The sequence below is a fragment of the Pelodiscus sinensis genome, chromosome 1 (assembly GCF_052426305.1).
Source record: "Pelodiscus sinensis isolate ZL-2025 chromosome 1, ASM5242630v1, whole genome shotgun sequence".
Taxonomy (NCBI): Eukaryota; Metazoa; Chordata; order Testudines; family Trionychidae; genus Pelodiscus; species Pelodiscus sinensis.
In genome coordinates this window covers 106,070,525-106,142,613 of record NC_143052.1, presented here as the reverse complement: position 1 = coordinate 106,142,613, position 72,089 = coordinate 106,070,525, and the positions used below count along the sequence as shown (strand labels likewise).

At 42.0% G+C, this 72,089-nt stretch overlaps 1 protein-coding gene across 2 annotated transcripts; it reads right to left on the bottom strand.

The window, feature by feature from the left end:
- Positions 1–22,848: 22,848 nt before the first annotated feature.
- MTPN (myotrophin) lies at positions 22,849–67,693 on the bottom strand. Of its 2 annotated transcripts, XM_025180290.3 has the most exons (5): positions 67,333–67,693; positions 46,420–46,533; positions 44,980–45,063; positions 40,199–40,283; positions 22,849–26,108 (listed from the first exon to the last, which is right to left on the bottom strand). In XM_025180290.3, the coding sequence occupies exons 1-4, from the start codon at positions 67,402–67,404 to the stop codon at positions 40,224–40,226; spliced, it is 330 nt and encodes a 109-aa protein (XP_025036075.1). In that variant the 5' UTR covers positions 67,405–67,693; the 3' UTR covers positions 22,849–26,108; positions 40,199–40,223. The 2 variants fall into 2 exon arrangements, with proteins under 2 accessions (XP_025036075.1, XP_006114435.1); XM_006114373.4 differs by lacking the exon at positions 40,199–40,283 and having other exon boundaries at positions 67,333–67,685.
- Positions 67,694–72,089: the final 4,396 nt, after the last annotated feature.

Genomic DNA, 72,089 nt, shown 5'->3' with positions numbered 1-72,089 from the left:
GACTAGGACTTCACTGTGTTAGGTTGTACAAATACAGAACAAAAGGAAAGTCCCTGCACCTCTGAGAAATCTTAAAGTTTGAATTTTTCCAAATATATATTTTTTATTTGTTGTTTTACTTTAGAAATACAATCAGAAACATCCAGTCTTGTCTTCCCTATTTTGTTAGAAGAGTCTTTAAAAAGACTACTCATCTGGAATAAGAATATTTTCACTCCTTGGATGGGATAGTTGAATTTCCATCAGACACCTTTTCTCCCAAATTTGATTAAGTTATGAGGAAAATATATGTTTAAAACCAAAAGCATTTATATAGTCTGATGAAAAATCCCTTCTCCTTTCAACTGCTCAGTTTGTCTCCTGTGATATTATAATCCTTTTTAATTCTCTCATCAATGGTAGCATTCTCTGTAACAGCAGAGTCTGCAAGACTTGATATGTGTAAACTGAGAAAAACAAACAGGAGAAAAATACCTTAAAATGGGCTAATCAACAAACGGCCCGTGGGCCACCTGTTTCTTTGCAGCCCACGGTGTGGTTTGGGTTCATGTGGGGCTCAACACATGGCCCTCGGGTGGGAGCCAAAGCAAAAAAGTAGTCAATATAATGGTGTTCTGTTGATATATGTTTTAGTGGTTAAATTCCTGGACTGTCATTGCTCATTAAAAGTGGTCATATGGGTGGAAATCAGATAAACGCTGCATTTTATTAATAACAGCAGAACCGACTTAAATGGGGCCTGCATATTGTATTGTGGAAGAAAACATTGTCTTCACTCTGGCTACGTCTACACTGGCCCCTTTTCCGGAAGGGGCATGTAAATTTCATGAGTCGTCGTAGGGAAATCCGCGGGGGATTTAAATATCCCCTGCGGCATTTAAATAAAAATGTCCGCCGCTTTTTTCCGGCTTTTAAAAAAGCCGGAAAAGAGCATCTACACTGGCCCCGATCCTCTGGAAAAAGCGCCCTTTTCCGGAGGCTCTTATTCCTACTTTGAAGGTACTTTGAAGTAGGAATAAGAGCCTCCGGAAAAGGGCGCTTTTTCCGGAGGATCGGGGCCAGTCTAGACGCTCTTTTCCGGCTTTTTTAAAAGCCGGAAAAAAGCGGCGGACATTTTTATTTAAATGCCGCGGGGGATATTTAAATCCCCCGCGGATTTCCCTACGACGACTCATGAAATTTACATGCCCCTTCCGGAAAAGGGGCCAGTGTAGACGTAGCCTCTGAGTTTGTAAGCAACAAGTAGCTAGAGGCAGTTTTATTACGAGCTGCAGCAAGGGAAAAACTGGTTCAGACAGGGGGGGAGTCCCCCCCCTCACCGAGGCAGATCTTCGAATACAAGCAATTATGAAGCAGTTTATATACCGTCTATTAGATATAATAACAAGAACAATTAGTCTCCTTCCCATTACAAACACCAATGGCTAACCGTTATTTTAGTTCCACCCAGATGCTCCTTATCTCAAGATCCCTGCCAGAGTCAGCATTCTATCCTTATCTCCGTATGGAGGTGAGAGGCGAAGGCAGCGTCTAATTACAGATCTCGCGTTGTCAGGCCACAGACTTAGCCTGACTCTTTCTCTCTTGTTAACAAGACCAAGATGGCTGCACACAAATTCCCTTATTCCCTTTTCCTGCCTCTACAGTATAGTCTTGCCTTAATCTTTGTATTCATGCCCATCAGTGTGAAAGAAGCTATTTGCATATATATTTGCATGTATATGCAACCACACTTACGTTGCGGCCCTCGGCATGTGCTGTGACTATCATTGTGGCCCCTGGGGCTTCCAAAGGTGAGTAGCCCTGCCTTAAAACATATAAACCTTTGAGGATTTCTTTATACATCAAAATGAAGCAAAAAAATGTATGTACCGATTACATTTCATGACATTTGGAACTTGTGTAGCAATATTATCCTCCAAACACATATATACTGAATTATTAATGGCTCCCTCTATATTATGAGGGCATACAGCACAGTTGTATAAATGATGAAACACTCCTTCCATCCTGGTCTCCTATTTTCCAAGGGCTCATAGCAATAGAAATAATTTGGGGAACCTATAGCCACTGGGTTGGCTTTGATTAGCACTGTTGCAAGCTTCAGAGATCATTATTTCTTTAGATTTGCAACTTGGCATCTAAGGACTAGCCAGAGGCACCTAAAGTGAAAATGTACATTTGTCACGTGGCAAAAAAGCCACATATAAGGAGCACAGTCTAAATTGTATATGGAGTGAAGGCCAGAAAACAGTAGAAACCAAATAATCCCTGAGCTGGTTATTAGTATGTTTGGTTTGATTCAGGGGTGAAAGCACAAATCAAGCCTTGCCAATACATAGCCTGGGGTGGGAGGAGGTCACAGACAAGGTGGGGGCAGCGGCCTTGGTTGGAAGGGGCAGAGGTATGGATCAGACCCCCCCAGCCAGCCCTTCATGACTACAGCCATGGAACTCCGGCAGCAATTTGAAGGCCCAGGGCTCCTGCTGCTGCAGGAGCAACAGCCTAAAGCCCCAGGTGCTTTTCAATCACCAGGCCCAAGGGCACCTGCCCCTTTTGCTTCCCACTTGTCAGCAACTATGCTGGTAGGAGGGAGCAAAAGTGGCAGTGACGTTAAAGTGCTGCTGTGGCAGAGCTTTCAGGAGGGCCCTTAAAGTGCTCCCGCAGCAATATTTTAATTAGGGATGTTAAGGACTAGTCCACTCTCCAATAAGCAAATGTTTATTGGACAGTCAGTCAACTAGTTGATTCACCCTGCCCCCCCCTACTTTGCTGCCTCTATCAGATAGAGGCAGCAAACAGAAGTGACCGGGGGGAGGCTTGAAAGCAGGAGTGCTGCACAGCTGAGTCCGGCTCCGTGTGGCATTTCAAAGCGGCAGCACAGCATGGAGCCTGGGGTCAGTGGGGGACTCTGAGTTCAATGCTGCGCTGCTGCTTTGAAATGCACAAGACCCCCCACTAGGAAAAAAGTGTCATTAATTGCCACTGTTGTTAAGCATTTTAAGGTCTTTGCTGAGAAGGGATCTTACTCTGTCTCCAGACATTCCTATACTTTAACTATTTCTCTGTATTCTAGTAATAGAATTTATTCCTGTAAATTAATGCAGTCCTCAGATGCTATATGGCACAAGCTTTGCTTCCAAATAATTTAGAAATAAATCCAGGCTAGCCATTTACATATATGGAGTGTCCAATTACACTGGATATTTAAGAGAACAAAAGGTCATTTAAAGAATAATAATTTTTTATCACTGACAACTGCTAATGCCTCCCTCCCTCTTATTCCAGAAGAGGGTGATGTGACTTCTGCTGAAAATCAAGCCAAGTATAGATCAGAAGGAAGGAAATCCTTTGAGAGTCAGGTTTCATTTCCCGCATTAATTTGTCTGAAAATAATTGGCAATATTGGTCTCTGGCCTGGGTGAGCATACTGTACGTTTTCCCCACTCCTGGGAGTGCATAGCTAATGAACATTAAAATGGAGTACACTGGTGAAACTTCCAATGCGACACTACAAGTTCCTGCAGTCATGCTGCAGAGGTCTCTGTCATAAATATCACACATTGTTGCACAGTTGTTGTGCATCTGTTCCAGTTGAACTACAGTCTCCAAACTGGTCTCAGAAAAATGCTCCTTCTCTTTCCCCCGCCTCTTCCTTTCAGGTATGTGTGCGGGGGTTAGTGAAAAGAAATAATAAAGCCTGTTGTTCTTACTGTGTCATGCTTCAGATTCTCTGAACGGCACTAGAAGGAAGAGAGCCAGAAGATCAGGAAGGGGATGACACATCACCCCTTTGGAGGAAGTCTGGCATGGTCTGGACTACTAGAAAAAAATCCTCTCTGTGTAGGAATCCAAACTCTAAGTTGGTAAAGACATCGAGCTATTCATGGCATAAGACAACACAATACACCCTTGTTTATTTAAGCAGTACTTGGGCTATTAGTTTTTAATCTCTATTTTTACTAATCCCTTTTCCTAACTACCATTTGTAGCCTGTCACATTAGTCCCCAGTTGCTCTAAGGGGTAGCTGTTAAGCACCATCAGCCATTCCCCTCTCTCTCCAAGGAACTAACTATGAAGCTTCTGCTGCACTCCCAGCCCTTGGTAAACATATTTAATTCTTACATTTAAAATATTCCTATGTAAGAATATATCAATATTGCACAGCTAAATAAAGCAAATACTTATATTTATATTATATTTTTTCCAAGACAATTCAATTTTGGGTTGGCCAAATTCAACTTTTGTTTTATAATTACAACAGAGAATACTCATGCTCATTTTTAAACATTTTTTAGATTTTTATCTGTTGAAATTTTCACATTTCCAGGAAATAATGGGGAATTCAGACATTTATTTAATGACAGAGGCTTAGATTCAAAATGCTAATGATTAAAAACACAAATGATCATCATTGCATGTCACAAAAAGTAAATATCCGTAAATCTTAAGTTCTCAAGAACATTCTTTTTTACATTGCCTATCTGTAAATAGTGATGATTGCCAATGGAAATACTTTTGTCAGTTTGTGTGTGTGGCAAAATTGATGTTTGTCCACAATTACTGATAAAAATGAAAGTGTTATTTACCTGTGCAGTAAGATCTGTTCTTCGAGATGTGTATCCCCATGGGTGCCCCACTACAGGTGTCGGGCTTGTCCCGGCGCCACAGCTCAGAGAGTTTTCCTTAGCAGTAGCCCCCGCTGGACAGCAAATGTGCAGATGTGACCTCATGCCGTTTGCACCTTTTCTGTGGAGCGCGGTCCAGACCACCAGTTCCTCCTAGCCAGAACCATCTGAAAAACAAATAGAACAGTTCTGAAGCAGGGAGGAAGGTGGGTCATGGAGCACCCACAGGGACACACATCTTGAAGAACAGATGTTACTGTAGGTAGGTAAGGTGATAGGTTTGTTTATGTGAAACGGAGAGTTGACCTTTGGCAGAAAGGCAGGGTGAATGTGCAGTGTTACCTCCTGGTCAGTGAATAACGTATATGGGGGAATCAGCAAAGAGTGCTGCCAGTTCATTCGCGCACCGTGAAGAGGTGATGGCAAGCAAGAATGTCACTTTCATCGGGAGTGTGTGCAGATCACATGTTGCAAGTGGTTCAAAGGGGGGATAGGTCAGAGTATCCAGGACCAAACCTAGGTCCCACTGTTCTGGGGGAGGTTTGTGAGGGGGGACACAGGTTTGCAATACCCTTTAGGAATCTTTTGGTAAGTGGGTGAGTGAAGACTGACCAACCATCGATGGGTGGACGAAAGGCAGAAATTTGCCACTAGATGGACCTTAAGTGAGGAGATCGCTAGTCCTCCAATCTTCAGTTGGATATTGCTAAAGGATCGACAGCCCTCATTTCGCATCATCACCGAAATCGACACCATTTGTGAAGGTAGGTCTTTCTAGTATCCCTCAGCACTAGAAATAAGTGCTCAAACAAGAACCGTATTGGTGAACTCTATGCACAGATAAAAAAAAACCCCACTTATCACAGAGTGTATTTGACAGAAGAAAAGAATGGTTATGACATACCCATAAAGAATGATACATTATTGAAATGAAAGACAGACACTCACATCTTTATATACAGGGTCTGAAACTGCAGTGGTATTAAATAGCTTTGAATGCAATAGTCAAGCACCTTGAAGACATTGTGGAGATTAAAAGTTAAATGCACTGAAGTTTGTAATTGTTTTGTATGTTACTGCAGGAAAGAGTTGATTAATTCATTAGCTAATTCCTTGACTGTTCCTTTACACTGAAAAGTGTTGTTTATAACAGAGTAAGGGCTCCCTCAGGCCTCTTAGGAAACTATAGGAATCTTACTTGGGATTTTAATTGCCCAGGCACCAAATCTCACAAAACACTTTTTCCCACCGCTTCCACTGAAGTCAGTGTGCAGTACTTTGAAGGACTGGACATTGCAAAGAAAAGTATTGATTGCCAAGGGAGTTTGTATTTTAAAAACATTTTGCTAGGTTGGGAGGGGTCATATTTTTTTCCTCTGCTATTTTACAGGTATTAAATAAAACAACTAGCAGAGAGAATTCATTTAGCCTTTCAAATGACTTTTGATAAAATCTCTCACAATAGGGAATTAAGGAAACTTGGAAACCACGATGACAGGTTAAGTCATGTCATCGCTTAATAACTAAAATAAGAGAGGATAGCATAAGTGGCCATTGCTCAACACTAACAAGAGGTTAATACTGAGGTCCAAGTATTACATAACAGGAGATCAATAACGTGGATGGTGTTTAATATAAATATATTAACAGCCTATAATACTACTCAACCTACAATACCTACAGATTTTAACAATTAAGATTTAAATTAATCAGCACCAGATTTGGAAGGATTCCTGACTGCCACACAAATTCAGCTGGTCAAGCTTAAAAGGAACTGAGGAATCTCTTTTATACACTTGCCCTGGAACTCTCCACTTTCTTGGAGGAGGAAGAAAGGAGGGTAGCACAGGAATGCTCCAAAGGCTACTGATAATTAAAGCTCTATTATTCAGGCTGCACAAATTGGGAGCATATAATGAGTGGGGATATGCAGAGAACACTTACAGGAGAATACTAGGTTTCTTCCAATCTTCTGGCATTTAATCCGTGTTCAAGACCTATTGAAAAATTAACAATGATGGTCAAGAGAGCTCCTGAACCAACTTTTTAAACTTTTTTTTTAGATACAAGTTATTTTTACCCGTTGATATAAAAGTATGCTCTTCTCCCTCCTCCCAGATGAGAGTAAGGGTTCACACAAGTACAGACTCATCTTACATGTAATACATGGCTTTAAAGAGGTTTGGCTATCTCAACCATGGGATGCCCTCCCTGAAGGAGATGAGTTACACTTGATGAAAGGGAAGAGCATCTTCTGATTTTCCAACTAAGTGAAGGCTTGAAACTAGGCTCCAAGGTGACAGGTAACAAAAGCCCACATGTACAAAAGGTGACCCTGACAAAGGGCTGGAAATTGGAGTAGGGTGGGGCAGAGGAATGAAAAAGTGAAAAATGAAAGAGTCATAGTAGCAAGAGGAAATGCAGTGGAGGGAATCTGCTCAACATTTTCAGTATGGGTATGTCTAGACTACAGGCTTTTGTCAACAGAGGTTTTGTCAACAGATACTGTCAACAAAGCTTCTGTCGACAAAGAGTGTCTAGACTACATCCAGTTCTGTTGACAAAGCAAGCCGTTTGTCGACATGAGAGTGTAGATGCAAAGGACAGTGTAGATGCAATAACGCCTTCTCTTGACAGAACTCTGTCGACAAAAGGCATTATTCCTCGTAGAATGAGGTTTACCGCCGTCAACAAAACTGCCGAGTTCTGTTGACGTTATGTCGATAGAACTCAGTGGCAGTGTAGACGCAGGTATAGTTTTGTCGACAAAAGTCCACTTTTGTCGACAAAACCCTGTAGTCTAGACACACCCCAGCTCAGGGAATATGGGGAATAAACATGAAGCACTGGAAGTCTGGCCAAGGCATTTATCGAAAAAATATCCAAACACCATACTTGGTAGTAATAGGAGGAGGGAAAGGAGAGACTTTAACTCCCAAACATCTGTTGGAAAAGTAATATAATAGATCATAAAATGTACAATAAGTCCATGAAATGTGTTGGGGAAAACTTATTTCAGAAGGAAGATGGACATAATTTTAGATTTGAATTTCACTAATACATAGGAATTGGTTGTAAATCTGAAGGAGAAGGCAATTTGAATTAAAGTGATCATGAAATGATGAATTTCATTATTCTAAGGAAAGGGAGGGATGAGAGTGATAGAATAAGGACAATGGACTTAAAAAAAGCAGATTTACAACTGATAGGTAGGTCTCACGTGAATGAAATCTAAGGTGAAAAAGGAGAACAGGAGAGCTAGCAGTTTCTGAAAGAGACAATATAAAAGGCACAAAAGCAAACTATACCAATGTGAAGGAAAGATAGGAAAAATAATAAGAGGCCAATGTGGCTGCATCGGAAACTTTTTAATGAAATGAAAATCAAACAGAAATCCTACAAAAAGGGGACAAATTGCTAAAGATAAGTATAAATCACTAAGATGAGTAGAAAAGAATAGTGCAAGCATAAAGGGGCAACATCTAAGACAGACACAAAATGAGTAACACCCAGCAAGGGTGATACAAGGCAATAAGAGGTTCTATAAATACTTTAGGAGAAAAAGAAAAATGAAGGAAAATAAATCCACAACTTAGTGGCTAAGAAGAGTTTATAATAGACACAAAGGCAGTTAAGGTGTTTAATGCCCATTTTGCTTCTATTTTCACACAAATGTTAATTGTGGACAGATGTTTAACACAATCAATATTGAAAACAAGAGGTAAGGTACACATGCCATTATAGGAAAAAACAGGTCAAACTATTTAGATCAGGCATGTCAAAAGTCCGGCCCGCGGGCCAATTGCGGCCCGTGTTCCGGTTTAATACGGCCCCCCCAGGTAATTTGGCAATATCTATCTTTTATGGCCCCCAACAAATCCATATGTATTGAGATGAATACATTGTAAAATCTCAGTTAATGTCAGTTGGCCTAAATCAGTTATAAATATATTTGGACACAACATGTATACTTGGTGTTATGTTCCTGTTCATATTTTTTGAACTTAAAAGTTGACAGACAACCTTTATTACCAGTAATATGTAATGTACTTTACAATGTTCCTGACATATATTTCAGCTTCCTGGATTTTTTTTTTTCATCTGGCCTTCAGATATGAAAGGCAGAGTGATTTAACACCTGTTTAGATTTGTCATCCATGTGACGAAATGAAAAGTATGCCGTTTGCAATAAACTTTGCATAAAATAGTTAATTTGCATTTAATTTTAATGGTTCAAAGAATGTCAGGCAAAATGGTCGGCCCTCACGCATGTTCACTTCATCAAATCTGGCCCTCTTTGAAAAAAGTTTGGACGCCCCTGATTTAGATAAAAGTTACATATATCTAAGTTAGCAGGATCTGATGAAGTTCATTTTGAGGTACTTTGGTAGCTAGCTAAAGCAATCTTAGAACTACCAGCTATTATCTTTGAAAACTCATGAAGGATGGGTGAGATCCCAGAGGGTTGGAGAAGAGCAATCATAGCACCTACCTTTTTAAAAAGGGGAACAAAGTGGACCTGGAGAATTACAGAACAATCATTCTAACTTAGATACCTGAATAGATACCGGAAGGGATTAATTAAATTTGTAAGTACCTAGGAAAATAATAAGGTTAAAGAATAGCCAGCTTAAATTTGTCAAACCAACCTAACTTCCTTCTTTGACATGGTTTTGACAGAGGGGAAACATCCAGCAGGATACATCTTGATTTTATGAAGGCCTTCGAAACAGGCCCACATGAGACTCTCATAAGCAAACTAATTAAATGTAGTCTACATGAAAATACTACCAAGGGGAATGCACACTTGGTTGAAAGACCACACTCAAAGCAGTTTTCAATGGCTTACTATCAAACTAGGAGGAAATATTTAGTGGGATCTAGCTGAGGTAAATCCTAGGTTCAGTATTATTAGTAGTATTAACGAGTTGGAAACGAGTGGAGTGTATGCTTATACAATTTCTGGACTAACCAAGTGATATGGGTTGCAAGCACTTCAAAGGACAAAATTAGAATTCCAAAGGACATTGATAGATTGGAGAATGGCTCTGAAATCAACACAAGTCAATAGAAACTAGTGGCAAAGTAGTAAACTTAGGAGGGAAAAGAAAAACAGAGGCACAACTACCAAATGGAGAATAGCTAATCAGACAACAGTTCTTGAGAAAAGGATGAGGGGTTAATAGTAGATCTTAAACTGAACATAAGCCAACAATGTGATGCAGCAGAAAAAAAAATATTGTGGGGTGTATTAAAAGGAAGTAACTATCCTGCTGTGTTCTACATGGGTAAGGCCTCAGTTGGAGTATGAATCCCGTTTTCGTGCCACGCTTTATTCTCCACATCCACTGAAGGTACAGTAAGAAGTAATCAGCTTGATCTGCAGCAAAGTATATTTAAGTGAGATAAGAAAGGGGGGGACTATAAGAACAGCTACGTACTAGAACAGGATGCCAAGTGATGCTGTTGAATTACTGTAGGGGAGGGCTTTTAAGAACAGGTTAGGCAAATGCCTCTCAGGGATGATATATTTGATCCTGCATCAGCACAGGGGGCTGCACTAGATGACCTCTTGAAGTCGCTTTCAGTTCTACATTTCTATAGTTCAGGCATTTCCTTTCTTAAAAGACATCCTCCTTTTAATATGAATTTATTGTCTTGAGATTTGCTTCTATTTTACACCCACATACACTACAGAGGAGATTCAATGTTTTTGTCTTTACCCACCCATTTCAAAGACATCGATTCCTTCCTCCACCTCCCCCAGTTTTACCATGCAGTTTGAAATCAGTGATTATTTTGCCTGTACAATATTAACACCACTGATAAAACATGACATAGCTAGAAGTAGCTTAAGCTGATAAATCAGAAAGTGTTTATCTGAAGTCTTCTGGCATATAGTATCTGGTTCATCCAGTATCAATTCTACAGCATGATTTAAATATTTTGCCCTATTGTTAAACTATGCAACCAGTCAACCACCCATGGAAGGATCTACTATTTGCATAGTAACTTAGGTTTCCAAAAGGTGATGGGAGCAAATAGACTCATGAAGCTTCACACAATTAACTTAAACCCAGATAAATTTGCACCCTTTACATTGAAAACCAGAACCAACAAATAGATGCACCAAATGAAATTAATGGGGAGCAGGTTTAAAACTAATAAAAGAAAGTTCTTCACACAGCGTGTAGTCAACCTGTGGAACTCCTTGCCAGAGGAAGCTGTGAGGGCTAGGACTATAACAGAGTTTAAAGAGAAGCTAGATAATTTCATGGAGGTTAGGTCCATAAAAGGCTATTAGCCAGGGGATAAAATGGTGTCCTTGGCCTCTGTTTGTCAGAGGCTGGAGAGGGATGGCAGGAGACAAATCGCTTGATCATTGTCTTCGGTCCACCCTCTCTGGGGCATCTGGTGCTGGCCACTGTCGGCAGACAGGATACTGGGCTAGATGGACCTTTAGTCTGACCCAGTACGGCCATTCTTATGTTCTTATGCAAACTATTTTAAGTGTTAATCCTTATTTTGAAGCCGATCAAAATAAGTTATTTTATAAAAAGTTATTTTAAAAGCATTGGGGTTTGCTTTTAGTGTAAATACCAATAAGCATGATAGAACTGATTGTGTGCTAATTTTACAAGGCAATTTTAAATGTAGGACAAGGCAGAGCCTTATGGGAGCATTCTTTAACTTCAAAGGACATGATAAAAAACCCAGAACGTTTGTAGAATAAAAAAGGCAAGCTTCCAAGGACAGATACATGTTTCAAATACTAAAATCAAGAAAGTGGAAGTAAATCTGACTAGATAACGCTAACAGAAACATTAATGATCAATTACCTCTGATTCATAATTCAGATGGTTATTTACAGGAGTTGAACAAAGTCTAATTGAGGGTTCAGAAAGCAAAAGCATCAGCACAGATAAATATTTTCCCAGTGGAAGCCCAGCCAGAAAAGCAAGCCTTGTGCATTTATCAGATATAATTTTAAAAGATACAGTTTGAAATGATTCCTTCCAATTTCTTCCTCAAGGAGACGAAAACTCTGCAAAATGTGAAAACTCAGATCTAATGATGAATGAAGAGAAAATACAGTTCTGTTTCCATAACTGATGTTCTTTGAGATAGATTGCTCATGTCCATTCCAAAATAGGTGTGTGTCCTTGCCACATGCACCAGTGCCAGAAGTTTTTCCCTTAGCATTATCTGTGGGGGAGTGGTGACCTTTTGGTACATTATAAGGTGTACTGCCCACTCCCCACACCCTCAGGGTATGTCTACACTACCACCCTAGTTTGAACTAGGGTGGTAATATAGGCATACCGCACTTGCAAATGAAGCCCGGGATTTGAATTTCCCGGGCTTCATTTGCATAAGCCGGCCGGCGCCATTTTTAAATGCCGGCTGGTTTATGCAAATGAAGCCCGGGAAATTCAAATCCCGGGCTTCATTTGCAAGTGCGGTATGCCTACATTACCACCCTAGTTCAAACTAGGGTGGTAGTGTAGACATACCCTCAGTTCCTTCTTGCCAGAAACTCGGACAGTAGGGAAGGAAGGTGGGTCGTGGAATGGACATTAACAACACATCTTGAAGAATGCCAGTTATGGAAACCGGTAAGAAAGAGTTACTCAACTTGGTGCAGTAACGGTGCTTCTTTGAGATGGGTCCCCGTGGGTGCTCCACTCTGGGTGCTGGTGCGTCCTCGTGCCGGCGACTTTTTCTAGCAGTTTTTGCCGCGCCGCACAGGCGCCGCAGCGCCCTCTAGTGCTGCTGGAACCGTTGGGCGCGTGCGCAGCATGGCTCCTCCGTTCCTTCTCTACCCGCTAGAGTACAAGGCTCCAAAGCAGGGGAAGGAGGGAGGGTAGTGGAGCACCCACAGGGACCCATCTCGAAGAAGCACCGTTACTGCACCAAGGTGAGTAACTCTTTCTTCTCCTTCGAGTGGTCCCCGTGGGTGCTCCACTCTGGGTGACTACAGAGCAGTTGTCGGCTCGCGGAGGTGGGTTTGGAGCCGTGTAGTAGTCACTGTGGACAAGACTGCATGTCCCACCGCCGTGGACGAAGCTATAGAAGACGAGAGTGCATAGTGCCGTGCAAAAGTCTGGTCAGATGACCAAGTGGCGGCATTTCAGATATCTTGGAGTGGGACATTCTGAAGGAAAGCTGTTGTGGAGGCCACGGCTCTGGTGTTTATTGTGTAAGGTATAACAAGTGAGGATGCAAGAAGTAATCCAGTTTGAGATTCTCTGAAACGAGATCGCTTGTCCTCTTGATTTATTGGCGTAGGAGATGAAAAGCCTAGGTGAGGCCCTCCACGGCTTTGTGCGATCGACATAAAATGCCAGAGCACGTCGAACATCTAAAGTGTGCCATGCCGCCTGGATCTGGTCAGCATGAGGCTTAGGAAAGAAGGCAGTTAAATGTATGGGTTCGTTCACATGAAAGGGTGAGTACTTTGGGGAGGAACTTCAGGTGGGGTCGAAGTATTACTCTGTCGTTCGTGAATATGGTATATGGTGGGTCTGCCATCAAGGCTGCCAATTCACTTACTCTCCCACTGGAGGTGATTGCGATGAGGAAAGATACTTTCATCAATAAGAGAGACCAGGAGCAGGTAGCCATTGGCTCGAATGGTGGCTTTGTCAGGCTTTTTAGAACGTGATTCAAGTCCCAGACAGGAACCGGAGGGCGGATCGGCGGGAATGTGTTCTGTAAGCCTTTAAAGAAGCGTTTGGTCAATGGATTAGCGAGGAAGGACATGCCATCCGTAGGATGATGGAACGCCGCTATTGCGGCAGCGTGGACCTTAACGCTGCTGAGTGCGAGGCCAGATTGCTTGAGGGATAACAGATAGTCCAACAAGGTAGGTGGAGAGGCCGACTGTAGAGAGGTTGCGTGTAGCCGACTATACCAGTGGGAAAATCGCTTCCACTTGTATGAGTAAGCCCTTCTGGTTGACTGCCTCCTACTGTTAATCAGTATGTCCTTCACCTGCTCCGAACAGGTAATCTCAGCATCCTGGAGCCATGAAGGAGCCAAGCGTGAAGGTGAAGCTTGTGAAGGTCCGGGTGGAGAGTCCTGCCGTGGTTCTGGGACAGGAGATCGTGGAGGAGAGGAAAGGGGTACGGGTCCATCAGCATCATCTTGAGAAGGTAAGGGTACCATGTCTGTCTGGGCCATGCAGGAGCCACTAATATGACCCACGCCTGGTCTGATCTGATTTTGTTCAGGACTCTGTGCAGGAGTGGGAAGGGAGGAAACGCATAGAGGAGAGGGGCGTTCCATGTGATGGAAAATGCGTCCCCGAGGGAATGTCTCCCCTGGACTCCTCTGGAGCAGTACCAATGACATTTCCTGTTGCTCTTCGTGGCGAAGAGGTCTACGTTTGGTTGGCCCCACCGAAAGAATAGTGGAGTCAGGGTGTGCCTGTCGAGCTCCCACTCATGTTGATCTTGGAATGAGTGACTGAACATCCGCTGTGAGATTGAGGATGCCCGGGAGGTAAACGGCCAACAAAGTGACTTGGTGTATGAGACACCAATTCCAAAACTTGACCGCCTCCGAACAGGGAGATGGGGATCGGGCTCCCCCTTGTCGGTTTATATAGTACATGCACGTAGTGTTGTCTGTCATGATAGTAATAGACTTGCGCATTATATACTGTTTGAAGTGTTGGCAAGCGTATCTGACCGCACATAATTCGAGGAGGTTGATGTGAAAGGTTTGTTCAGTGAAAGACCATTTCCCTTGGCCTGTGATGTTTCCTAAATGGGCCCCCCAACCCATAAGCGAGGCGTCTGTTACAACTGTGAGTGCGGAAGGAGGACGCTGAAAAGGAACGCCCTGCAGCATGTTGTGTGGGATTGTCCACCAAAGCAAGGAACTGAGGATACGTGGTGGAATAGCAACGAGCTTGGAAAGTTGGTCTCTGGAGGGCTTGTAAACCGTTGCGAGCCACAACTGGAGTGCTCTCATGTGGAGTCTGGCCAGGAAGACGACATAGGTTGTGGAGGCCATATGCCCGAGGATCTTGAGACAGAGACTGACCGTCACGGTTGGAGTTGATTGCACCGACGAGATCAGTTCCTGAATGGTGGCAAACCTGTGGTCGGGAAGGGTAGCTCTTGCCATAGTCGTATCGATGAGAGCGCCTATAAACTCTAGCCTCTGAGTCGGGAGTAAGGTGGATTTTGTATAGTTTATGTGAAAACCGAGGCTGAGTAGAAGGGCTACTGTGTTGTCCGTCATGGTTTTGGTTTCTTGGAAAGACGCGCCTTTAAGGCAGTCGTCGAGGTACGGGAATATTATGGTCCCTTGTCGGCGCAGTGACGCCATTACCACTGCCAAGGTCTTTGAAAAAACTCTGGGGGCAGTTGATAGGCGGAACGGGAGTACTCGGTATTGGTATTGGTAGTGTTGGTCGCCTACTGTAAACCGTAGGAAACGTCTGTGGGCCGGGAGAATCATAATGTGAAAGTAGGCATCCTGGAGGTCGATAGCCAATCTCCTTGATCGAGAGCGGGGATGATCGTTGCTAGATTTACCATCTTGAAGCGGTGGTATGCCACGTGCTTGTTGAGGAGTCTGAGGTCTAAAATGGGTCTCCATCCTCCCGTCTTCCTCTGGGTTAAGAAGTAGGTTGAATAAAAACCCCGGCCGTAGAATTGAGGAGGTACCTGTTCTACTGCGCCGAGTTGGAGAAGACGTGTCATCTTCTGTTGGAGAACTGGTTCGTGAGATGGGTCCCTGAAAAGGGACAGGGTAGGAGGGCGAGTAGGAGGGATGGAGGTAAATGGGATCGAATAACCGTACTGGATTAGTTCCAAAACCCACTTGTCCAAAGTGATGAGAGACCATTGGTGGAAAAAGGTCCGGAGGGGTTGATAGAACTGAACCGAGTCTGTTGGCGATAAAGGTGGAATGGCTATGTGGCTCTTGACCTGACCTTCAAACCTGCTGTTTGGTTGTTGGCGGGCGGGTTGTGATGTGTTGCTGCTGTTGCCTTTGTGGTCTATGCCTCTGTGGTCTTTGTCTCGGGCGGAAGTTGGTTCTGGGTTGCTGCCTGAAGGTGTCTCTCTGGCGTTGGTATGGCTGGTATCTCGTTCTCTTGAACAGGGGGGGGGGTATACATTCCCAGTGTTCTAAGAGTTGTGGGAGAATCCTTCATTGAATGGAGTACTTCATCCGTCTTTGCAGCAAAAAGGTTGGCTCGATCGAAGGGCAGATCCTCAACCTTTTGCTGCAGATCTCTGGGTACGCCCGATGCCTGTAGCCAGGATGCTCTTCGAAGGACTACCGCCGAGGCTGTCACGAGAGCTGCAGTGTCTGCTACATCCATGGAGGACTGTAGGACTGTACGAGTGATGTTATGACTCTCTTGCATGATGTTAAGCAAGGTTGGTCTTTTATGCTCTGGTAAATGTTGAAGCAAATCCTGTAACTTCGAGTAGTTGGTGTAATCATAGTCTGCTAGCATGGCTGTGTAGTTCGCCACTCTCAGGAGTAACGTGGCTGAAGAACAGACTTTACGCCCCATAATGTCCACCTTTTTATGGTCCTTATCCTGTGGTGTGGATCTGAGATTGGGCTGTTTACCCTTGTGTCGAACCGAGTCTACCACCAGGGAGTTCGGGGGTGGGTGTGTAAAGAGAAAGTCCATATTTTTTGGAGCAATGAAATATTTGCAGTCAACCCTTTTGTTTGTTGGGGTGATGGATGCAGGAGTTTGCCAGATGTTATCAGCCGGATCTATAATAGCCTCATCCATGGGGAGAGCTAATCTGGAGGTAGTTGTGGGTTGCAGTGTGCGAAGAAGGAAATATTGTTTCTCCTGCACTTCCTGGAGATCTCGTTGTTGAGCTATGGCCACCCTTTTAAAAACGTCTTGAAATTTCCTGATGTCATCCCCAGATGGCGGCGCTTCAGGTGTGACCGCTTCGTCCGGTGATGAGGACGAGAAGTTAGGCGGCGATCTGGTTTCTCCCTCAGAGAGCGAATCATGTGCCTCCGAGGGGGTTGGGGAGTTTGGCTCGGTTACAGAAAGCGCCTCGGTGGCAGCAGGAGTATCGGGAGGTGGAGGTCTAGAAATGGTGGAAGGCGCTCGATGGTGGCCCTCTTTTGACAGTTGCTCCCAGGATTGCCATGAGTTGGTGTATGGTAATGGTGGGTAGGTGTATTGTTGGGCATACCATGGGTGTGGAGATGGAGGGTATGCCTACTGAACTACTGCAGGCTGCCAAGAGGGGGGTCTGTGTTCTGGGCTAGAATGCTGGGAGGAGAATCTGCTCCTTGAATCAGTGCCGATCTCGCTGGGGGAACGAGAGACGACCAAAGAATGATGGGACCTCCTTGAATGGACGGAAGAAGCAGGAGAAGGCGGTGCCGAGGATGTGCGGCTCCGGGTCCAAGAACGGTGCCGTTCGTGACTTGCGGTCGGTGCCGCACGGTGTGGAGTAGGCGGTGCAGGGGTCAGCCCCGACAATAGTGCGGGTGACAGTGCCGAGTCCCTGTCAGGTGCCGAAGTGCCCGGTGGTGGCATGTCGATGTGGTGCTTCTTCGGCACCGAGCCCGGTGCCGTCTTGGCACGGTGTTTCGGACGATCTATGAGGCTGCCCGTCGGTGCGGTCAGCACCGAGGGAGTCTCCGGTGCCGGAGGCGTTGGTGCCGTAGAAACCGATGACGGTTCGGAGAGTGTTCTCTTGCGCGGTGCCAATGGCTTAGGCAGAGCTGATCCTGAGGTTCCTGGCCTGGGCTCGGTGGTAGCCCATGTGGCCAACAGCACCGAGGACCATCCTGGGCTCGGGGTTAGACCTGTTTTTGAGGTCGCAGGCCCAGAATGGGTAGAGGGAGGATTTTTCTCCATACCCTTGCTCTGATGAGCTGATGTCGAGGTTGTAGGAGAGTCCTGCAAAGATGGACGAAGAGACTTCTCGTAGAGCAAGGTCTTCAATCTGTTTGCTCGGTCTCGACGTGCCTGCGCCGTTAATTTTGAGCAGTGGGGGCACTTTTGAGTTTGATGTGCCTCTCCTAAGCACTTAATGCATTTAGAATGCCCGTCCGAGGCAGGCATGGCATCCCGACATGACTCGCACCACTTAAAGCCTGGGGAACCGGGCATGAGGGGTCAGGGAAAAGCGGCAAGCGCAACAAGGAAAAAATATTTTTTTTTTAAACTGACAGGGAAGGGAGAGGAGGGCTAAAAACTTGGAGTATGAGGAAACTAAGGGATAACGAGGCTTTTTTTAAATCTATTTTTAAACAGGAAGATAGGAGAACCATTGGCTCTGTCTGCTGCCGAGGACAGTAGAGAAGGAACTGAGGAGCCGCGCCGCGCATGCGCCCAACGGTTCCAGCAGCACTAGAGGGCGCTGCGGCGCCTGCGCGGCACAGCAGAAACTGCTAGAAAAAGTCTCCCATCGCTGGCGCAAGGACGCACCAGCACCCAGAGTGGAGCACCCACGGGGACCACTCGAAGGAGAACCATTTTTTCTCCAAGAAGTGATTGCTCATGTTCATTCCACGTTAGGTGACTAAGCAGTTCTCTTGGAAGCAGGTAGGAGTTCATGGCCTTGAAGATTCTAGCACAGTTCTGTTGAACCCAGTGTTGTCTCTGCCCTGCCGAGTGATGGCATAATGAGACATGATCATGTTGTCAGAAGACATCATCATGGTGCTACAGATGTCCTAGATCAGGATCTGTGCCAGAAAGTCTGCTGAAGATGCTTGCGCTCTAATTGAATGGGCTTTGATGTTCAGTGGTGCTGGAACCTTTGCCACCTTGTAACAACAGGTCTTTATGCAAGAGGTGATCTAACTGGAACTCAGAAACCAGGAGGCCCTTGATCCTATCCACTGTAATGATAACAAGTGGGTTGATTTATGGAAAGGCACAGGTTCCAGATAAAATCAAAGCCCTCTAGATCTCCAGTGTGTGCAGACACCTCTCCTCAGCAGTCTTGTGCTGCTTCAGACTGAATATTGGGAGGAACATGTTCATACTCAAGGAAGATAAAACCTTTGGCAGGAAGGCCAAGAGAAGATGCAGCTGAACCTTGTTCTTGTAGACAAAAAGCCCCCAACCATGTAAAGCAATTCTGAGGCCAGAATAGAGGGTCAGGACTAGTGTTCTTGCTAGAGGGGTGTGTGTGTACACACACTGATGAACTGTGCTTGGAATCCTACTGTCAGAGTCCCAGGTCCAGAGACTGTCAAGGGGGTCCTGTGGGCATTTCCCTCGGTCTCCAAAGCGTAATGGCTTCATGTAGGCGAGCACTGATGTAACATCCCTCATGATGGGTAGTGAGCAAGAGCGTCTACAATTCTAAGAGATTTATGTATCCAGTGGATTTAGTTAATGATCATCTCCCCTGCATGGTGTGATTGTGGAGATATGCTCCCCAACCAATTATGGAGGCATCGGTTGTTAGGATAATAGTCACTGTTGGATATACTGTGGATAACCATGCCTGGTCATAAAAGTGGTCACTGCTATATGACCTAGAAGTTTGAGATATGTTTTGGAAGAGATCTGGGGGCAGACCCATACATTGGATACCAGATCTACTATAGCTAAGCATCTGTGTGGCAGTAGGAGGGCTATGACTTATATATCATGCAACTGTATGCCAATGAATTCCAGTGATTGTCCTTGTGAATCTAGAAATGTGAACAGCGCATTGGTCTTGGATGGGGTCTTTAGAAGATAGATGGAGTTGATGACAACTCCTTTCTTTCTAAGGCAAGCAGTGACTATCTCAAGAATCTTAAAGAATATCTGAGGTGCTGAGGACAGTCCAAGAAGTAGTACCTTGTACAGATAACCAGGCAGAGTGGAAGTCTGGGCCCAGGTCCATTGCTGATCACAGCAACATCTCCACAAAAAATTTTAAGCCAATTCTTTCATCTTTTCTAGCTTTGGATTTCAGACCAAGATAGTGTGAACACTTGGGGATATTTTACTCTCCCAGGAAGGTGACCATCCGCTACCAGGAAAGCAGCCCCATAAGAAACATACCTCTTAAGCCCATGGAACTGAGACCTAAATGTGAAGAAAAAAGCTTTCTAGTAAAGAAGGGCGGGAAATGGAAACCCAGCTTATGAAATAAAATGATATATGATAAAAAATAATAATACTACTATTTACACTAACAGGTAAGGCACTATCTAGTGAAGGAATAGGAAAAGTGGGTTCTGCTGCACATTCTGTCCCATACTAAAGGAAGTAGGGAAGGAAGTGGGAGGGGGTCAGACAGCACAGTGTTATGTTTTATATACATGTCCCATTCAGTGGGAGTGTTGCGGGGTGGTTGTACACATGCTGTCCAATGGGCATTGCTGATGATCTCCAATCCCAGGTGTACTACTGTGCCTACAAGTGGAGCACACACAGATGTAACCAAGAACTATTTTCCTTCTTAATACAAGATTTTGTTCTTAGATCCAAATGACCACTATAGGACTTTGACTCAAGATAAGGTAAATATAGCTATTAAAAGGAGTAGTATGTCCCTTTATGAAACCATCTACATGTGGCAGATTAATTATAAGAATTGGCTTGGCATTACTGGAAGGGCACCCACTAGGTACAGATTATTTACAAACTAATTTCTTAAATTGTCAGGCATGGGCCAAGGGGTGTTAGAACAAGGATTTAAAAAATTGATACTTTTGTAGAGAAGTGCTAGTGATTTTGTTTTAAACTTTTCATGACTTTTGCTGAAAACTTATCTAGAAGGCAGCAGACCATTCTGATGGAATGATCTTGAAACCAGTAGAAGAATACAGGAATTTCATTTTAGAGTTATTACCATTCTCCACACACACACACACACACACTAAAAAGGGACTCGAGATTAAATGTTTAAAAAAGCCAGCAATGTAGAATGGAGGCATCTGGAACGATAGTTTTCTCTATGCTACAGTATATGCTGCATACAGTTGTATCCAATACTTTTTGTACACAGTTGAAAATGTAATCAAAATTAATTCTATAACTAGTGCAAGAGTGAGGAAAAGTGTTACAAGAAATCCCATCCTACAAAGTCTTTCCCTCTCCACATTGTGCCATGTATATGGACCAGAAAGTTGGAAGCTGTCTGCCCAAAAGGTGGTTGTACTTTGACGTAGAGTAGAAAAGCACTTTGGCTTCATTGGCACTAATGTCTATTAACAGTGCCTTTAAGATATTACAATTGCCAATATAGAAATACATTGTGTTATAGTTTCTGGATGTATTCTATGTATGTTTATTCGTATAAGAAGGTTGTCTTCCTTAGCCAAGTAGAGAGAGGCTAACCTTCAAGTTCTTATCAACATCTGAATGTCAAATGACTGCACTCATATGATTATGAATTGTCACTGGCAGTGGCACCATTTGAACTACTTTGGAATGCTAACATTGTATCCAAAATGTATTTACTTTTTTTAAAAATAAGCAGGCTGTGCATACAGCATTAGTAGATAAGATGATGATTTCAATATTGAAAACTGCAGAAAAAATCTAAATCTTTAAGTGAGGCTCCTCATTTTGGAATACTAGTTTGTCTTGTTATAATTTTATAACACTATTCCATTTTGTTATAAGAAATACTACTGTGTAAAAGTTATTTCTTTTAAAACATGCATTTAAAACTGAATTTGTTTGACAGCTTAAATGAGACATTTCTACTATAAGGAATAGCATTGAAATTATGAGTTCAGTGCTTTCTAATAAAGATTTACAAAATGGAAAGTCATATGCAACATCTACATACACTGCAGCTATTTCTAGTAACTTAATTGAGTTCACTCAAGTGTACTGGACAGCAAAGTTGAGGAAGAAGGAATTGCATTACTCTTGAAAGACAGTTGAGGCACAGTCAGAAAGAGTTCTCCCCCCAGCCTCCAAGGTCAATTTAATCTATTCCAAAAGGCAATCCACAGTAAACTTATTTCAGGGATAGCACACCTTTAACACAAAGCAAGAGAGCAAAGGATTAATAAAATTGACATGGTTTTGCAAAGTACACTTGCACCTTATTTCAATTCCAGGTTGCATATAATATTCCTTTTAAGCTCCAAAACAGAGTTGTCCTAAAACTGTGGAATGAAGTCTATTTGCCTTGCAGGCAAAGAGTTGAAGCCAGTGCAAATGCAAGGATTCTGTTAAACAGCAATCTCAATATGATGAATTGTCTATTATTGGTAATGTCTGTGGGAGTTGCCATGTTCATTCAGCCCTCAAGTTTTTTGGGGAGATAGACATTTATATGCTCTTCTTACCCTTCCCCAATCCATGCTCTAAAATCACATGTAGCTAATACTATGGGTCACTCAAGAGTAAAGACTGTATAGGCAGGGCCTATAAGCTACCAGCTAAATCAGCAAAGCAGAGATGTTAGTTTAGTTGGCATGGAGAAACCTTCTGTTAATGAGAGTGCACTCTCCCAAATATGTCTATACTCAACTCTTTGGGGTGTGAAAACTATGTTAAGGGATCAGAGGGGCAGCTATGTAACCACAAATGGTCCTGTAGCACCTTAGAGGCCAACGAAAAATAGATAGTATCTTGAGCTTTCATCTGAAGAATGGATTGTGCCCACAAAAGCTCATACTATCTATATTTCTGGCTTAAATGAGACTTTTCTACTATAAGGAATAGCATTGAAATTATGAGTTCAGTGCTTTCTAATAAAGATTTACAAAATGGAAAGTCATATGCAACATCTACAGTGCTACAGGACAATTCATCATTTAAGTTTATTTTTGAGTCTCTCCCATTCACATATGACAGTGTCTGCATCATAAGACAACCCAAGTTACATCAACTTCAGTTACACAATTTACGTAACTGAACTAGCGTAACTTAAATTGACTTACAGCATTAGTGTAGACCAGTGTTTCTCAAACTGTGCTCTGCAGAGTCCCAGGGCTCCAAGACTTCTCCAGGGGCTTCACAAGGTTGACAAACTGGAAACATTGATAGGTACAACACATACAATCAGTGGACTGCTGGAGCTCCACATAAATTTTTACACGTGTAAAGGGCTCCGGAGCCCAAAATGTTTGAGAACCGCTGGTGTAGACCAGCCCTCAGATTTGTTCACATCTGTATTAATACAGCTGAAATTACGCACACAGTGCCAGTTAAACTGAAGTATCAGAGCTACACAGTAAGTAAGTATGATCAGACAGCAATAGAAGACACAGATAGGACAAGGGAAATAAAGCTGCAGAATCTTCTGTAGCACAATTCAAGTTTATTTCATTCATTCTTGCAACAATCTTAAAAATACATTATCATTTAGCATTCTGATGTCAATGAACCATGATAACGATAGACCTGTGTCAAAATAGCTACACTGGTGAAAAGAGGAATATCAAAATGCATAAAGCACTAATTTTCTTCCATCACTGCGTAGAAAGATATGATTGTTTCTTCATTTACAAAATATAATTAAGACAGTTCATTTTGAAATTTTGCATGCAACACTGCAATTGCTTGAACTAGGACACTCCACTCTTACCAGCCTCTTCTACAAACAAAATAATGCATTCAATATTGTATTAAAGGAGAAGTTCCATTTAAGATTCAAAGATTTATTTCAATGAAAAAAGAGAACAGAGAATGTAAGACCTCAGATTTAATTTTAAAATACTCAACCCAAATTTGAAAGGGAAAGCTACACAAAGTAAATTGATTTCTAAATGTATATATTTCCAGTTGGCTTTGACAAGATATTTAAGCCTTTGTGTTTCTATATTAGTTTTCTGTGCATTCAAAAATTTACATTTTGTCAATTTCGCACATAGAAGGGCTAGAGAAACAGGTAGCAAACCAATTTCTCACAATGTGATGACAAGGAAGTGTATTAACAAACCTATTGTCTACACAAAACAAAGATTAAAGCATTTATAGCTCTTTAAAAACTTGGACAAAAATGACAACCTTTTATGTAGTGCAAAAAGGAAACAAATTCTTCTTTAGTAAAAAATAAAGATTTAAATATCAATCCTCTAACCATTCTGGCAAAGTGGCCTGGATTTTTATTCAGTCAAATTAAACGTGGTCTTATAAAATTTTTTTTTTGCAGATTTCTTCATGTGAAATAGATCAAGAAAAATTAAAAAGTTTAAATAATTGTAGAAAATGAAGGCAAATAACCTCTATCATCACCAGAGGAACAGTACAAAAAAGGTCCAAATGATCCAGTGCTATAATAATCTCCTCTTAAGTGGGAGGTAGGGGTGAATGAGATGGAGAAGGGCAAGGCAAAGAGGAAAAAAGATGGTAAGAGGTTATGGTGAAGTATACAATCTGACAATTCTTTAAACTTGAAAGTAAAAAAATAATTTCAATTTGCAGTTTTCTGGCTTAGTATTTAACAGCATAAGACTAGTTTATGCAAACATAGTACTAATTATTTCAGTGATTCAGAATATCAGAATTTTATTCAGCATCCACACTACTGTAATGAGACTATGATGGTCCAGCATTGATTAGAGATTGATTACAGAGATCTTTATTTTAAAGACTTAATACAAAAAAAAATTAGCCAAGTGTGTTTGTTCATTACCAGTTACTCAGTGGTTATAGTTTAAAATATTTCTTATCCTTCTACTGCCATTCATACCTCCCAGAAATCTAAGAAACCAGCAATAGTTACTCACTACAGTTTCTCATTGGCCAGAATGACTATTCTGGATTTTTTTTAAAATCATGTGGGGATGTTCTATATTTATAATTCCGTCTGTTCTCATTTTACATTCTAAATACAAGGTTGTTCATAATTGACTCACATTCAATTGTATGCAACATGGTTAAAATACGAACCCAAAATGGGTCAATACATATTTATCTTGATGGCAGTTACCAGAAACTGTATTGCCCACCTTCCTGACATCAATTCCAAACATGAGAAATAAAAATAAGGCTTGCTTGTTTTGTTTAAACATCATGTTTAAGACTGAGTGATGTTTTCTGAATGTTACCATAATGCCTGAAAGTTGCACATGCCAACCTCCCAAACAGATATATCTTTACATAATGTATGCCTCTTTAAAAAATACTATGAAAAAAACTGTTTGGGTGAGCTGGTAGGTGTCTAATACAAATTAAAGCTGAAAACAAGAGCTCAGACTTTCTTGGAGCGAATGAGGTGGGGATCCCTTGCTACAATTTTAAATTTGCTTCCAATGAGTTATCTACTGCTGTAATATTTACTGGTACAATAACGTCCAGATGAAACTTAAATATGTCTGTAGGACCATAAAGGATACAGGAATTAAGCAGAAGCTTTGGAAAGAGGTTCATTACTCTGTTAAAAACATTCAGCCAATTGATAAGGAATCTTAGGAAACGCCTTATTTTCTTCTCTGGTGATAGTTATAGATTTCAGTTAAATTGCATTTCAGTCTTTTTCTGATAGTAGAACACAGATAGTGCTTCATGTAATATTTTTTGAAACTATAGCAAAAAACATTTAGCAATTTTGATATGTTTTACTGAGAACATCTAAATTACTAGCAGCACTAAGTTTAAATTAAGCAGAGAAGTTCTTCTTGGATAGCAGAGGACTTGCAGTTTTCACCATATGCACCTATGTTGATTATATTGACATGGTAAATGAGGAAATTCCAACTGACAACCTAAAAGGATAAACTGCAGAGAGATTTATCACAAAAAAATATTACAGGTCAGATTGTGTTCTTGTCCAGAACTGACCAGACTGCAGGGGTGGAGGGAGAACCCAACATCCAATCTTCTAAAGGTATCTTGGTCTTTTGGAATATAACAAGGTCTTGCCTAAAAACTGATCTCTCTTGATTTACAAGGAGTGAAAGGAAGGTTAGTGCGGCATCTGATTAGTCAAGGTAGAGACAGAGCCTTTAACTAGTATCAGAAGTCTTCAGTATTTCAACATATGCTTTAAAGCAGATGGATGTAGCTATCAACTGCCTCAGTGGCTACATTTTACATCACAGCAGACACTAACAGCATTGGACCACTGTCTTAGTTAGCATCTTAGAGTATTTAAACACTATCTTTGTCTACACTGATTTTTCAACACAAAACTGTAAGGGAGGCATAACACCCAATTTTGAAGTGTATGTTCTTTCCCCTCCTGCAGAAGACGTTTGTTTACACTATAAATGGGGGAGGGGAGAGAGGGAAGATTGTGCATGAAGTAAATCCTAAGGACATTGATTGTATAGATTTCCATTCTCTTCAAAAACAGATTTTTTTTTTTTTTTTAACAGAGACCTTTAGTTAGTCTGATGTACTGACAACGCCCTCCCCACCCCACCCCTCCAAAAAAGTATTTAGCTGAAGAAGCTGGAAGATACAAAGAGTGACAGACAGGCAGCAGTGTGAGGCCACAGAAAATACATTAGTTGTATCAGTCCATCCGTCACTGAAGAAGAGCTTTGATTGCCTGGTTGTCAGTAGCTTCAAAGGCTGTTAGTCCATCTGGGCCTTTCACAGTCTTATCAGCACCCTGTAAAGAGATGAGAAGATCTGTCACTTAGCAAAGGACATCACATCTTGGTATCTACAGTTTCTTGTGAAGGGGTTCTGGCACATTTTAGTTACATTAGAGAACTACTTTGAACTCACTAAATTGCTCACTTTTTTTACATCCTGTATCTCTCTCAGAAACCACAAGAAACAGTTTTATAGCTAAATATATCCAATCTTTTGGTTTTGAAGTACACTGAATTTGTACTACATAAAAACGGTTGTCATCCCACTTTGAATGGCAAAGAGTGCTTCAGAAAGGTCATGTTAACACTTATGAATTACAGTACAGACAATTTACTAGCATAGCCCATTAGATATCAGAAAATTGATGAAAGCCATGTGTTTCATATGTGCATACTGAAATTTGCATCATAGCAAGTCAGTCACTATAGCTCCCCAATTTCTATAAATCGGAAAGGTTCTTCTATATCTCAAAAGTGATACAAATATCTTCAAAAAAGCCTATGAAGATTCAATGAGAGGGAATCAATTAACAGGACAAGGTTAGTAAGGCACAATACTGTCCTCCATATTAAAATCCTCAGCAATAAGCCTGCTCACCAGTATGTTGCCCTAACTTTGACATACTAGTTAAGGGGTCAGCATTCTGAAGTGGTGTGCCAATATTTAACTTATTCACTTCTATTTACAGATCTGTGCACTGTGGGAGGGGAGGACGGCTATGTAGGGTGACCATACTTTCTGAATCAGCTGCAACTAGAAAGAATGGTTCAATTAAACAGATTAAGCATTAACTCTCGTTAGTTTACCAAACTTCATTTTAAATAAAGTAAAATATTAATTTATGTCCAACACAAAAAGGCTTCAATGTTAGTTTTATGTATGGCAGGAGTGGGGGAAACCATCGGTAGGGGACCACAGAAGTGAGAGGAAAAAAAATCTCCAAAACTCCCAACCCTCACTGATGTGGCTCTCAAATGAGACACCTCACTCCTCTAGTGCTTCAGAATTTCAGACCTTTTCCTGCCAGATATTTTCCCATCTTTAATTCTATTTACTACCCTCATCCTTAGAGGATGTAGAGTTGTTTTTTTAATTTATTCCATACCAAGTCTAAACTGACAAAAGTGCAAAAACACAACATTGTTTCAGCTGTATCCTAGAGTGGTATTATGTACTTGAGAAAAATTTAGTTTTTCCTAATTAAACCCACTCAAAACCATGAATTCTAAGTTTTACATTTAGTATTCATCAATACTAATAAAGACAAGGTCATCATTAACATCCTGTGTTGAGACCACCTGTAATAATTTGGGAATCTGTCTCCGAGAGGATTGGGGAGAGGTATAGATGTGATGTAAAAAAAGATAGTCACTGTTTGAACGCTGCCTGCCCCCTATGCACTAGAATGCCACACCATAATCCAGCGTCTTCCCCTCTATGTGGAGTTGGCATCTCTACTCACTCCTTGTATATTCTTCTACAATCACACCCTACTTTTTTGGGCAAGAGTAGACATTTGTCCCTTTTCTTGCCAACAGATCAAGAGCAAAACAAATGCCAACTTTTGCCAACCCTCCCTTCCTCCCCAAAAAGAAGAGCCAGGATAGCCAAGACAGGGTTTAAAAATGGACAGCCAAAGGAGTTACTCTACTCCTAAGTGAACTTGGATAATGGGACTGACTTTTTGTTCTCAAGTCATAACATTTAAAATGATGCATCAACACTAGTTATGTTGCTATGTTCTATTTGATTGCAGTTTACACAAACTTCACCTGTACTGTGTTACATCTTTACACTGTTATAGACTTTAAGGTCAGAAGGAACCATTTTGATCATCTAGTCTGACCCCCTGCACAGTGCAGGCCACAGAATCTCACCCACCCCTCCCAGAATAATCCTCTCACTTGTATTTCAGATACTGAAGCCTTCAAATACTTTGAAGACCCCAAGATGCAGAGAATCCTCTAGCTGTGATCTGTACCCCATGCAAAAACCTCCAGGGCCTCTGTCAATCTACCCTGGAGGAAAATTCCTTCCCGACCCCAAATATGGCAATCAGCTAAACCCTGAGCATGTGGGCAAGACTCATCAGCCAGACACCCAGAAGGTTCTCTATAGTAACGCCTATCATCCCTCCATTGACCTATTCCCACTGATAATGAATGGATAATTAGTTACCAAGATCATGTTCTCTCATCAAACCATCTCCTTCATAAACCCATCTAGTTTAATCTTGAAACCAGATAGATCTTTTGCCCCCACTACTTCCCTTGGAAGGCCGTTCCAGAACCTCACTCCTCTAATGGTTAGAAACCTTCGTCTAATCTCAAGTCTAAACTTTCTACTAGCCAGCTTATATCCATTTGTTCTTGTGTCCACATTGGTATTAAGCTTAAATAATTCCTCTCCCTCCTTGGTATTTATCCCTCTAATATATTTAAAAAGTGCAATCATGTCCCCCCTCAACCTTCTTTTGGCTCCTTGAGTCTTTCATAAGACAGGTTTTCCATTCCTCGGATCATCCTAGTGGCCCTTCTTTGTATCTGTTTGAATTCATCCTTCTTAAACATGGGAGACCAGAACTGCACACAGTATTCCAAATGGGGTCTCACCAATGCCTTGTATAATGGCACTAACACCTCCTTATCCCTACTGGAAATACCTCGCCTAATACATCCCAAGATCGTATTAGCCTTTTTCACGGCCATGTCACAATGGCGGCTCATAGTCATTTTATAATCAACCTCCTCCTCCGTTACTTCCAACTGATGTGTCCCCAGCTTATAACTAATTCTTGTTATTAATCCCTAAATGCATAACCTTACACTTCTCACTATTAAATTTCATCCTATTGCTATCACTCCAATTTACAAGATCATCCAGATCTTCCTGTATGATATCCCGATCCTTTTCTGAATTGGCAATAGCTCCCAACTTTGTGTCATCCGCAAATTTTATTAGGACACTTCCACTTTTGGTGCCAAGGTCAGCGATAAAAAGATTAAATAAAATTGGCCCCAAAACTGATCCCTCAGGAACTCCGTTAGTAACCTTCCTCCAACCCGACAGTTCATCTTTCAATATGACCCGCTGTAGTCTCCCCTTTAACCAGTTGCTTATCCACCTCTCAACTTTCATATTAATCCCTATCTTTTCCAATTTAACCAATAATTCCCCATGTGGTACTGTATCAAATGCCTTACTAAAGTCAAGGTAGATTAGATCCACTGTTATCATTCAGGTCAATTACTTTTGTACTTGTTATTTAAAACACTACCAGTCTTAAGTGATAGAGTATCTTTTATAGATTTCACAAACCAGCTAAAGGAAAAATAAGATATTAATCTGCATTTACAAAGATTGTTAAATTGAGGGTTGTAAGGAAAAACATTTACAATATAGCTCAGACATTTTAATTTAAAACTGCAATAGCACACAATTTCAAATTAGGTTGAGTTTTGAAAGATGGATGTAAAACCCATCTCACACTAACATTATGAATATCTCTAGGTGAGAACATAAAACAAGGCCCATGTTAAAATGAACCATGTTTCAAGTTTGGCTCTAGGCCATACTTAGAAGAAGACTACAGAACAAACTGTACTTGGAAGCCAACTCCTGAAGGCCTTCAAACTTCCATTTCCTGAATGGAAACTGTATTTGGTTCTTTAAACTACCTGCACTAAATGGTAACTCTGCCCTTTCCCAAAACAAGTCTAAGCTCAAGATGCAAAGATACCCTCTCATAAAAATCAGCCTCTTAAAATCTCAAAAGAAGCTGTCAGTCTCTCAAGTCATCATTTGGTGTGGTTTAGCATAAGGGGAGTGGGGAAGAAATAATAAATGCTATCCAACGAGCATTGAGGAATTTAATATATTTAATCCATTTCCTGTGCCATTTCAGCCTTAGACCTTTTTGGAGGCAAGTACAGTGTTTTCATGAAATGTATATTGTGCTTACCACAACCCCTAATTGTATATTAGTAGATCAGAAGTCTCAAACATTTCAAAGATTGTGTTTTCTAATTTTCCATGGATTTAAAAAAAAATCTTGCTCAGCTTAACATTTTTGCCTCAGTTGTAACTCCTCAAACAGCTGCAATATAATTTGTTCACATTAGAAAGTTAAAGGAAAAATGAAGTCACCCATTACTTCTGCATCAAATTTATTTCTGCATTCAACAGAAGTTAAATGGGTGATCTATAGGAATTAGGGTTAAACTGAAATACATGAACTGAAGAAATGGGGCTTAAAGAAAAGTGGGTAAGTTCAGTGCTCACAAGAAAGTATATTTGGTGCTAGTCCGAAGTAGGATTAGTTCAAGAAATTATGACATGTTCACATACTTTTTTGCCAATGCACTTCAACTTGATGAAGCCATCATTATTTGGGCCTTAAGAAATTTTAGAGTAGAAAGATCTTTGAGAAAGTGGGATTCGACCACATACACAGGAGGCAAAGGCCAAACCAGTTTTCAGTTGAGACCCAACTAGGATTTGAAACAAAGCTGTGATAAGTAAACCTATTGGCTATTAACAAACCCTTATGCTTCCAAATCAAGCTTCCCCCCTCCATCAACTAGTTGATTCAGAATGTTAGATTGCATTTAAATAGTAGTGTGTGTTCATATTAAACATTTTATATTAGAGATAGAGATAGAGATATATATATATATATATATATCTCAAACGGTGCAATAGGAAATACCTGCTATTTCTAACTACTTTGACATATTTGAAATAGCAGTAGGGAGACCAAATTTCACTGGCAAGAAAGTTAAGGGTGCTCTTCATGATTAGTGTAACTATTTATATGCAAATCTAGAGAATTTACCAGTGCTCTTTCCTGCAAAGGCAAGGTACAAAAAGTTATCCTCTTATTGTAGTGATACTCGGACTGAAGCTCGTGAGCCTCATGTGGTGCTTTAATGTCTTTTATGGCTCTTTGCAGTTCATGATATTAAAAATGCTAATTTATTAAACCGAAGTTATCAGAATATTTTTACCAGATTAGCTTACTGATAAAATATTTGTTTATTTTGTTATGACAATTTTATATATAGACACGTATGATTATTCTCACGGCAAAATTACTGACCAAGTTCTTTAATACATATGAACAGCAGGTATTTCCTATTGCACCGTTTGATATATATATAAAATGTTTAATAGGAACACACACTACTGTTTAAATGCAATCTAACATTCTGAATCAACTAGTTGATGGAACTTCCATTGACTAGTTAATTAGTCCGGGGGCGGGGGGGGGGGGGGGGCACTGCAGAGTTGCAGCAGGGAAGCTAACCCTGCCGTGGCTCTGCCTTTTAAAAGTATTAAGAGCTGCCAGGCTCTTAATACATTTAAAAGGCTGAAGCACAGTAGGGGGGGACTGGGCATGAGCCAGGACAGATAATTCCTGGCTTGGACCTGGTCCTCCCTCCTCCTCTGTACTTCAGCCTTTTAAATGTATTAAGAGCCTGGCAGCTCTTTATACATTTAGAAAGAGGTGGAGGTATCTGGGAGCCCAGTCCCAGGCTACACCTCTGCTTCCCCTGGTCCCCACAGAGCCAGTACTGGGGTGGAGCTGGCTTAAAAGCTGATAGAGGCAGTAAGGGGGGGGAAGCAACTAGTAGAGTCACTACTCGACTATCTGATATGCTTATTGGATTGTCGACTAGTCACTTACATCCTTACTACTGTTGCTCTTTTGGGTAACACTAATTGCTAATTTTGTTTCTGAACCACTGAGGTTAGTGCATCACTGCTCTATTGGAAGCGTTTTTAAAGCTGCATCTGAGGTCATGTCTCAAACTTACTTGAAAATGCAATCTCACCATTCATGTTAATTGCATGCTCTGCCACAAAAAGTCTTGCTGTGCCATAAAAGAAAGAAAATGGAGCTGCTCAAATAATCTTTTCTAAATAGGTATGATAAGTGCTTATTTCATTGTGGAACCTAATTTTGGGCCCTCCTAAATTAACTCTGCACCATAGATCAATGTTTCTCACACTAAATTTCACATGAGGTATTACATCCATGCTTTAGGTATTGGATAAAATGAGACTACATTTATCTTTGTTAAATAGGCAAATACAGCCCCCCTCCCTGTACAACTATTTTTTTTTTTTAAGTATTTCTTAGTCAGCTGTGCTTTGCTAGCTATGCCAGTTTTGATGGGAAATAACCAATACGTTAAAGAAATTAAATAAACACCACCACAAACATCTATTTTCAAGTTGCACAACTTGTTGCAAACTTAGTGAGTTTTGACCCTTAAAGGTTTCCGGGGTATCAATTTGGAAGGGTTCTCTGGTCTGTCTATAAGTTGAACCTCCCTGGTCCAGCATTGTTGGGGCCTGACCAGTCCCAAATGAGACAATTTGCCAGACCTGAGGAGATTTACCACCACCAATCCCCGAGTCCACTGTCAGCTGCTGGCAGACTGCCCTAGCAGGCAACCCCATCTCGCCCTCCCCATAACCTGACAGGGCTGCCTGCCCAGCTACTACTAGCTTACTGGGAGACATAGGCTTCAGCTGCTGCCGCCACAGGATTCTGGTCCCACACATTCAGGAGCAGCTGTGGGGCTCAGGCTCTGACCCCAGCCCTGCGCAGCCTGGGAGTTGCCGTGGGGACTGACCCCACACTGCTATGGGGCTCTGGCCTCAGCCTGTGCTGCCCCCAGCTGGGCTGCTGACCCTGATACCCAGTCCTTAGGCTCCAGACTCTTTGGTCCAGGAGCATCCATGGTATTGCCAGACCAGACTGTTGGAGATACAACCTGTGCCAATATCTCAAAGAAAATGTTACACTTGTCCCTCAGGCTCAGCTTGGCAATTTCCTGGTTTTGTTTATTGGTGCTTGTGTTTTAGTTGGTATCAGACAGGCGTGGACCATTAGAAAAAGACAACTTATTTAATGAACTCAATATGCCAAAATCATGCCTGTAATTGACTGCAGCCAATCACTATGATCAGCACAACAACGCCAGAGAGCTCCATCACCTGCAATCTCCAAACACACATCATTTTGCTGCAAGTAATAAACTGAGCAAGTCAATTTCTACTTTCTAGAGGGAAAGACTCAGTAGAAACCCAGTAGATTATTTCCACTGAAGCATGAGTTCTAAAGGGCCTAAGAGAATGAGAAACAGACAGCCCTAACTTTTGCAGAAGCAGCTGGCTTAGGGAACCCATGCAGAAAGGGAACAAAATGAACACAAACCCCTGCATTTCATAAAGTGTTATCAGTAGCATACCTATGCAAACGTGTTATCACAAATCTCATGCTAAATATCAATAGGCTCTCGTATTTTATTTTGCATGTTAAATAAAGGTAAATGACATGTAACCTGTTCAAGCAACAAATTTCTTAATCACCAAATTTGACTTTCATATTAGATGAAAATGCTTGTACTTGTATTATATCACATTTTAAGATGTACTGATGTATTAAAGCAAGAGTTCAAATAGCTTAACCATAAGGCCATACACTTCATAACATGAAAAAAAATTGCTTCCTAAAAATCCAAAGACTGCTATAGTAAATTGTTCTATTTTTCCATTCCCCCAGGAACTTCAGTGCAACTTCGTTAATAGGTCAAAGCACATGAGAAAAATGCTCCCTCATAATCATGTCAGTACTGTTCAAGTACTCCACTACCTGGTAAGTCTAACCTTAAGCTTATCAGGTAGTCATCTACTGAGGAGTCACTTACAATCCCTAGTTCACATGTGGGAAGTAATGTCCATCCTGAAGGCAGGACCTATCTGTAGCCAGACAGACCAACCCCCCCCCCCCCATCTCATCCATCTTATTTGCCTTTCTGAGGTTCCTGAAGCATACAGGGCAGAGAAGGAGCAGTAAAATCAGCACAGTCTATGCTGGCTCATCTGATCCTGAGAAGCTGAAAATATAGATATGAGGAGAGAACGATTAAGGCAATCGGCACAGCCATTAAGCTTTGATCTGCTTTGATGCGAGATCAGGATATGCGAGTGTGCCCGGCTGGCACCCATGTTGATTCGAACACACGCAGTCCCTGGAAGAGGAATTTCCCACTGAGAAAAGAATGCCCAGTACTTCCAATTTAGTTCTCTTACAAGTGTAAATTAAGTTCACAACTCCCTTGTAAGAACTGGTCTCACAAAAGACAGACCAGCCCCATTTGGCATGACAGACAAGAAAGAGAAATACGTGACCCCATGAGTATAAAGGTGGTACAGCAGCACACTCTTTTGAGTGTCATTCTACCCTCTACCTGCTGGTTGGATTAAGTGTTTGACCTCCGGAGGTTCTATGGGGACGCCCACCTCATATTTTCGTCTTTCCTAGGAATTGAGGGACCAGCCCTGGCCTGACATGCTGGAGTCGAGAGGCACAGAAGGGGGTAAAAATTGTACCTGGATGTGGTCCTCTGTCTTAAGTGTACACATAGAAAGAGTAAGCTGTTACTTGGTACCATTATTTCTATTTTTCTATCTATCTTCTTTGTAACCATTTTTAAGATCTATATTTTGCTAGTAGTTAAGAAATAGAGCAATAGCCATTGTAACCATATGATTTATAAGCTTCTTTAATAAACCTGTAACTGTTTAAGCTTTAACCTGACTCCTTCAGTTGCTGTAACAGAACCAAGCACAATTTAAAAGAACTTCAGCCGGTCTTAAGGGACAGATATAGGGAGAGCTTGGGCGTTTGGATTTGTGTCACACCCAGGTGGCAGAATTCACTGGGGCACTTCTCAGCCTTCCCCAAGGCTGCCCACTGCGAAGGAATTACGAATTCTAGCAGCTGAAATCTGAAGTGTAATAAGCTCTTCCTGTACATTTATTGGGCACCCGTCAACCTCCTCCAGGTTGCCTGCTGCAAGGGACCCTGGTCTCAGCAGTTAAAGTCTCGGGTGTATAGCACATACACACTGCCCTGACCGTCGGCTGACACTATCTGATAAGCCTGTCAGACCTACAATTCCCCTAATGGTAATCTTTAGATAGATCACAGTCAGTCAGTGAAGTCAAGTTTGCATTTCAGCTCCTGTGAAAGTTAAGTAAACCCCTCATCTTGGGTGGAGGGAGAGAATAAGATGAGGACTTCCTGTTAACTACCTCAGAAACTGTGCTATCATTTTGGCTCAGGCACAGCTTGCCAAGTCTGGTGAATCACACAGCTGGTTAGCTAGCTGGAGCTGCTGCAAATGCAGTCAGAAGTGCCACAAGTCAGCTCTGCATCTCTGCTATCTCTCCCCTCCCAGAACACATCAGGGTCCAGGAGTTGGTACTGAGTTTTCAGTTCTGTTCCCCTTGCAGAAGCTCAGAATGTGGCACATCCGCTAAAAATTTGTCTATAAAAAGAAATTATGTAAATAATTCAATATGTAATGTGAGACAATACATTTATTTTGGTTTAATGCTTAAAAATAATCTAAAAGGCTCGGATGATTGTGTAGTGTCTAATTAATAAGTAGAGTCCTGCACAGACTTATAAATGGGATTCTGATAAGGACAAAGGACTGAGGCCTTCATACCTCAAATTAGATGACTGTCTAATATTGCTTAGAATTGCCACCAAAAATTGTAGCAGGGAAGTTACTTAATTAAGAGATGAGAATTGAGTTTCAAGTAAAGTACAAAAAGGGGCCTCGACTATACTTGCAACGCTGCTTATCTATCTGTCCCCTCCTCTCCCTACTCCAACTACTCCCCCTAGACAGATGAACCAACTCTGGCATATCAAACAGGAACTTTTTCAAGGTGCTCTGTACCTGGTAAGTTTGGACCAGGCAGGGAGCGGTGCCGAAGTGGTGAATGAAGCTGAATAGGGCCTACCAACCAGTGATCTATGGGTGAAATCTTTGGAACAGTAGACTACTAGTTAAATTGACCTTTACAATACCATGCACTCGCTCTCATCTAAAGGAGTCAAATAAAATGACAATTAAGATGACTTCATCTCTAGGAGCTTACAAAAAAGTTTCCAGCTTCTTAAAACACATTTAAAGTTTGCTTTCTCAAAGACTCTGCAAATTACTTGGAATTTTCTTCATGAATTCTACTTTAGCTTTTGACTTATCAGATCTGTCCAGAGCTGTGTGTCTGTTGGTTGTGGAGGTGGATTTTAGAGTGGAAAATTCTGCATTTAGTGGAAACTTAGCTATATTCTTTTTCTATGTATCTACCCTCAGCCACTCCATAAAACACTGCTTATTAGGACTGTCAATCCTAGTATTTTCTTGTGTGTATTACTATGGTTTCAGCTGTCAGCACTATCTCTAATTTCTAATGATTAGAAAGTCAGTTTCCTCAGACAATGATAGTACAATTATTGTGTATGGGCATGTATAGCAAACAAAATCTAGTCTGAGCCTCCACAATGTCAAGTTTCTTTTGTTATCTCCTAAGTGACACATTCTCATATAATGAATAAGAATTACTTATTGAGTGACTAACCATCTAATTTTTAAAAAGAATCCTATAGAACATTAAGTTAAAAAAGAGCTGTTGATTAGCCAGTTAACTCAAGTGATTAACTCAAAAAAATTCATCTGGATTTACTGCACGTTTAAACAAAAATCCAACTGGAATGTATTAGATTTTTGGATGTTTTCTACATTTAAATATATTGATGTAAATTAGAGAGTACACAGTGCCCACTTTATTATTTTAATTATAAATATTTGCACAGTAAAAAATACAAGAAATAATATTTTTTCTGTTCACCTCATACAAGTTTTATAGTGCAATCTACTGTGAAAATGCAACTCCAAGATACTTGTTAAATAACTGCAGTCAAAAAAAAACAAAAACTTTAGAGCCTCCATATCCACTCAGTTCTACTACTTCTTTAGCCATCACTAAGCCAAACAAGTCAGTTTACATTTCTGGGCGATAATGCCTACTTATTTACAACAGGACCTGAAAGTGTTTGCATGGCACATTTATAGCTGCCATTGCAAAGTAGTTATGTGCCAGATATGCTAAACATTCATATGCTCCTTCACGCTTTGGCCATCATTCTAGATATAACACTTCCATGCTGATGACTCTCGTTTAAAAAGTGTTAATTTGTGACAACTTCTTGGGGGAGAATTATATCTCCTGCTCTATTTTACCCATATTCTACTATATATTTCATGTTATAGCAGTTGCTGATGGTGATGTTGAACATTTTAGGAACATTTTCACTTCAGATTTGGTACTGTGTGTGTTCCCAAGGTGAGATTTCTAAAGATAGCTACAACAGTCAACCCAAGGTTTAAGAATCACAAGTGCCGTTCAAAATCTGAGGGACAAGGTGTGGAGCATGCTTTCAGAAGTCTTAAAGAGGGGTACACCCCTGTGCAGAATCTATAGAAACTGAACCACCAAAAAAGTTAACCCTCTGCTAGTGGCAGATGACATGCGTCCATGCTGATGACCCGTTCCCCCATCCCGCTGTCATCTGGAGACTAGCAGAGCTGAGGGTCTGGTGCCAGTAGCAGAGATCTGGCCACTCACCAGGGCAACGTCTAGATTGACATGATTTTCCGGAAATGCTTTTAATGGAAAAGTTTTCCGTTAAAAGCATTTCTGGAACAGAGCGTCTAGATTGGCACGGACGCTTTTCCGCAAAAGCACTTATTGCGGAAAGGCGTCTGTGGCCAATCTAGATGCGCTTTTCCGCAAAAAAGCCTCAATCGCCATTTTCGCGATCGGGGCTTTTTTGCGGAAAACAAATCTCTGCTGTCTACAGTGGCCCTTTTGCGCAAAAGTTTTGCGCAAAAGGGACTTTTGCCTGAACGGGAGCAGCATAGTATTTCTGCAAAAAGCACTGATTTCTTACAGTAGGAAGTCAGTGCTTTTGCAGAAATTCGAGCGGCCAATGTAGACAGCTGGCAAGTTTTTCCCGGAAAAGCGGCTGATTTTCCAGAAAAACTGGCCAGTCTAGACACAGCCCAGGAGTGGAGCAACAAGATCCCAGCTTGCCCTACTCTCCTGGCTGCCAAGGACTCTGGCTGCTGACCAGCCCCTTGCTTCTCCCACCTATAGCAATTTGGAGGGCATAGCCCCAGCCACATAGGCTATACAAAGTGGGCCAAGAGCTACATCATTACAATTAGCATAGCTGAGAAATTTTTTAAGTAAGTGTTTTTGTAGTAACAAGTATTTTTAATTTGGTTCATTGAAATATTTTGGACATCTAATAATAAGATCAGATAACGTACTAGACAATCACTATGTAAACTCAGTACTGATTTACAGCAGGTTATCTACTTTGCCCTTCCAGTGATTAGACAGTTTTGCTAAGATTTGTGATGATTTTCAAGACAAGTACACCATGTCTAATCAGGACAAGTTTAGAAGGTAACAACTGAGGTGCTGCAGTTTTAAAAGAAATTGCATATTACATACTTTTTTTTAAAAAGGGCCGGATTGTAAAATAGCAAGAGATAAGAAATGGAGCCAAGAATTAAGTTTCACTCCATCTTCCCCCTTGTATCTAGGCATTGAAGGCAATACCAAACTGAATTGACTCCAAAAAGGCAGATGAAGGATAAACATTCAGCCTCAAGTCAGTTTCCTTTATTTTTATTTATCAATGTCACATGCCTTGCATAATGTGAATTAAGGGACAACTATCCATATTGAAGGTGTTAAAGGGACTAGATCCAAAAATCTAAACTAAGTCAACCGTCACCTATTTTAGAAGTTTAAAAATTACTGTCAGTGAAACCACCAACACAACTGCACAATTTGGAGAAAGTCTAATTTAGCACAAGTCAAATAAAATTACAACAACTGTTTTGGAATCAGTCAGCCTTAGTGTACTTTTTACACCTGTGGAAGCTCAGATTTCCAATACATAGCTAAATACAGGCAACCCCACTTAAATTGCAAAGTTATGTAAATGTACAAAGTTTGCAGTACAAATTCTATAGAAATTTCAACCATGAGGACTGAGTTTTAGAAAACTCTGCATTTGATTAAATTAGTGTTTAATTGCATAAACTATAAACTTTGCAAGGCTCAAAGTTTGATGACTCCCAATGCTGGGACACTGTAGCTTAACCATTAAGTTTTAAAAACCAAATGGTCCAGAATTTCTTTGTCCTGCAATTCCAAGAGGCTGTCAAGGTTTTTTTTCCCCCCAGTTGCAATCTCATCTTGATGGCTCACGGCTTGAAAGCTTCTTGCTTCAATGGACCGTAACTTATTCTGATAAGCTACTGAAATGTATGGAAGAAGTTGTGCCTAAATCCTTTTACTGCTTCTAAACAGAGTAATCAGTTTAAAGCGAACTGTTTTTATGCTTTGTGCAAAAGCAAACAGTTTTCCTGCATCAGTTAAATTGTTCTCCAGAATTTTTAAAGCTTTTGATTACTGTAGGTCACCTTGACTAAACCTAACTTTATAGCTTCACTTTTATAACAGCTATATTTTGCACTCTTTTTGGGGGATACAGAAAATACACTAACCAAGTTCTTCTGAAAGACTTGTATAACAGTAATGTATTGACATTACAAATCTCAGGCTTTAAATGAAAGTTTCAATACCCATATACTGCAGCAAGTGGCATGAAATTAGTTAGCATGGGGACATTTATTGTTCACAGGTTTCAGCACCTTTTCCACTTCCAAGATACTTCAGAGAGTTATTCTTCACTTCGATTCCTTACTCTGCATTAGTTACCATAATTCAATTACAGGCATAAAAGTGGTCTGGTATTCTTCTTAGTTTCAATAAACTTAGACCAACTATCCACTTGGAAGCATCACTGAATGCAAAATATTACAATCTGAAATGTAGAATGCTGAAACTGGTTTGAAAGGGAAAGTGTAGTAGCAGGATTAATACATACATAGAGAATTGGTCCAGAAGACAACTGTTACTGTTTACCAGTTCAACTAATACTCCTGTCATCTGAAGACGTGGGTTGTGCCCACGAAAACTCATACCACCACCTACACATTTTGTTTGTCTTTAAAGTGCTACTAGACTATTTGTTGTTTAATTTTTTCCTGTTACAAACTAATTCAGCTACCTTTCTCAAGCTCTTGCTACAAGCATATTGGCCTTCCAGCTGACATTTATATTCTTGCAAGAACCATCATCTGTTAGGGTTACCTGGGACTGTATCAATTCTACTCCTTCAAAGGCCTCCATGTTTTATCCTTTCTGCAAAGCAGCAGTAAATAGGGGATTCAAAGTCCTATTTTGTGACAAAATATTCAGTATTAGAAGTTTAGAAGAAAAAGATAGAAACACTACTGCAGCTATTTTCCCCCAGCCTCCATGCATGCAAGTCTATTTCAGCAGTTGGGAGAGAAGTTGGGAGATAAGTGCGTCTTTCAGCTGAAACGTAACTGCTTCCAGCTTACTCAAGGGAAAGGTTACATAGGATTACCAGACAAAGTTTAACAAAAAAATGAACATGTACGACTACATTCAGGCTTAAGTTGAAAAAGATGCCTTACACCTTAAAAAAATCTAAACTTATTTTTATTTCCAAGAGAACACCAGGTTCTGAAGTCCTCTTATATGATCATGGAATAGACAAAGCATGATAACGTCACTTGGCCTGGAACCACTAACAGCCTCAAATAGTTAACTGTTCTGGTCAGAAAGTTCAGCTACAGCTTATGCCCGAAAATTCGACATTTGAATCCATTGCTTACATCAGTACTGGCTAATTGAAAGAAGTGGGAACACAGCTGCAACACAAAACTACCTGAAGAGATAGAAGATTGGTTCTACTTTACCTGAATTTATCAGCTGCATTGGGCTTATTAGAATGTAAGCATTTCACACAGAAACAGCCAAAAGTCTGAGAATTCTATGTATTGGAAAACATACCATTTAACACACCTGGTCATGAAATAGGACGTTTAAGTCATAAGCTAACACTAGGGCTACGGATATCCCCTGCGGATTTAAACAAACATGTCCGCCGCTTTTTTTCCGGCTTGGGGAAAGCCGGAAAAAAGCGTCTAGACTGGCGTGATCCTCCGGAATAAGGCCCTTTTCCGGAGGATCTTATTTCTACTTTACAGCCGCTCCCCGAGTTATGACCGTTTGCACTTATGACCAAAGCTCCCATGGAGCGGTCGTAAAGGCGGTCCCCGAGTTACGAACGCAACACGTGCTTACGAACAGCGCGGTCACGTGTAACTCAATGGGGTCCGAGTTATGAACAGCTCGAGTTACGGCCAAGTGTTTGGTCCGTAACTCATTCATAACTCAGAGAGCGGCTGTAGTTATAAAGTTTCCCCAGTATCTAACCTAAATCTCCTTTGCTGAAGATTAAGCGGATTACTCCTTGTCTTATGTTCAGTAGCCATGGAGATCAACTAATCACAATCCTCTTTATAAGAGTCTTTAAACATAATTGAAGAATTATCAGATCCCCATCCTCATTCTCAACTTAACTTTTCCTCAGTCAGATTTTTGAAATGTTTATTATCTTTGTTACTCTTCCCTGAACTCTCTCTAATTTGTTCACATCTTTCCTGAAATATGGTGCCCAAAACTGAACACACTATTCCAGCTGGGGTCTCACCAGTGCCAAAACTATTACCTTCTAGGTCTGATGTACAACACTGTTGTCAATATACTCCAGAATATTAGTTTTTTCCATGATTGCATCCAGGGCTGTCCTGAAGGGGATGACAGGATCCAGGGCAATCCCTCTAATGCCAGGCACTATGCCCATTCCACCCCTTCCCAAAAACCCCTCTCCCAAGAGAGGCAAGCCAAGAGATTACCAAGGGGCCTGGCGTTGGCAGCAGCAGGGATTGTGCCCTTGACCACTGCTCCCCAGAGCCCACATCACTTGGGGGAGCAGAGTAGGCCAGGGCGGTCAGCTTCCCACTGTTGTGGTGAAATGGGGTGACCAAACTGGGAGATGGGGTTGCTGCACTGCCCATAGCTTTTGACACTGTGCTGAGTGCGGGGTCAGGAGGGAGTGTCCCATTAATATGGAGGGAGGGACCATCCTGTCCAAAAGACCATGAAGATGGCCACTGTGGGGGCCCCTCCAAAGTGCAGGGCCCATGGGGGGCCACCCCAAACTCTTATGGACAGGATGGCTGACTGCATCACACCAACAATTCAAAGTGCAAATGACTATGAACTACCACATTTTCCAGTTCCACTCTCTAGCCAGTTATTCCCATTTTGTAATTTGGGGATATTTGATTCTTCCTTTGAGTATTAGTAGTGCACTTGACTTCAGATTAATTCTCCAATTTGTCAAGGTTATTTTAAAATTCTAACCCCATCCTCCAAAGTGCTTGCAACTGCTTCTAGATGTGTGGTATCTGCAGATTTTATAAGGGTACTCTCCTGTCCATTATCAAAGTCTAATGAGATTATTGACTAGTATGTGACCCAGGAACAACCTTATGGGTACACAGAAATACAGGAGCTTGACTCCTGGACAGCGCTTTTATCCAGACTGCCTGTTTGGAAATCTGAAAGATCTGAATTTGAAGGCGTGTTATTTGGGTCCTGAACAATCAGAGTGTGTAGGGTGCTACACAGTGATCAGCAATGGAAGCACTGCTTGGCTCATATAAGATTAGGCTTTCCCCATGACAGTAAGTAGGAGGAATAGTGAAATCTTGTGTTTAATCAAGTTACTTAGAAATGTAGTGGTTTTTCAAATCCAGAAGATGAAGGTAGAATCAACTGATGAGATTTAAAGAGCTTTGCAGTGCCCTCAAAGTAGAATTAAGAAAAAGTCAAGATCACCTGATATTTTACAGACATGTGTCCTGTGAGCTAAGCTAAGGGGTAAAAGGCATTGTTCAACAAGTGTTGAACACGGTATGTACCAGGAATGGGTAGATAACACTATTTTGAAATTTCATTAAAGTTAGTATCAGGAATACACTTAGAAATTATGAAATGCATAGCTTAAGATTGCTCTGAAAGTGCATCCGTGCTGTAATTATGGAATCAGAACTGGAAGGAGGTCAAGTACAGTCTTCTGCATGTAGAATAGGAATAGATATGTACCCATGTTAGTCTGGTCTAGCTGAAACAAAAAACAGGACTATGGCACAATCAGATCAAGAACACATTCCTGCTCATCCAGAAATATAATTTATGCTATCATGTGCCGACAATGTCCGTCTGCTATGTACATTGGACGTCTCAGACACTTCAAAGAATCAATGCCCACAAAACAGATATTAGACAGGATCACAAAGAAAAAACAGTTTCTTGCCATTTCAACCGGAAAGAGCATTGTCTCAATGACCTGATTACCTGCATCCTGCTTCAAAGACCTTTTAACACCAGGCTTGAAAGAGAATCCTCTGAACTGCTTACATTTGACACTTTACACCTAGGTCTTAACAAGGACGCTAATTACCTTACCCATTACAAAGATAGCTTCCCCAGTTATCACCTCTAATATCATTAGCTCACAGACATTTACCTCCCCACCTCATCCCCCTTCTGTTCTGATATTTGATTTGTCCTTTTCATAGGTGTTCATTTTTTGATTGTATCCTTTGGTATATATGGTTGTACCAATTTTCTTCCACAATTTGATCCGAGAAAGTGGTCTGGCCCATGAAAGCTCATCACCTAATAAACCATCTTGTTAGCCTTTAAAGTGCTACATAGTCCTGTTTTTTGTATCCAGTACAGTCCCTGCATTTATGGAAGACCAAGCAACAGTTAGATCATCTTAGCCAGGTGTTTGTCTAACCTAGTCTTAAAAACCTCCAATGGTGGAGATTCTACAACCTTCCTTGGCAATTTCAGTACTTAATCACCCCAACAGTTAGTTTCTCCTAATGTCCAACCTAACTCTCCTTTGCTGTAATTTGAGCTCATTGTTTCTCATCCTATCAATAGAGGTCAAGGAGACAATTCTTTCTTCTACCTCCTTCAACAACCCTATAGTACTTGAAAGCTGCTATCATGCCCTCTTAGTCATCTTTTTCAAACTAAACCATCCCATTTCTTTCACTTGTCCCTCCTAGGTTACAGTCTCTAGACTTAACAATTTTTGTTGCTTTGGATTTTTTCCAATTTGTCCACATCTCTCCTGAAATGTGGCACCCAGAACGGAACAAAAATACTCCAGTTGAGGCCTAATCAGCATGCAGTAGAGCAGAATTACTTCTCATATCTTGCTTACAACATTCCTGCTCATACATCAGAATGATGTTTGCTTTCTCTTTGGCAATAGTATCACATTGGTGATTCGTGTATTTAGTTTATGGTGCACTATGATACCTAGATCCCTCTCCACAGTACTCCTTTGTAGGTAGTCATTTCCCATTTTGTATGTGTGCAACTGATTGTTCCTCTGGAAATGGAGTACTTTGCATGTGTCTTTATTGAATTTCATCCTATTTTACTCAGACCATTTCTTCAGTTTGTCCAGATCATTTTGATTTGTAATCCTATCCTCCAAATCACTTGCAACCCCTCTCAGCTTGGAAGGGTTGCAAGTTTTATAAGTACTATCTAAATCATTAAGACAGAAAACAGGACCTATACTGAAACAGATCCCTGTGGATCTCCACACTATGCCCTTCCATCATGACTGCGGACCATTGATCGTTAACTCTGGGAATGGTTATCCAACCCATTATGCACCCACTTTACTTCCATCTCCATCTAGGTTATAGTTCCCTGGTTTAAGGTCATGCAAGACTGTATCAAATGCCTTACAAACATCTAGACATACCACATCTACTGCTTCTCCCTTATCCACAAGCACTGGGCATAATGATGAAGTGCCAGCCACCGGTCCAATTACATGAATGACTGTCCTGTTCAGCTATTTTCAAATCACTTGGTCCACCTTATTATTGTTAAAGTCAGTACTGAATTTCATCAATGTGCAAGTTATAAGAATGAGTACTGGGTAAAATATTAAGTTTTACCTTTGACAGAAGTAATTTCACACAAGTGACATGACCCTCATATACTGCTGATAGAAGAGGTGTGATATGATGTTTATCTGGAGCCTATAAAGACAGGAACCAAGACAGTTATTGAAGTTCACATTTGTATTCAAAAAGTTTATACCTCAGCCTGTGCGCTATATATACCCTGATGTTTACTATACTGAAAAGTTAATACCATTTTTCAATGCACTCACTCCCCTCCCCCAAAAAAAGCAGAACCCCCCAGGAATTTCAAACTTTTTAAAAGATTTTCTTGTTGCAGACTGATAATTCTCTGAAAAACTCTTGAACTTTATCTTCACAACAGCCTGGTTATATAACAAAGTCGGTTTTATTCACCTTGCTGAGAAGTCCATTTAGTTTTTACTGGGGTGAAAGGGGAGGTGTAATAGTTAAATATATTAGTGCCACACTATACAAAATAGCTGCAGGTTTAACACAAGATGCAACAGAAAGAGAAGGAAAGCAGAAAAAAGAACACAAGGAAGAAGTGGACATGTTCCCTTTTCACTAACAAAGGAAGCAAAGAATAGACTTGTAACTTAAGTCCTTAACTGGTGAATGCTAATCAACTTCCTAAATTTTGGAGGTTTAAGTGTCATAGAATTATGGTAACAGACTGTTGACAAGTGCCAGCTAGCTGAAGTCCTAACAAATCTTGGGTTAACGGGGGAAAAAAGTTCCCCTTAGTAGCCACTCTTTAAACTTAAGTTTAAACAAGAATCTTCTCCCAGTATTGTATACTAATTTCACATATCTTAAGCTCTGAAAAAAGGTCAGATATGACTGCTGAATCCTAGTTCTCATTAACCAGACTTTAAATGGAAACTAGCAAATGGAATTTGCTTGCATCCCTAAATTACACAATGCAGAAATAAAAAAGAATATATCAGAAAGCCTAGGCTTATCAGGTAGTTGAGTAGTGACTCAACTAGTTACTTTCCCCATTTGCTGCCTCTATCAGAAGCAGCAGCCAGGGGGAGGGGAGGGAGAAGCAGGAGCTGGTGCTGGAGGGAAAGCTAGCTTAAAAGCCGGTTCCCCCCAGCGCTATCTCTGCAGGGGGCAAAGGAGGCAGAGGCACAGCGGGGCGAAAAGGTGCAAGCCAGGACTGAGCAGTCCTAGCTCACACCAGGTCCCCTCTGCTTTTTAACTGTATTAAGAGTCATGGACTACTTGATTGGCTTCCTAACCACTATTTACTTTTACAGAATGTAAATTACACTGTAGATGTTAATGTCAGTTTAAGCTTCAAGCCTCCATTTTGTTCTTACAATATTTTACTCACTGATCTCTCAATTATATGAAATGCATTAATTCATTTGAGACAGTCCCCCAGACTTTCACAAAATCTCTTAATACATCTGACCCAATTGCACAAGGCACACAGTCAGTCTGCCTGCAATTTGCAAAACATACATTAATATCAGCTCCTTTTAATAGCAGAAATTCCAGAATCTCAAGCTGCCCACAATCTGCTGCATAATGAAGAGGTTTCCTCCCACCTTCCAGTGTCCGATTGACATCTTCACCCTTATAAAGAAGGAAGAAAAACTCATTAGATTTCCTTATTTATGCAATATTCTTTAAAATGAAAAAAAAAAAAAGAAGATTCAAAATTTCAGAAGCACTAAACAATTTACCTGCTCCCTTGCCACAAACAGTATGTTACTACAAGGAACAAACACAAGAGATCAGGGTCCTTCCACTTTTTCAGATGTGGACAACATTCCAGATATTGTGTAGTCTATCATGCTTACTGTGTGAATAATATCTGCATGTCAAATACAGGAATTACTTATTTAGAAAATTAAGTATTGATTTTTTTTTAGACACTTAATCCAACAAAAGTTTGGTTTTTGAAGAAAAATAATCACTTTCATTTAGTTTCCCCCCCATCTCCCTTTGCATACATTTTCATGCAGCTCGATTCCTGTTTTCTATACGTCAACTGTACAGCCTTCTAACCCTTCTGCACATGCTGATGAACTACTTCATTTTCTCCTCCTCTGGACATTCTTCTGACAGCTCCAACAACAGAAAGTAATGGTTCACTTCCACCTTCTCATATGGCAGCTGCCATACCAATCACCATAAGGCTAGCCATTAGTGATAGCTAGGCTGGCTTGCTCCTAGTCGTTTTTACAGGTCTTTGGGTTCTTTTCTAAAGGTGTCCAATGCTCCTCATCGCAAAGACTTGGCATAATATCAAAAATAGGGATGTAAAATCCCATTTAAAAAATTAAAACAAAAGTGGTATGGCAGGGGGTTGTTCCAGTTGGTTAACTGCTTGCCTGGTGTTCTTGTACAAGAATCAGGAGAATTTCATAGTGTTATATTGACAAGTTGTTTAATTTTTAGAAGTGTTAAGGTTTTAATAAATACTGAACATTTTATAGTTGAAGCACTTGGTCCCTCATTGTGCCCCTTCCTCGTTTCCTTGTCAGGGCTCCTGAAAGCTAGTTCAAAATTAAACAAATCCTGTTCTTCCTTGAGAACAACAATCAGCAGGTTTCCTCAATGTGATAAATTATCAAAATATATTTCAGATTCTTTATTCATTGACAAGAATGTAGCCAGCAGTATGCTTATTAAAACTGTGTAATACGTTCTTGAGGAGAAAAATAAGTTAGGTCAGGTTGAAGTTTCAGTTTGGGACAAACAGTTTGGGACAAACTAGGCAGTTCAGGAATTTATCAATTCTAGCCCCCGCTGTTTCATTTGTAGAACTGAAAGGTTCCCAGAGTGGGTTTGTAATATCACCACTTGAATAATTTTCTGATTAGTTCTAATCATTTAATTTCATTCTTCAATTCTTTTGCAGTTCAAATTGTAGAAGTGCATTAGATTTTATTGTCTGTCCCTACAATTTACTATGCTCTTACCCCATTAAAAAGGCACGAGTAAATTTAATAATAAATTTTAAATTCCAAGTCACAAATGATAATTTAAAAGCTCATTATTTTCTTGCTAGCCTATTCAACCATACTAAACTTATGTCTTTCCATTTTGGCTCAGTGCCTTTTAAAATGTCACAACTGTGCAACTAAGACTCTATTTGGAAGCTGAACTTGAATAAAACTAAAGGAAAGTCTCAACATCAAGCCCCTCCCAAAGTAATTAAATGGCATATTATTTTGCTTCTGGAATGCCTACTCAAATCCTAAAAAGCAGTATAAATTCACATCCATATACCACCTTTTCCATTTTTCCTTTTCATAACCACCAGCTGCAACAAGATCCCCAGGAGATAAGAAGGGCATGATTTAGAGCAGAGGTCTCCAACCTTTTTAAGCCCGAGATCACTTTTTGAATTTAAGTGCAATCCAAGATCTACCGCAAATATAAATACCTCTGCCCTGCTTCCTTCCTAACCCTTATCCATGGACCTGCCCCTGCTCACTCCATCCTCTCTCTCCTCCCCATCCTCACTCACTTTCATCAGGCTGGGGCAGAGGGTTAGGGTGCAGGCTCTGGTCTTGGATTAAGGGATCTGGAGTGTGAGGGGCTGAGCTGCTATTGGGGCAGGCTGTTGGAATGTAGGTGGGGTTGTAGGTACAGGCTCTGGGACAGCGTTTGGATGCAGAGGTGCTCAGGACTGGGACAAGGGCTTGGGATGAAGGAGGGGGTTCATGACTGGGGTAGAAGTTTGGGATGTGGGCCCCAGCTGGGCACTGCTGGTGGCTCCTGGTTGATGGTACAGTGGGGCTAAAGCAGGCTGAGGCTTGCCCCTGCCCTGGCCCTAAACCACTCCCTAAAGCAGCCAGCAAACTCCATCCCAGGTCCTGTTGTGCCCTCTCTGCTCTGTAGAGAAATGATACAGGGTGGGAAAAGGAGCAGCCTGACATTAGCATCACTCCTCTCACTCCCCTACCCTGCACAGAAAGCAGGAGCCTCCCAGGGGGAGGAGCAGCTCCAAGGCAAAGGGCAGGAGGTATGCAGCAGGGGGGGAGAAGGGAGCAACTGAAGTGCAGGTGCTAGATAGCCTCTTGGCCAAACTAGTCAGGATCACCTGTCAGAGGCTCCAAGATCTACCAGTAGATCCCGATCTACGGGTTGGTGACCACTGATTTAGGGTACCGGATAAACTAGTCACTTCACTGATGAACAGCTTCCCATCTCCGTTTAACTAGATTTCACTACTGAAAGGAATTTGAGGGGAAGCCATGAGTAATGATTCCAATGTATATGTTCTCCTGAAACTTCCCACGAAGGTTAGAGAGTTTATTTTAAGTCTTCTCCACAGATTAGGTCATCTGTTAGATAGTCTCTGAAATAAAATTTCAAGGAAAGCTTTCAGTGCTCAACATTATAGGTGAACTGTATTTCCAGCTCTCTTGCCCCTCCTTCCCACCATGCACAACTGATGACTATATCATGACAATCAGAGAGTAAGAATATTTGGAAAACAGTTGAACTTTGGAAATTTTAAAACTGGCACAAAACCTTTGAAATCTCTACTGTAAAAGCTAAGAAAGAAACTCTCATTACTTCAACCTTGAGTAAGGTGCAGTTGTCCAATAGGAACTTTAAGGAATCCAATTACTGTACAGCTACAGATTTTATCTTCATTTTTGTCCTTTGCCCTCTCTGAATTCCCAGTTACATAACTACTATTTTATATAACATATTAAAGTATTTGAATACACATCTTATGATTCTATTAATATTGCATAGGATGATAAACCATACGCCTTCTGGAATGAGCATGAAAGAAAAATGAAGACATTTATTTATGCCAAATTTAGGCTTGTAGTGGAGTAGCAGCAAATGCTGAATTCTGTATGTGAGTGCAGGAATGTCAAGGCATGAATAAAAGAGCATAGGATACAGCTGGTGCCTTAGCTAGGTTTCATTGCTGCATATTAGTAGCCACCCTCCACCCCATGTCAAGGTAGTCACATATGACAACTACAAAAGAAAGAAGTCAGCTCCCATTTCTAGGTAAAATTGTCACCTTCACATCATGCACAAATGTGAATAAAAATCTCACATCCTGTGAGAGACCATGGCATTACTTCACCATTCTCTTGGCAGTGGGAGTCAGGCTGGGGGGGTGATGAAGAATTTGTGAACTCTAAATGGTCTCTAATAGGCAGAGCCACTCATGTCCTGCAGAGTGCAAAATATCCAGTAATGTGCATGGATACTCCTGGACCAGTGAAATCTGAGTATGTACAGAGATGGCTACCTTTTCACAAATTCCTGGTACATTGTAACATCCAGTACTGGAGAAGAGGATTCAAAACAGTGGCCTTATCTAGTATAGAGTAAGTATTGAGAAGAGCTACTTCGGTGTTCAGCAGACAACTGAGCAGATGAATATTTAACAGGAAGGTCAGATTCTGGAGGAATAGAGCCCAGAGTTACTGGGATCCCAGAATTACTGTTACATAGAATGCTATTCGCGAGGGTATTTAGAGTAGACTGATGACTAGGAAAAGATGAGCTCAAGTCCCCACCCCTAAGCACCACAGTCAAGCTGACCTAAACTTGCAGCTGAAGTACACCAAGATCTATTTAAGAATGTTTCCAGTCAATTTAGCTACCCTCTCAGGGGCACAGACTCACTACTAGGTACAGAAAAAACACAAAAACGTATCACAGCATTGCGTATCTATACCAATGGCCCTTAAAGTGTAGTTTGTGCTCACCAATAACGTTTGGTGGCTATGAAGCTAGGCCAACCCTAATCTGGAATGGGAAGGGAGCACCATGCTTCCATCTTCAGTAAGGATGTTAATTAGCAGTTAATTGACTAATCGAATAGTCAATGCATTTTTGCATTGACTATTCGATAGGGTGCCTCCACTTTTTGAAGCGTAGCAACAGCCCTAAGACTGTTGCTACACTGCAAAGGGGCAGCGCCCCGGGGTCAGCTAGGGAGTACCAGCTGATTCTAGCCTCCACACCGCATTTCAAAGTGGCCTGGGGTCAGCTGGGGAGCCCCCAGCTGATCCCAGACTCCATGCAGCACTGCCACTTTAAAGTACTCCCCTCTTCTACCCCCTGCCCCCCACTGCCTCTCTCTCAGAGGTAGCAAAGGGGTGGGGAGAGTGACTAGTTGACTATCCTATAATTACTTGCTTATTGGATAGTTGACTAGTCCTTCACATCCCTAATCCTCAGCTCTGCCCTCAGCCACACTCCTCCCCTACTCAATTCAGTCCCCAATCCTGCTCTTCCTCTAGGCCTGGGTCAGCACTCTTGGGAGCCGAAGGGGAATGCCAAAAGAAAGCACAACACTCCCAGCATCACTCCCAGATCAGTTCCTCCCCAACACTGTTAAGGCACTGGCCCTGTTCTGCCCCCAGCATCAGCTCTGCTACTGAGGAAGTCTTGGCTGTGCAGTAATGGAGGGGGTATGGACTGATTCCATAAATGATATGGAGAAGTGGCACAGCTGGAAAAGTTTGTGCACCCTGATCTACATGATGGTACCACAACAGCAAAGCTATCTATTTACATATATATTAGAGCAGGGGTGGTGAGCCTAAGGCCCAGGGGCTTGCCTGGATCCAGCCCCTAAGGCTAAGGGTTCCCTCCAGCACTGGCACTCCCCAACAGGGCTGGCACACAAAGTCTACTAGCACAGCCCCTCCCCCCACCCTAGGCTCTGGTGTGCAAGAGGATTGAGAAGGAGACACTCCCCACATTCAAGGGCCACATCAGTGAGGGCCCATGACTAATTTTTCTGAGAGTTACTGGCTCCCCAACCCAAAAGGTTCCTCACCCCCATTTTACAGTGTGTCTGAATCCATTTGTTCAAGAACACCCTCTAAAAGTGGTAAGAGCTAGGGCAACCAAATTTGGAATGCAGCTTCCTCTTCTAACTTAAAGCAAGGTCAGATTGTGACAAGACAACCAGAAACCCTAGGGAAACGACTGTTTTCCATAATACGCAAAAGGAGGGGCACGATAGGATAGTGGCCACTAAGGGGCAGCAAGCCCACAGAAGAGCGCTATTCTGCAGTGTGTCCATTGAAGGTAGCCACGCCACCAAGGGAGTGGCCAGCATTAGGGATGCAAAATTTCAATTAATTGGCTAATTGAATAGTCCCAGCTAGCCCCAGGCTGCACATGGCATTTCCAAGCCTCAGCACCACAGGGAGCCTAGGGTATGGCCCTGGGTTCCACATGGTGATGCCCTTTTGAAGCACCCTTACTCCTGTCCTGTCTTCCCCCCCCCCCCACTTGCTGCCTCTGATAGAGGCAGCCAGAGAGGGGGAAGGAAGCGACTAGAGCATCGACTATCGGATAAGCAAATGTTTATCAGCGAGTCAACTAGTCATTCACATCCCTAGTCCACAAGGCTGGGGCTTCACCATCTTACCTGCCAATACATTGTGTAAGTAGCAACTGTCCCAAACCTTTCCTCCCTCCACTCCCCCAGCTCTTGGACCCCAGTGGCTAAGGTGGGAACTGAGGAAAGACCCATGCCAGTTGGGACTCTCTGCCTCTCCTCACCCAAACATACCCCAAGACCCTTGCACCCCCTCCCCAGATTCCTAAGACTTTGTCCTGAGTCCTGCAACCCCCACTAGACACCTACCCACCATTGCTCAGGCCCTTTGGGTAAGTCTGAAAGTGATGCTATAAAGCCATGTCTACAATTATAGGTGCAAGTCTGCATTTTAAAAAAATCCATAGTTAATTGCACTTCAGTAATTCCACAACTGCAACAGAATGAAGACCCGCTGGTCTAATCAATTTTCAACAGTCTGATTCTTGACTTGGGGATAGAGCATGGCAAGGAAGGAAGCAATGACTCTGACATCAACTCAGTTTCAAGTTGGAACAGAAGAGAACTAATGCAGGGTGGTTGTCCTTCCCCTCTGCCAATTACTTCCTCTTCTACCCAGGGGCTCCTTCCCTTCCCCACCTATAGTTTGAAACAAGAATTTTGGATGACATCTTGTCTTTATTCCACTTAGAGATGTCAGCAGTAAGGAACAGGTTACTCAAGAGATTAGCTGAGCAGACAGGAAAGAGGGGAGAGGAGTGTATTTTTGGCAGTGTGAAGGTGCATACAGACAAATGTTTATTAGGGTAGATTCAGAGCCTGTTTTCTCCAGTCCATTTCACTAGTGAAACTAGGGCAGGCAGTGCAGTCGAAATAACTGTAGACAGGCCTTGGGGCTAGGAAATCCTAGAGTACATCCACACTGGAAAAAAAAAAATCACATACGTATTTGCAAACAGCACTCCTAGTAACAGCTCAAGTGCTAGTACTCAGTTAAGGCATTTTCATTATGTCAAAAGCAGGTAAGATCCACCTTGCACTTATGCCTTGGCTGGAAAACAGACATAGTATTTTCTGGTTTTATAAAAGGCTTTGAATTCTCAGGAAAACTGATATGTTAAAATATTTGCTCTGTCTGAATCCTGCCTGGCTGCCAAGAACACTGTAAGAGCTTTGAAAATGTTACAAGCACTAAATTTCTATGGGCTTACCACAACAAAAAGTAAACTATAGTACAGAGGTTTACTTTGTTGGCTGCCATGTCAATGGTAAACAAATAGCCAACTCTAATCAAATGCAAACTTGGGTATCTGAAGTTTTGTCCCAACCTAAAGAATACGATTCCAGAAAAAAAAAAAACTGCTATATAAACTGAACCACTGAGGCATCTGTGTTTTGGCTGTTGTATCAGCATTTTTAAACAAAAAATCCTGCAAAGCATTGGAGTAATTCTATAGAACAAGGATGAACTCTACATTTTCTAGTGAGAGCTTCTAGAAGCTTGTCTCTCTCCTGATTTCAGAAAAAGAATTGCTCTATATTTTATATTGCATAAACAAACCTGTGCCTGAAGGATGACAGTGACGTGATGACATCACTCTGCGTCCCCAGGAGCTCTGACCATATGACCATTCTGAAATGGGAGGTGCAAGTTGGCTCTGGCACTCAGGCTCAGGTCTGCTCTCCTGGGCATGCCTTGCATCCATCCCATCCACTTCCCTGGCTCTCAAGAGCAGCCGCTCTGTACTCTGGGCTTGCCACAGAGAAAACCTGCCCCATCAGACCAATTTGTAAAGGCTGGAGTAGCTGGGGCTGTGCTGCCTGGCCCAGTGGTGCTGCTGGGGGGATTGGTGTGCAGCTCAATGAATGTGGGGAGGCAGGGTGTCTAAGGAGGGAGGGAGGAGGATAGGGTATATGTGGGGATGGGCAGTGTGGTAAAAGGGAGGATGGGTGGAGGGGAATATAGGAATGGAGGCAGGGGGTTGGGTAGCATGGGGGCAGGAAGGTGGAGGGTTTAGGGAGGATGGTGAGTGCAGGTATGGAGGCAGGAGGAATCTAATTGAAGTACAGGTTTCAGGGAGGAGAGCCAGGGCTGGCCTGGCCGCAGCCCTGCCCAACTGAGGGGAGAGAGCAGAAAGTCCACACTGGCCCAGCCTGTGCTCTGCATGCCTCAGCCTGGCCCTATCTGGAGGCAGAGGGGAGTGCCGGGGCTGCCTACCCCCAAAGACAAGGGGGTTGGTGAGTAGGAGGCACTGCACCCTAGTTATAATTTGAAAATGAAAAATCAACTCCATACACTTTGAGAGCTGATACTGAGTCAAAAGGCAGAAACTCTCCTGGTTAGAATATTTACTATACCATTTCCAGAAGAATACATCTTAAGTGTACATCTAATAATTGAATGGGTGGTACTAGTTAACATTTTACTGGTAGATGAAGAGCCACAATGAACATAGGTTCAAAGTTACAATACTGGCTGAAATAGCATCACACATCTGTTATGCATGTCTGAATAGCTGATAAAGAGTATTCCAAGGAAAGTGTGAAGTTAGGTCCTCCACGGCAACAATCTCCACCCGTCATCAGCACTGAATACGCATTTGCAATCCAGAAGAATAAGGCCTCATACAGTTAAAAATTAGGCCGATATTGCTATGGCATTTTGAGGTGCAAAAGTCCACCCTCGAGTGCTGTAGTAATATTAACCTAAGCCCTAGCATCACACAGCTGGATCAAGGAAAGAATGCTTCCATCAAGAAACGGTGTTACTACTGCAACAAAGCCCCTCAATTGCTGTAGGCTACATCTCTAAGGTTAGGTTAGTATAGCTACAATACAATGCACCTCCTTTAGATCACCAGGTGGTACAAAGGTTTGATAACTGTGGGATATCAAATTATTAGAGGATAGAGTGTGTTACTATGCAAGTGACTAGAAACCATCTTAAACTACAGTTTGCAAGAGATTATATGGGTGACCAACACACAGGTAAGAGTTTAAATTGTTTGGGACTCTAAAATGTGATTTGGAGGAAAAAGGAAATCTGACAAAAGTAGAATCTCCTTGTACTTCTCCTGCTTATGTTTCTTCTGTGGCACAGCAGGAACAGAAGACTGACCAGGTTATCAGATTTCATTCTGACATTTAAGGAAGTATTTGTGCAGGAACAGAAAAAGCAGAAGAAATGTATTCTGGAAAAGCAACAAGCCATAAGAGATGGTCTTGTGATAACAGTTAGATCAAGCATAGTGTGTTTCACTCCCAAGCCATACTGAAGAGAAGAATCGATAGACTGAGGAATGAAAAACTGGCAGAAATAAGAGGCAGAGAAAGGTACAAAATACAAGGGGAAAAGGAGAGAGAAAAAAGGAATGACTCGAGAAAGACTATTCAAGAAGCCTGCCAAGTTGGTTAAAATGGCAGCTGATGTCTCAAGATGGCCCACCCCCAGCAACTGTACCATAGAATAAGGACAGTCAACTCCCACCATTTCTTCCTTTGATTCCCTGTTCTTTGTGATTGAATGTCTGGATATCTTCTAAGTCCAGATGAAGACATGGGAATCCACGGACCATAGACTTAGGTTCTCTCGAGCTCCTTGAAGACGTAACAAACTCAAAAGATGCCAATTTAATCCTTTGTACAATAAACCTTGTATCAGACTCTAAGTTACAGAGTAGGGATGTAAGCGACCAGTCAACTATCCAATAAGCAAAAGCTTATTGGATAGTTGACTAATCCTTTGACTAGTCACCCCACTACTTACTACTTCTATCAGCATCAAAGGCAGCAAGGGAGGGGAAGAACAGGAGCCAATGCTGGGGGAGCCAGCTGAAAAGCTAGTTCCTCCAGCACCATCTCTGCAGGCAAGTAGGGGAGGCACGGGGTAGCAGGGACCAGGCAGGAGCCAGCCAGCTCTTAATACATTTAAAAATCATAAATGCAGCAGGCTATGGGGGGAACCCAGTAGGAACCAGGACAGCTGATTCCTGGTTCACACTGGATCTCCTCGCCCTGCTGGGCTTTAGCCTTTTAAATGTATTAAGAGCCCTAACCCCACTGTGGCCCCACTGCTTATCAACTAATCGACTAGTTGATGAAAATCCATTGGCTAGTTGAGTAAGTTTAACATTCCTATTACAGAGGAGATTGAAAATTAAGTAGAGTTGAAATATCACCCTTTGAGGAAGACAGCAATAGGAATAATAAAGACCACAGGAACAAGCTAAAATAAATCTGAGTATCAGAATTAGAGCAGCAAAGAAGATTCTCAAGTGGAGGTATTAGAGGGAGCTACATGTAAGATTTCTGTAAGCCATGCATTTTTTCCTGAATCTGAAAGTATCATGACTGACCATTTTTGAAGAATGGGGAAGAAAATCTCCACACTCAACATATCAACTGAGCATACTGTAGTTCCTATTCTCTTTGAAACCTTTATCTGCCCATCTAGTAATTTTATATTCCACCAAGATGACTGTCCAGTCAGCACAGAATTTGACCAAAACCCAAGGACTGCTGCTTTGGTCTGTTTACCCTTCCACGGGTCTACTGAGTGGAAAATTATATTTCCGTCCACCTGGGTGCCAGATGACAGATAAGTACTGTATAAACCTCCAAACCCAGGGGGCAACAGACATATGAGGCAGGAAACAGTTGAGGCCGGAGCCAATTAGCCTCAATATTAGTGTTACTCATCTGTTCCCAGTCTATTTGTATGGAACAGGAGCCTTCTTGTCTGCAGAAAGTTAAACCAACTACTATTTTCACAAAAATCTATGGGAAACAGTATCAGATGTGGCAAAGAAATGTCTGCTTATAATGAGTGTTTGGACAATTAAAAGACATGCATTTTCTAATAAATTTCTCTACAACCTCAGACAAAGTTGAAGATTTCAATCACCAGTACTGTCAGTGATATCTTTGAACTGTGTTTTCATAAGAAAAGTACTGAGCATCTATTTAAGAGGAATGTCAGACTTCTTGACAAAATGTACTGTGTGGGAAATGTATACTGTAAATACAAATATCTGCAACAATAGCAAATCTCAACAAGATTTAGTAAATTAACCTGAGCAATATCTTAAAATCCTGGAATACAATCCCTTATAAAAAGCTTCTCTGCTCTTCACTTTGCAGGCCCTAGGTATTTACTCCTAGAGTTATAGTACATTCTATTTATGACTTTTCCCTGCTAACCAAAATGTACCTTAGTCACAACTCCTCGAATCTTGCTCACCCTTCAAAATATTCCATTGTCATCTCAAATCCAGACACCAGATTAAAAAAAGTATGATCATCAAGTGAATTATACCTGTTCTTAGTTAATATGCATATTGTTGCCATCTACATCTATCATGAGATTGTTAATCTCACTCAAGAATAATCATTCAATACTGTGTGTAATTTTTGTTAATCCTAATACCAGGGAATACTCATATGAGATTTAGAAAAAAAACGTCACAGCATGGCCACAAAAGTCCCCACCTCTAAACCAACTTCCCTCAGCTTCCCTTTTAGCCATCCGGGGTAAGCCTGTATGACAAATAAATATTGTAGCATCAGAATCTAAAAGCCCAGGTCAATACACTTGGGGCAGAGCTTGGGCTTCAGGGGCAGAGCTTGGGCTTCAGTGCTATAAACAAAAAACTATAGTCTATATATTCTGGCTGAGGTTGGAGGCTGGGCCCAAAAGTCTATGCTAATATTTTTATTCCTGAAGCCTGAGCCAGCTGATCAGGGCCAGCCACAAGCATTTTATTGCATTGTAGATGTAACTCAAAGGGCCCAGCAGCCTTGACCAGGACATAACTTCAGAATATTAAAAGTATTTGATATGAATGGGGATTCCAGTTAATCTGACTATTAACACTGAAACAATATATTTAATTTAAACATACAAGGCCTCTGATGAGAGCTGTGTGGATACAAAATTTCTACCTGCATCTGACCTGTGAGCCACAAAAATGGTCCATGGATGTGGACATCTGTAAATTTACAGGATTCACTGATAAAAGAACCAAAGAAACTTTACACACTCATGCTTCCATTGGTATCCAATAGATTAAAAAACAGAATTGAAATGAGAACACTGTCTCCAGAGTCCAACAGAAAATAAGAGGACTGCTCTCTTCCAATGGAACCTGAAACAAAGTATATAAAACTGAGACACTGAGCACCCCTATAGTTGGTATACCCACCAACTTGACACAGAGCAATAATGAGGTCCAAATCTCCCTATTGCAACAATTATAAAGCCTGAGAAGTAGTAGTAAGATTTCATTTCAGAGAGTCTCTTTTAAGGCTAGGTCTACCCAGCAGCATTATTTTGGAACATCAACAAGGAGTGTGTCTACACAGCAAATTATTATTTCAAAATAATGGCTAGCTAGAGGACTTCTTACTCTGACTCCTGTAACCTTCATTTCACAAGAAGTAAAGGAAGTCAAAGGAAGAACACTCTTCCTTCAACTTCCCGCCGTGTAGAGAGCATCTAAAGCTCAGTTAAGCTATTTCAACTTCAGCTACACCAGGGTTTCCCAACCTATGGGTCACCATTACATTTCAAAAGGGTTGCTGAGTGTCTCCCCAGGTAGCTCTGCTTCCCCTCTTCCCCCTGTTTTTGAATTGCCTTGGGTCACCAAGTCTTCCTCAATTGTCAAAATGGGTCCCCATCTGGAAAAGGTCGGGAACCGCTGAGCTACACAACTGATGCAGCTAAAAGTGCATAGCTTAATTTGACTTTTGCCCTATTGTGTAGATGTGCCCTTAGTTACTTATTTCAAAGCATGCAAGTTTTGGGTGAGTACACAAGCTCTCTCATGAGACAATGAATCATATTTTGACTTTTTAAAGTAATGATATAGCCATTATTTCCTCTTTCTAAAGCTAAGTAAACTGTTGTAAGATCTAGAACACAGCTTTGAGCAGTTACTCTTAACATTTTGCATTTCTCCCATTCAGACCAGACAATTCAAACAGGGACTACCATCCTAAGAGAGCCTTAGCATTCCATTACTACTCAGAGAAGTACTGGAAGGGTGAGAAGTATACTAAAGGTACCAAAGAACTTAAGTAACCAGACATTTTTGTTGATTTGTTACATTGTGTAATTACAGTTCCTCAACCCTAGTAAGGAAAGACCGAAGAAGAAGGCATAGTTTGAAAGCAAGTTTAATAGAGTAGCAGAAAGAAGGATTAGGGTAGAGGGGTGAGAAGTAGGAAGAAAAGGGATGATTGACACTTAGATTTCATAAAAATCAAACAAATTAGAAGAAATTAGTAGCTTAATTTTAGACAATATTTTCAATTGTTTGTTGGATGTATATTATAAAGGAGGGTATAATTATTGGGATTACATTAAAATGAATACAGAACATTAAGAAAATCTTCCTAACTTTAATGTGGAATCAATTTCCAAGAGAAATGGTTATCCTAGCCTTCAACACACTTTAAAATAGTGGTGGGTAAGCCGCGGCCCAAGTGCTGCATGTGGCCTATCAGGGTTCTGCGTGTGGCCCATAAGACATTGTTTACCATTGCTCAGGCACAGGTTTGCCAGATTCTGCTCATTTCCATTCCCTTATTTTTTAACATGTAAAGCAAGGGCATGTGAAGTGAAGTGCATGCTGATTGCATGCAACATTGATTGAGAGCCCTGCACTCCCTCTGCATCCAAACAAAGCGCTCTGTGGTTAAATCTGCATCTCGCATAACTTTTAGGTATTCAAGCGCAGTTAGCAAAACTACCAGATTCGGGAAACTGTCTCATGACAATTGTGGCTCACTGAGAAGGAGGGCTACTTCTACAGCCCACTCACAAGCCTAGGCTGGACATTGCTGCCTTAAAAGTAGGGCTGCCAAGCAATTGCAAAGTTATTCACATCATTACTAGAATACCATTTGCTTTAACTTGGATTTTTCTAAATTTTCAAATATATTGATTTCAGTTACAACACAATATAAAGTGTATGATGTTCACTTTGTTGGATTACACATATATGCAGGCTAAAGAACAAATACATATTTCAACTGCATGCAAATACTACAGTGTAATCTCTTTAGCATGAAAGTTGAACTTACAAATACAGAATTATATATAGAATAGGGATGTTATGTATCGGTTAATAAGTTAATCAAGTAGTCAATGGAAGATGCTGTCTGCTGCTTCTGTGGTCAAAAAACCTGAAATGAAGCTGGACCAGGGCATGGCCTTTGAGCCAACTTGCAAGTGGTATGCTAACAACCACTTCATACCTGGGAACAGCTTCACCTGATGTGTAGACTGGCGGTTCATCTACTTGGCATGGCTCATGCGGGAATCAGGCAAGTAATGCCGGAAATGTGTGTATGCCAATGAAACACTACCCCGCTGTTCTCCAGTGAAACTTTTGGGTACTACCCAGGGTTACACTATTATGGATTTAGTGATTGAGGAATTAACATTCCACTATATGGTTAAACTAAAAAGGATAGAGCTGCCACTAAGGCTATGTCTACACTATAGCCATTTTGCAGGAAGACATATGCATATGAGGCTAAGCATGGAATACTGCTGCACCTCATGTGCATAATTAATGAGCGCCCATTTTGCACACACCCCCTCTTGCACAAGAGCCGCTCTTGCGCATTTTTTCCAGCTCTTGCACAAAAGCCTGTGCAAAAATGGGTGCTCAATTATGCAAGTGAGGTGCGGCAATATTCCATGCTTAGCCTTATATGCATGTTTTTCTGCAAAATGGCTACAGCGCAGACAAAGTCTAAAGGTATAAACTAAAAGGGAAGCAGCTCTCTCCAACACAAACACATACCTTCAGCCACACACATTCATTCCTGCCCTCAGGCACTCACACCGGTATATGGGTTGCAGAAGGAGCCAAGGCATGTTGCACCAGGAGGGTCTGTCTGCTCATCATGGCTGGGGAGCTGATCAGACAAGAAAGTTTCTGGCTGCAGAAAGGTGCTTTTCAGAAAAAGAGCTTCTGCCATACGCTCTCTCCTTTTATTGCCCCTGTACAACTCCTGTGACTAATCCACATTTCTCACCAGGGAGTATGCCCAGGCTTTCCTTGATCCAGCAGAATCTCCATAATTGGTCTGATGAATCATCACCTGGCTACAGGTGATCAGCCTTGAAATTTCTAATCTCAAACACAATAGTCTCCTCTCTCTCTCTCTCTCTCACCTCCCCCCCCCCCCCCCCCAGGGGAGAATGCAATTTAGAGCAAGTTACAAGCAGAGTGGATGAAAGTTATAAAGTTGCAAGGTTTAAGGAAGATTACAATGAGTTGCAGAGTGTAAAAGGCCATGCAGATGAAACAATTACAAAGCTTCAGAGAATCATTTACAAATCATCAGTAATGAAGTGATTTAGAAGACAACTGCCCTCCCTCCTGAGCAATGCAGTCAGCAGGAGGTTGTCAGTCTCTAAGTCAGGTGTTGGCAGAACCTTACAGTTTAGTGTATTTCCAGAAAAATCCAGGTGTAAAATCAAGTCAGAGCTGACAGAGGCTTTATGGAACACCCACATCCTGCATAGCTGCAAGTTTCACCCCTCGCCCCCGAAGCATGGCAGCTGCAAATCAATGCCATCCAGGATAACCTGGTCAGCGCTCTCTCTGCCTATAGGGAAGGTTGCTGTGAACCTCACCATCCCCAGAATAGACAGCCAATTGTGACTAGACATCATTACAACTGAGGACAGGAAAAATCATCATAGTGGATGTCACATTACACTTCAAGAATGGGAACTCAAGGTTTCACAATGTCTGATCTCGCAAGATACAGATATATGACCTCATGACTGAAACCTTGAGAGCTAGTGGGACACAGGGTTCAAACTCATGCACTGATCATCAGCACTCTGAGTGGACGGGACTCTATTAGTGAGTGCTGAGAGAATATAGAGTTGGTCATTATGCTTAGTAGCTCTAATAGCTCAAGATTCCGACAAACTCCAAGAGAAGATTAACAGACTACAGGTTGGACCTCCCGGGTCCAGCAGCAGTCCCGAACCAGAGTTTGCTGGAACAGTGGAGGTCAATGCTCCACTCCTGGCCCCCAACTCTGCCCCTGGACTCCCTAGCTTCTACAAGCTTCAGTGCTGCTGGCCCAGACAGAGCTTTCCAATCCATCCGCTGCTGCCAGGAATCTTTGATCCAGCAATGTATTACGGTTGCTGGACCAGAGAGCCCCATATTTGAGAGGTTCAATGTATATTAGGGTCAATTTCACTTGTGCACTTTTAATTTGAAAAATCAGCAATCACATTATAGTTCTTAAATGGGAAGAAGCATCTTATACCTTGAGGCTTGTGATAGAGATGTAGCCGTGTTAGTCTGGTGTAGCTGAAACAAAATACAGGACTATGTATTTTTAAATTGTATCCTTTGGTATATATGGTTGTGACTATTTTCTTCCATTATTTGATCTGAGGAAGTGGGTCTGGCCCACGAAAGCTCATCATCTAATAAACCATCTTGTTAGTCTTTAAAGTGCTACATAGTCCTGTATTTTGTTTCACCTTGAGGCTTGTGTGTTTTGGTTGAGAAGGACAGGGGTACTGATCTTCTAAAGCAGGAGAGGGGAACCTTTTCAGTGAGGGGGTGCCAATGACCCCCAGAGAGAAAAAAAAAAAAAAGAGAGAGTCAGAGGCCACACAAATAAAAGCAAAAAGAAAAACCCTCATTGATATGGTCCTTCACTAAGGAGCAGAAAGACATTCCATACATTACCCTTGCAAATCAGAACCTAGGAGGTTTCAGGGGGCCAAGGTTAGTAGATTGTGTCCTTCAGTCCCTTAGTGGAGCAGTGGGAGGGCTGGAGTGCCAGTGCAGGCTCTCCAATGCTGGGGGGAGTCCTGAGCCTTGGGGGGGCAGATCTAGGCAAGCCGGGGGCTGCATCTGGCACTCAGCCCTTAGATGTCTCACCCTCATTCTAAAGACTGTATTATAATGCCCGTACATAATAGGGCACATTTAAGATTGTATAGGCAAACTACATTTTAGCACTTCCTAACATTCAGGTGTTTAACTTTGGTAAGGACGAACTGGGATTCAGTTTATGAATTGAATTTACAGCCAAATATTTTTAAAGCTAAAATCTAAAAAGTTGATTCTGCCACTTGATAATTGTTGTCAATATTTTAATCAAATGTAATTAGGGTAGACCCCTCTTTACTAAGTGAGGAACTATTAGCATACTGACCATAATTATGCTAAGTTTCTTGAAAATTATTTGTGTTTTGTGCTCTTAATCACTCAAGTTTATTAATTCACCCAAAAGCACTTAATTATAGACTCAGTTTAAGAGTCAGGTTCAGGTACATCAAGTGTTCTAAGCATATGAATATATAATGCAGTCTTGGCAATAGTCAGACTAGGGTTGAGGCACTGTAGTTACACAATTAACAAATCAACAAAAATGTCTGGTTATTTATGAGTTCTTTGGTACCTTTAATACATTTATCACCCTTCCAGTAGTTCTGAGTTAGGGATGTTAGGGCTTATCTAGACTACAGGGAACAGTCGAAAGGAAGATATACAAATTCCCGTGGAATTTGCATATCTTCTTCCGATCACACATTCAAAAGCAGAGCTTTTGAAAGTGAAAGTAGTTAAGACGCGGCTTTTTTGGCCAACTCTCCCCTTTGTTGAAAATCTGCGTAAACCTCCTTTTTTGAGGAAGAGAGGCTTCGACAAGGGGGTAGGGGTCACCAAAAAAGCCGCATCTTAACTACTTTGCACTTTCGAAAGCTCTGCTTTCAAAAGTGCAATCGGAAGACTTCTTTCGACTGTTACCCGTAGTCTAGATGAGACCTTAGAGTATAACACAGGGCAACTGGTAAACATTATTGATTAAACTTTGCCTGCCTGTGGAATGGCTGACACCCCAGCTGTGGGCTCTGCAGTTTAGAAGCTGGAAGGCTCCATTCTGGTTCACAACAGGTCCCAGCAGCTGGTTCTGTAGGACTGGAGCTGGCAGGGACCAGCCAAAGCAAAGCCTCCTTAGAAGCAGGGCCAGCAGTCCCTGCCAGCATAAGATTGTTAGCAGTTACACCTTTTTAAACTCACTTTTTACATCCCTACTTTCCAGCTTGTTTTTGAAGGAGCTGTCTGCCAAGATTCTTTATCTCAAAAGAAACGTCCTTAAGAGATTTTACTTCTTTCCTCTGATCAAGTGTAGATATTGCTCCCTCTGGAACCTGTCAACAATACTCCTCCAGTTACATAAAGGGAAGTTAGTGAGATCAATATAAGGCTTTGCTTACACTGCACTTGTCACTTTTTTCAGAGGTATGGGGGGAAAAAAACGCCTTTGAACAGAAATTTTAGTGAGCAAAGCACCAGCATGGTCAGTGCTTCATTGGTAGGAGCTGCTCTCTCGCTGATAAGCACCTCACCTTGTTCAGGATGGTTTTATTTTTTCCCCACTGGGAGAGTTCTCTCCTGGCAGGAAAAAAATGGCTACACATTTATGCCGTAAGGTGTGCAACGTAGCAATAGCCTAAGTGATGCAGAATAGAGAACTCTCACACCTGCCCACTTTGGCTGTTTTCCCCAGGTCAGACATGTCCTAATATGACCGCTCCAAAATAAAGTAGAAAAAACCCCAATCTTGTTTTAAACCAGCTGTATCAACAGTATGACAAGGTTTTGGTGGTTGTAACTGTTCTAACTGGTTTACAAGTTTAATACCAGTCGGAAGAACAATTTCAGCCACCAGTGCCTAAGAACAATTTTTGTTAGGTTTGCATCATAGAGACATGCGTAACAAGCAAGATCCAAGTTCTCTCTCATTTTAACACCTGGTAGTTTATGCTCCAAACAGTTATAATAAACTGATGGAAGCAGTGTTCCACACAAATCATAGTGAGCTTGTTTTAGTTTTGTCTGGTGTCCTTATTAGCACTGTCTTAATTCAATCCAATGCCTCTCTCTGTACCCTTGCCCAGAAGGGGAGGGGAAGCCCTCCACAGCAGTCTGAGCCACTGAGTCTCCTTTGTTCACTATCCAAGAATCACCCCCAGCTATGCCCACTACTTGAATGACACCTAGAAACGTTGCCCATCTTCAACCTTTCCATTACAGTACCCTCAGTCAGTAAGCCAACTCCAGTTTGCCAGCTGAGTATTTCCGTTTCACAAACAACAAGGTGATCTGTCTTACAGATAGTAAACTGCATGGTTTGCCAACTGAGGATACAAACTGCAGTGTGTGTGGGGGGGGGGGGGGGGGAAGAGGAGAGGGTCATTAAGATTAACAGCCCAGGTTTATTGATTAATCGTGTAAACGACTACACACTAACAGCCCTAATCTAGGGTACAGAATCTTTTAATATCTGCAGGATTACAAATGGAGAGGAATCCGAGTTAATAGTGATCAGTAATTAACATGGTAGAAGACAGAACTCCATACATAGAAAGAAAGCATGTTTGCAACATTGAAGATCGTGTACGTAATTAAGATTAGAACAACAAAAGAACAAAGAATGGTTGTGTTTAGTTAGGGTAACTGGAAGAATTTCAGAAGTGCTGATGGAAGTCACTAAGATTATGAAAAAAACTGAAAAGTACTCAGTATTTTGAGTGCACAGCCAGTAAAAAGTCTCCCAAAGTGGGAATCTCTGCTACAGCAATAGGAAGTTTACATGATTTAATAAGACTCTTAATGGCTACACTGAGCTAGTGGTGGGAAAACAATGGGCAGAAGCAGTTAAAAATTCGATAAGCAAGGGGAAGAGGATCAAAGAGACAGGATGTGTGTTGGGAGAGAGAGAGATAGAAAAAAGATAACTCCTTATGTTATGATGGACAACTAATAGGTTAGGTAGAAAGAAGGAATCATTACATCTTTGAAAGGAAAAATAAAAGTTATCAGCAGGAAAAGAAGGTCTTCCCCAATTTTAGTTACTTTCTATTTCAAGATTGCGCCTGATGTCAGAGATAGCTGGAGCATTTTGTGGCATCAATTCATATCAGACATCCTTCAGAAGTGTTCAAATAGTGAGTGGCCCATGGATAGTTCTCTATTCATACAATGCTGGTTCCTTTCAAATGTTTTGCAAGTATCCTGAATAGTCAGCAAAAAGAAGAACCTGGAAGCCTATAAAAGCTACTAGAAACACACACACACACACACACAAAATGTGTTTTTCAAATAAATTAAAACACTTATTACTTTGAATAAAATAAAGATCACTAAATACATCTCCAATATTATATAAGCAATTGTCAGGAAGAAAGGTGGCCTCCCAAGACACAAAGTAGTTCCCAACCTGTTTACCATTGTAGGCCATATCCAATACTGCATAGCCATGAGGCTGTCAAGAGCCATAGTTGTGCTACTGGGCCAGAAGCAGCCCACGGGCTGAGACCCACAGCACTGGGGTCCATATTATGAGTTTAAGAAACTGCTAGAAACATGCTCTCGACCATCTTGGTTAAGACACCTCCTCCCCCTCCCCACACACACTGCCACTTGAAGAGTTGTCAAGGCAGCATTTTAAACACATACAGATGAACCCAGCCCATGTGCACAATTTACAATCCTCAATAGCAGTTGCAGAGTGAAGGCAGAATTCAGCCCCTGAGCAGAAAGGCCTTACTAGTAACAGACACGTGTATTCCCTTGCTGTAATTATTCTTCGCCTCGCTCATGGATCCCAGAGACATGCCCGGCAGATTAGACCTGCCCCAGCTGCACTGTCAGGGCACGGGGGCTCAGAAAGGGGACGCGACAAGGCCTCGAGGCAGTCCTGAGACGTCAGGAGAGCCCACCCCCGAGCTAGCCCGCAGCTCCATGGGCAGGACTTACAGCCACTACCGGCCCCCCGCACTGGCACCTCCCCACCCGCCCGATGCCGGCTCCCTCCTCCACGCCTCTGTGGGCGCCTTGGCCGCAAACAACTCCCCGTCCGGTCCTCGCCGCCCCGCCCCCCCAGCACGACCAGCCCAGCAAGTAGCCAGCCGGGCCCGGGCAAGGCGGGCTTAGCAGCCTAGTCTCACACACCCCGCCAAGCCCAGGCGCGCCAAGGCACCGCCCGCCCCCCATCGTGGCCCCTCGCGGGGAGGTGGGGGTGGCGACTCTTACCTTGGCCACATAGTCCTTCACCTCATCCAGGTCTCCATTTTTGAGGGCCCACATAAACTCCTTGTCAGACATAGCGGCTGCCTGACAGAGACGCGGGAGCGGCGGGGGCCCAGCACCCACAGGCAGAGAGAGGGGCAGGGCTGCTCAGCGTGCGGGCGGGGGCGGGGATCCCTCTCCGGCCAGCAGCTCTCGCTCCCCCAGGAGAGAGGACGCGGACGAGCGGCCGTTAGGGCGGTTATAACACCACGTTCCGGACCCCGCCGCCCCTCGCTTTACGCCGGGAACAGAGAAAGGGGGAGGGATGTCCGCCCAACCGAAGAGGAACGCGGTTTGGCAGGCAGCGCTTCCGCTTCCGGTTTTCATTCGGTCAGCCCGGCCCCCGGTGGAGACGCCACTAAACCACGCATGCGCTTCCGGGCGGCATCTCAGTTCTCTCACTGCGCATGCGCTAGGTTGGAGGTGGTGGCTCGCAGTGACTCGGGCAAAGCCAAGGTTCTTACGGTAGCTCTGCGCTGGGTCCTGCAGGTTCTCACAGTCGGTGCTTGCTCCCTTGTTACTCTCACCATGACCATCCCTTGCCATACTTCTGCTTTCACCCGCTGCCCGCCTAGCAGGGGCTGCTGTCTGAGCAGAATAAAGAGGACATGAAAACAGGCACAGGGACGCAGGCACGGGTACAACTGGTAAAATAGGGAAGACCAGATAGGGAACAAATGGCTCGGACGAAATGGCTGCATGCTACAGGGGGAAAGGGTTTTGCATCCCCTTTCTGATGTATTTGAAATAAAGAAGGGCTAAAACGTGTGCTGAATCCCTTTCGTTGTTGCTAGAAAACCCAGGCTTATGTAACTGGTTGCTAAAAGACTCGATAACTGTCGTTACATAATGCAAGGACTATAGCAAGTGAAACCCAATTCTCGCTTGTTTGTGTGCTGCCTTTGGTATCTGGAACATTTCTAAAAACCTACTCAATCAGGGGTGAATATATATATATATATAGAGAGAGAGAGAGAGAGAGAGAGAGAGAGAGAGAGTCCATGTAGGCGAACTAGGCGGCCGCCTAGGGCACCAGGTTAAATGGGGTGCTGAATGGTGGCACAATATCATTGAAGGCATTGAGGGGTTTGGAGGTGGGGGTGCCGACTGCATGGTTTGCCTAGAGTGCCAGCTGCTGGCAGCTAGTCTAGGGCCGCCCCTGTACTCAATCAAGCCACAGTCCTAAACATCATCCAAGTCACTCCTGGATACTAAATACAAAGCATACAAAAGTGAATTACTTAAAATGTAAACTAAAAAAGTTTGCAAAAATTGTATACAGAATGACACCAATATCATATTTACATCCCTATCCAGCACCCCTCTAATTTGCTTTGTTCCTCACTTGTTGCTTTCAGTGTAAAATTGAGGGCTGGATCCTGCAAGTGGAACCCTGCCACAGGGTTCTACTCATGACGGAGTAGAACTTCAGAATGTGATTTAGACAAGGATTATATCTACCTGCTATAGAAACCACCTGCCACACCACTGAACACAAAGTGTCCGTCTTTTAGAAATGATGTAATAAGTTATCACTTTATAAATTTAATGGATTATTGAAATGAAGTTGATTATATTTCTGAGGGAGTGTTTAAGACAGGCAGCCCTATCTCTCTATCAGCCATACTCTGGAGGCTACACTCTTGAAATGAGATTTTAAGTGCATGTTCTCCAACAATTGTGTGAAAAAGTGTAGCTAATATTTTAAAACTGTAACTTTGTTATAAAATGAGAAAAATAGGCAAAATCCATGCAATCTCCCCCCCCCCCCCCCCCCCCACTCAGAGAACTGGAAGCTTTTCTTCATTTGGCTTGAGATGATGAAGCAGATACAATACTTCACTTAAACTCAATTTCTCTAATCAGAATGTCATTCCTTGCTCTGCCTATGTACTTCAGGTAGACAAGAAGGCTGTGTCTACACTGGTGCGATCTTGCGCCAAAGTGGCCACTCTTGTGCAAAAACTTGTTGCCTGTCTACACTGGCCGTGTGTTCTTGCACAATCCTTTTCAACTTATTCATAAATGATCTGGAGAAAGGGGTAAGCAGTGAGGTAGTAAAGTTTGCGGATGATACCAAACTGTTTAGGATAGTCAAGACAGAAGCAGACTGTGAGGGACTCCAAGAAGATCTCACCAAACGGAGTGATTGGGCAGCAAAATGGCAAATTAAATTTAATGTGGATAAGTGTAAAGTAATGCACATTGGGAAAAATAACCCCAACTATACGTACAGTATGATGGGGGCTAATTTGGCTACGACAAATCAGGAAAGGGATCTTGGAGTAATCGTGGACAGTTCTCTGAAAACTTCCACGCAGTGTGCAGCGGCGGTCAAAAAGGCAAATAGGATGCTAGGAATTATTAGGAAAGGGATAGAAAATAAGACACAGAATATCTTACTGCCCCTGTATAAAACTATGGTACGCCCACATCTGGAATACTGTGTACAGATGTGGTCTCCTCACCTCAAAAGAAGATATTTTGGCCTTGGAAAGGGTTCAGAAAAGGGCAACTAAAATGATTAGGGGTTTGGAACGGGTCCCATATGAGGAGAGGTTAAAGCGACTGGGACTTTTCAGTTTAAAAAAAAGGAGACTGAGGGGGGATATGATAGAGGTCTATAAAATCATGAGTGGTGTGGAGAGGGCTGATAAAGAAAAGTTATTTATTAGTTCCCATAATAGAAGAACTAGAGGACACCAAATGAAATTAATGGGTAGCAGGTTTAAAACGAATACAAGAAAGTTCTTCTTCACACAGCGTGTAGTCAACCTGTGGAACTCCTTGCCAGAGGAGGCTGTGAAGGCTAGGACTATAATAGAGTTTAAAGAGAAGCTAGATAAGTTCATGGAGGTTAGGTCCATAAAAGGCTATTAGCCAAGGGATAACATGGTGTCCTTGGCATCTGTTTGTCAGAGGCTGGAGAAAGATGGCAGGAGACAAATCGCTTGATCATTGTCTTCGGTCCACCCTCTCTGGGGCACTTGGTGCTGGCCACTGTCGGTAGACAGGATACTGGGCTAGAAGGACCCTTGGTCTGACCCAGTACGGCTGTTCTTATGTTCTTATGTTCTTAAACTGACGTTCTAATGTATGAAATCAGGGCTTCTTGCGTAAGAACTATGATGCTCCCACTCAGGAATAAGCCCTCTTGCGCAACTGTTCTTGTAGTGTAGACAGGCAACATGAATTTCAGTGTAGACAGGCAACATGAATTTCTTGCGCAAGAAAGCCCTATGGTTAAAATGGCCATAAGTGCTTTCTTGCGCAAGAGAGTGTCTACACTGTCATGGATGCTCTTGTGCAAAAGCACATCTTTTGCGCAAAAGCACATGCCAGTGTAGACGCAATCTTCTGGAAGAGTTTTTGCACAAGAACTCTCCCACAAGAGTTCTAGTTCAAGAAGCTACCAGTGTAGACGTAGCGGAATTGTAGAGCACTGATTAGGGGCTGTGGCAGGGTTGACTATCTAGAAGAAGCACAGAAAGCTCTCAGGATATGTCTACACTAGCTCATTAATTCGAGCTAGGTAGGCAAATGAGGCGACCAGAGTTGCAAATGAAGGCCGGGATTTAAATATCCTGGGCTTTATTTGCATGTTCCCATCTGGTCGCCATTTTGAAATTTCACTAGCCCGAACTCACTGCCGCGTGGCTACACACGGCACTGAAATGTTAATTCGAACTAAGGACTTAGTTCGAATTAACGTGTCACTGCTGCGTGTAGCCGGGCGGCAGTGAGTTCGGGCTAGTGAAATTTCAAAATGGCTACCAGATGGGAACATGCAAATAAAGCCCAGGATATTTAAATCCGGGGCTTCATTTGCAACTCTGGTCACCTCATTTGTCTATCTAGCTTGAATTAACGAACTAGTGTAGACATACCCTCATATATCTCCATGAGATTGGAGGACAGAGCAAAGAGGCGATGAAATAAAACATAGGAAGGTTGGTAAATGAGTGTGCCAAAAAGCTGCTCTTCCTTCCACCCCATTACTTCTGATGAGATTAAATTAAGCTTTCTGCTTTTATGATCCCTTCTACTTGGAGGGCTTAAATGGGTACTTAAATGGTGCACAGGCCTCTGCACACAAGTGAATTTCACTCTCATTGAATATAAATATGTAGCTCAAATAGGTTTTTTTATTTATATTGTTATGAGGTGGATAAAACCTTGTGAATTGAATTAAAACTCCCACCTAAGACAAAAAGGGGGTGCAGACTCTGGGAGGGAGTTTGGGGGTGGAAAGAGGATGAGAGTGGAGGTCCAAGAAGAAATATGGGAGTAGGAAGGAGTGGCAGAGGAGTGAGTTTGGGGGGTGAGTGCTTACGTGGGGCATCTCCCTCTGCCAGTGACTCCTAGGTGGGGGGCATGGTGAATAAAAATAGATTATTTTTAAAAAATAAAAAAACAATTAAATTAAAAAGATTTTTTAATTTAAATCAGATTTTTATTTCTCATTTAAAAATAACAGTTGCAATTAAATCTCATCACAAACATAAAACACCTACACTTACAGTCTCATAAAAATTAATTAATTGGTCTAATCTGTATAATTGCTCTTATCTGCACAGCCTAACTACTAGCTCTTGCTTCTTGAAAATTCTGGGCTTTCAATTTCTGTTTCTCAGCAGACTAAGAAGTAACATGTGCAAAGAAAAACACATGCTGGGCAGGATTGTTATTGTTCTCTGCTTATGTGGTGGTGGACCTTGGCC

Bases quoted from the DNA above. Each gene is read 5' to 3' on its own strand.
- MTPN (XM_006114373.4), bottom strand. From the start codon at position 67,404: ATGTCTGACAAGGAGTTTATGTGGGCCCTCAAAAATGGAGACCTGGAT. The intron at 46,534-67,332 runs GTAAGAGTCGCC...CTTCTTTATAAG, and splicing joins TGAAGGACTATGTGGCCAAG to GGTGAAGATGTCAATCGGAC. The intron at 26,109-44,979 runs GTAAAACTTAAT...ATCTCTTTACAG, and splicing joins TGAAATTACTTCTGTCAAAG to GGTGCTGATAAGACTGTGAA.